The sequence below is a fragment of the Panicum virgatum genome, chromosome 2N (assembly GCF_016808335.1).
Source record: "Panicum virgatum strain AP13 chromosome 2N, P.virgatum_v5, whole genome shotgun sequence".
Taxonomy (NCBI): Eukaryota; Viridiplantae; Streptophyta; class Magnoliopsida; order Poales; family Poaceae; genus Panicum; species Panicum virgatum.
Genome location: NC_053146.1, coordinates 67,262,196 through 67,323,143, shown reverse-complemented (window position 1 = coordinate 67,323,143; position 60,948 = coordinate 67,262,196). Strand labels below are relative to the sequence as shown.

The 60,948-nt window shown below is 48.6% G+C and overlaps 10 protein-coding genes, 1 long non-coding RNA gene and 2 pseudogenes across 14 annotated transcripts; 7 read left to right on the top strand and 6 right to left on the bottom strand.

Moving 5' to 3' along the window:
• The first annotated feature begins 211 nt into the window (after positions 1-211).
• Positions 212-5,184, top strand: LOC120662006 (pre-mRNA-splicing factor SYF1-like). Its single transcript, XM_039941051.1, has 7 exons — positions 212-1,532; positions 2,067-2,392; positions 2,480-2,664; positions 2,767-2,937; positions 3,312-3,512; positions 4,125-4,373; positions 4,463-5,184. The coding sequence occupies exons 1-7, from the start codon at positions 325-327 to the stop codon at positions 4,907-4,909; spliced, it is 2,787 nt and encodes a 928-aa protein (XP_039796985.1). The 5' UTR covers positions 212-324; the 3' UTR covers positions 4,910-5,184.
• Positions 5,185-5,459: 275 nt separating this feature from the next.
• Positions 5,460-9,031, bottom strand: LOC120662003 (nodulation protein H-like). Of its 3 annotated transcripts, XM_039941050.1 has the most exons (7): positions 8,796-9,030; positions 8,015-8,153; positions 7,686-7,924; positions 7,350-7,608; positions 6,382-6,561; positions 5,984-6,139; positions 5,460-5,904 (listed from the first exon to the last, which is right to left on the bottom strand). In XM_039941050.1, the coding sequence occupies exons 2-7, from the start codon at positions 8,015-8,017 to the stop codon at positions 5,728-5,730; spliced, it is 1,014 nt and encodes a 337-aa protein (XP_039796984.1). In that variant the 5' UTR covers positions 8,018-8,153; positions 8,796-9,030; the 3' UTR covers positions 5,460-5,727. The 3 variants fall into 3 exon arrangements, with proteins under 3 accessions (XP_039796984.1, XP_039796982.1, XP_039796983.1); XM_039941048.1 differs by having other exon boundaries at positions 5,485-6,139; positions 8,796-9,031; XM_039941049.1 differs by lacking the exon at positions 8,796-9,030 and adding an exon at positions 8,416-8,786 and having other exon boundaries at positions 5,485-6,139.
• LOC120662005 lies at positions 6,668-7,342 on the bottom strand. The gene is made up of 2 exons (XR_005670164.1): positions 7,231-7,342; positions 6,668-6,938 (listed from the first exon to the last, which is right to left on the bottom strand). It is a non-coding gene; the product is annotated as an uncharacterized LOC120662005 (long non-coding RNA).
• Positions 9,032-11,199: 2,168 nt separating the features above from the next.
• On the bottom strand, positions 11,200-13,989 carry LOC120662002. 2 transcript variants are annotated; one of them, XM_039941047.1, is made up of 4 exons: positions 13,793-13,989; positions 12,971-13,179; positions 12,171-12,210; positions 11,200-11,660 (listed from the first exon to the last, which is right to left on the bottom strand). In XM_039941047.1, the coding sequence occupies exons 2-4, from the start codon at positions 13,151-13,153 to the stop codon at positions 11,599-11,601; spliced, it is 285 nt and encodes a 94-aa protein (XP_039796981.1). In that variant the 5' UTR covers positions 13,154-13,179; positions 13,793-13,989; the 3' UTR covers positions 11,200-11,598. The 2 variants fall into 2 exon arrangements, with proteins under 2 accessions (XP_039796981.1, XP_039796980.1); XM_039941046.1 differs by having other exon boundaries at positions 12,971-13,168; positions 13,793-13,960.
• Positions 13,990-16,091: 2,102 nt separating this feature from the next.
• Positions 16,092-18,723, bottom strand: LOC120662001 (bZIP transcription factor 60-like). Its single transcript, XM_039941045.1, has 2 exons — positions 17,261-18,723; positions 16,092-16,722 (listed from the first exon to the last, which is right to left on the bottom strand). The coding sequence occupies exons 1-2, from the start codon at positions 18,525-18,527 to the stop codon at positions 16,268-16,270; spliced, it is 1,722 nt and encodes a 573-aa protein (XP_039796979.1). The 5' UTR covers positions 18,528-18,723; the 3' UTR covers positions 16,092-16,267.
• A 648-nt stretch (positions 18,724-19,371) lies between these two features.
• Positions 19,372-22,892, bottom strand: LOC120662000. Its single transcript, XM_039941044.1, has 5 exons — positions 22,710-22,892; positions 21,675-22,333; positions 21,337-21,593; positions 19,697-21,268; positions 19,372-19,624 (listed from the first exon to the last, which is right to left on the bottom strand). Exons 2-5 carry the CDS (start codon positions 22,327-22,329, stop codon positions 19,574-19,576), a joined length of 2,535 nt encoding a protein of 844 aa, XP_039796978.1. The 5' UTR covers positions 22,330-22,333; positions 22,710-22,892; the 3' UTR covers positions 19,372-19,573.
• A 599-nt stretch (positions 22,893-23,491) lies between these two features.
• LOC120661999 (ATP synthase mitochondrial F1 complex assembly factor 2-like) lies at positions 23,492-26,001 on the top strand. Its single transcript, XM_039941043.1, has 4 exons — positions 23,492-23,947; positions 24,954-25,128; positions 25,254-25,531; positions 25,619-26,001. The coding sequence occupies exons 1-4, from the start codon at positions 23,543-23,545 to the stop codon at positions 25,724-25,726; spliced, it is 966 nt and encodes a 321-aa protein (XP_039796977.1). The 5' UTR covers positions 23,492-23,542; the 3' UTR covers positions 25,727-26,001.
• A 1,037-nt stretch (positions 26,002-27,038) lies between these two features.
• Positions 27,039-27,898, top strand: LOC120659022 (annotated as a pseudogene).
• Positions 27,899-28,257: 359 nt separating this feature from the next.
• Positions 28,258-29,757, top strand: LOC120661998 (probable carboxylesterase 18). Its single transcript, XM_039941041.1, has one exon. It carries the CDS (start codon positions 28,481-28,483, stop codon positions 29,525-29,527), a length of 1,047 nt encoding a protein of 348 aa, XP_039796975.1. The 5' UTR covers positions 28,258-28,480; the 3' UTR covers positions 29,528-29,757.
• Positions 29,758-32,266: 2,509 nt separating this feature from the next.
• Positions 32,267-35,335, top strand: LOC120661997. The gene is made up of 3 exons (XM_039941040.1): positions 32,267-33,449; positions 33,547-35,020; positions 35,106-35,335. Exons 2-3 carry the CDS (start codon positions 33,893-33,895, stop codon positions 35,124-35,126), a joined length of 1,149 nt encoding a protein of 382 aa, XP_039796974.1. The 5' UTR covers positions 32,267-33,449; positions 33,547-33,892; the 3' UTR covers positions 35,127-35,335.
• Positions 35,336-36,415: 1,080 nt separating this feature from the next.
• Positions 36,416-39,647, top strand: LOC120661996 (probable carboxylesterase 18). Its single transcript, XM_039941039.1, has 2 exons — positions 36,416-37,762; positions 39,323-39,647. Exon 1 carries the CDS (start codon positions 36,662-36,664, stop codon positions 37,718-37,720), a length of 1,059 nt encoding a protein of 352 aa, XP_039796973.1. The 5' UTR covers positions 36,416-36,661; the 3' UTR covers positions 37,721-37,762; positions 39,323-39,647.
• A 10,199-nt stretch (positions 39,648-49,846) lies between these two features.
• Positions 49,847-53,669, top strand: LOC120661995 (gamma carbonic anhydrase 2, mitochondrial-like). Its single transcript, XM_039941038.1, has 5 exons — positions 49,847-50,184; positions 50,985-51,128; positions 51,710-51,835; positions 51,933-52,084; positions 53,064-53,669. Exons 1-5 carry the CDS (start codon positions 50,070-50,072, stop codon positions 53,346-53,348), a joined length of 822 nt encoding a protein of 273 aa, XP_039796972.1. The 5' UTR covers positions 49,847-50,069; the 3' UTR covers positions 53,349-53,669.
• Positions 53,670-53,701: 32 nt separating this feature from the next.
• Positions 53,702-54,990, bottom strand: LOC120661994 (annotated as a pseudogene).
• Positions 54,991-60,948: the final 5,958 nt, after the last annotated feature.

The window sequence follows — 60,948 nt, the reverse complement described above, 5'->3', positions numbered from 1 at the left end:
CCGTGCCTTCCGCCGGATAAACCGGCGGTACGGTGACAAATTTGCAAAAAAATAATCAGCATATATTTTTGAAAAAACGAAAAAAAATAAAAATTAAAAAAATTCGACTCACCTTCCACTTCGGGCTCGAAACGGATCCAACCCTGCGCCCATGGCCCATCAAAAATGCCGAGCCCGCATCGGCCTTCTGGGAACCCGCCTTCTCGCCGTCGTCCGTCTCCCCCGATTCACGACACCTCGCCAGTCGCCACTGCAATTCACCCCAACCCACCTTACCGCGGCGGAATCGTAAACCCTAGCGAGCTCAATCCCCCCCGCGCCAGGATGCCGTCGGCGGCGGGTCCGGTGGCTGTGGCGTCGGCGGGGTCGGCGGCGAAGGCCGCGCCCTCCCCAGCCGTCGGAATCTCGCCGGAGCTGTACCCGACCGAGGATGACCTGCCCTACGAGGAGGAGATCCTGCGGGAGCCCTTCAAGCTCAAGGGGTGGTGGCGCTACCTCGTCGCGCGCGCCGCCGCGCCGTTCGCCAAACGTGCCGTCATCTACGAGCGCGCGCTCAAGGCGCTCCCGGGGAGCTACAAGCTCTGGCACGCCTACCTCCGCGAGCGCCTCGACCACGCGCGCCCCCACCCCATCGACCACCCGACCTACTCGTCGCTCAACAACACGTTTGAGCGGGCGCTGGCGACGATGCACAAGATGCCGCGCATCTGGGTCCTCTACCTCACGTCGCTCCTCGACCAGCGCCTGCTCACGCGTTCGCGCCGCGCCCTCGACCGAGCCCTGCGTGCGCTGCCGGTCACGCAGCACGACCGCATCTGGCCGCTGTACCTGCGCCTCGCGTCGCTCCCGGCCTGCCCTGTCGAGACGTCGCTCCGGGTGTTCCGCCGCTACCTCCAGTTCGACCCCTCCCACGCAGAGGATTTCATCAATTTCCTTATATCCGCCAACCGCTGGCAAGAGGCTGCTGACCGACTGGCATCCGTGCTCAACGATGATGGTTTCCGCTCTGTCAAGGGGAAGACCAGGCATCAGCTATGGCTCGAGCTCTGTGAGATCCTCACCAAGCATGCTGATGAGGTTGCTGGCCTCAAGGTGGATGCCATCCTGCGTGGCGGGATTCGGAAGTTCACCGACGAGGTTGGCAAGCTGTGGACCTCGCTGGCTGATTACTATGTCAGGAGAGGCCTTTTCGAAAAAGCTAGAGATGTATTTGAGGAGGGTGTTTCTTCGGTGGTTACCGTGAAGGAGTTCAGCGTGGTTTTCGAGGCATATACACAGTTTGAGCAGAGTATGCTTGCAGCAAAGCTGGAGGCTGCCGAGGAAGAGGGGGCTGAGGACGAGGATGAGGGAGGGGGCAGGAAGAATGGGATGGATAAATTATCAAAGAAATTCCTTGAGGATTTCTGGTTGAACGATGAGGATGATACTGATTTGAGGATGGCAAGGTTTGAGTGGCTGTTGGATCGTAGACCAGAGCTTCTTAGCAGCGTGCTGTTGCGACAGAATCCACACAACGTGGAGGAGTGGCACAGGTGAGATTTGTTATAGCACCTCAATTTCATTAATTGTGTTTTCTATGCAGCTTAGTTAATTTGATATGTAGCAGATTAAGGTGCAAAATATGTACATTAGTCCCCTATATTAATATGCCTGAGGGATATTCACTTTATGTCGCCCTTCAAATGAGCTACCTTTCATCCTTGCCAGTAGATCTCTGCGAGAAATTTAGACAAGCTAGGATACCATCGATTTTAATTTGAAAATTTGTGAGAAACCAGCAACTTACAACAAGTTGTCCCTTCTGAAATTCTACATTTGCCCGAGTTAATTGAGACCCTAACACATAGTTGTAAGTATTTGTGCATTTTCTCTAGTTGGACATGTCAGGTTAGTGATTAGAGTGATTGCAAGTCTCTATGCGCAAATCTCCTAGATTAGTAATACTGTGATATGCGAACACGTAGTGTCCAATGTTCACAGTTCTGAGCATACTAATGAACATTGCAATGTCCTTTGGTGTTCTCTGGCTTGATGGAATTGGGCTAACAATGCAATAATATGTACAGGAGGGTGAAGCTTTTTGAGAAGGATCCTGCAAGGCAAGTAGCGACATATGTTGAGGCCGTGAAAACTGTTGACCCAATGAAAGCAGTTGGGAAACCCCATACTCTATGGGTGGCATTTGCAAAGATGTATGAGAAACACAATCGTCTAGATAGCGCTGAAGATATCTTCAAACGGGCTACTCAAGTGAATTATAAGGCAGTTGACCACTTAGCCAGTATCTGGTGTGAATGGGCAGAGATGGAGCTGCGACACAACAATTTTGACAAGGCTATTGAGCTGATGAGGCAAGCAACAGCAGAGCCCTCTGTTGAGGTTAAGAGGCGAGGTATAATTTATTCTCTTTTATTGTGTTAATCTCCCATATTCCTGTATAATTTATATATCATTCTTGCTAACTATAAGATTCATGCAGCTGCTGCCGAGGGGAACGAACCCGTCCAAATGAAAGTACACAAATCTTTGAAACTGTGGAGCTTTTACGTTGATCTGGAAGAAAGTCTTGGAACTTTGGACTCTACCTGTGCAGTTTATGAGAGAATATTAGATTTACGGATTGCTACTCCACAGATAATACTCAATTATGCATATCTTCTTGAGGTGAGATCTTTGTCCAAAGTCTGCACGTCTGAAATTTCAAATATAATTTTCTTAATGCATCTGCTAATACGATGTTTGTTTTACTGTTTCCCTTGCCAACAGGAGCACAAGTATTTCGAAGATGCATTTAAAGTGTATGAAAGGGGCGTGAAAATATTCAAGTATCCCCATGTTAAGGCCATTTGGGTGACCTACCTCACAAAGTTTGTACAGAGATACAAGAGAAGCAAGTTAGAACGAGCAAGGGAGCTTTTCCATGAAGCTGTCCAACAGGTATGTGAAGTTACACCCAAGCTTTGTTGCATGTGTGCTTGCCTGAGCTTACTAGGTTTTTGTGGCTGTATGCTACTCAGATTCATCAATTTCTTTAGCATCATAAGAGCATGCCATGAAAAATACTTGATTGATAATGCAATTCAAAGCACTATGGCAAGTTTTTGTAATTGCAAAACTACACTTGTTTTTGTGCTTCTCTGTGAACCATGTGACCCTCATTGCCTGTTGACTATATGTCGTATCATTCTTTAAGCTTTATTTGCTTGTTTAGACAGTGGAATTTTTTTCTTTCCTGCATGCTATATTGATTTCTTTAGAAAGTTGCTTTCAATATCTTGCTCTTGTACTTACACTTTCCTTCTTTTGATCAGGCTCCTCCAGATGAAAAGAAGCCCCTATATTTACAATGGGCTAAACTGGAGGAAGACTACGGTCTTGCAAAACGTGCTATGAATGTTTATGATGAAGCTGTAAGGGCTGTTCCTAACAGTGAAAAAATGGTCATGTATGAAATCTATATAGCACGTGCTGCTGAGCTGTTCGGTGTTCCAAGGACAAGACAAATATACGAGGTAAGCATATTATCCTTCTTTGCCTTCGGCTTGTGATTGTTATCTTGATTTTTGGCTAAACTTGTTGTATTCTATCTTGTTTGGAGATCTAGTTTTTCTTCCAAGGTGTCATTTGTTGTGCATAGAAGAAATTGGTATATAGATCCAATATCATTAATGCTGTTTTTTATTGTTAGTAACTGGATGAATTAATATAAATGTTCTTCTATGCTCACTCTAGGGATCCTGCCTTCTGCTTTTTTGTTGTTTGTAGTTTTTACGATAGATTTGTACTGTGGCAGTATTGTACTCTTCTTCTAGAATATAATTTTGCTACAGCATTTCAACAAGTGAATAATCTGAGCTGCTTAACCTTGGTTTTACTAATTAGTAACTGCATGAATTAGTTTACATGGTTCTTCCATACTTTGTTCTATTACCCATCTGCTTACCCAAAAAAAAAAATCTAGGATTCAATCCCATCACGAATTAGAAACTGCATGAATTCTTTTGTTGTACAATATACATTCCAGATTTAGCCTGGTCGTGCCTTCAATATATGCAAATGTTTCACTGGTTTACTGAAAGTTTGATGCTAACTTTCTTCTGCTATCTTTGTTGTCACGTTTGCAGCAAGCAATTGAATCTGGCCTCCCGGACAGAGACGTGCTGACAATGTGCATGAAATTTGCTGAGCTAGAAAGAAGCCTTGGGGAAATTGACCGTTCACGTGCTATCTATGTGCATGCATCCAACTACGCTGATCCAAACAATTCTGACTTTTGGAAGAAGTGGAATGACTTTGAAATCCAGCATGGTAATGAAGACACATTCAGGGAGATGCTTCGTATTAAACGTACAGTGGCTGCTAGCCGCAGTCAGGTATGTCACATTTATCAACTTAGTCTGCAGTTTGACATGAACAGACACCCCTGTATCACAAATTCATACTAACTTTTAATGTTGTGCAGACGCATTTCATACTACCTGAGTACCTGATGCAGAGGGATCAGAGGCTAAATCTGGATGAGGCAGTTGACACTCTGAAGCGTGCTGGTGTTCCTGAGGATGAGATGGCAGCCTTGGAGAGGCAACTAGCTTCTGGACCATCCACTGCGCCACCAGCAGCACAAAACAATACCCCAGCCTCCGCTAACAGGATGATGAACTTTGTCAGTGCTGGAGTAGAGGCGCAGGCTGAGAGTAGCAGGCAACAGGCTGGTAACAATGAGGACATTGAGCTGCCTGATGAGAGCGATGATGAGGAACCGGATGTCCAAATTGCAGAGAAGAGCGTTCCAGCTGCTGTGTTTGGCGAGCTCGGCAAGAGAGCTGCTGAGAGCCAGGAGGGTAGCTCCGGTGCCCAAGAGAATGAGCAGCTGGGCGCCCTTGAGAGGATAAAGAGACGGCGTCAATAGTCTACCACTTCTAAGATGAGAGCTCTCATTTGTGCACCATTGTGTTGCTGAGCTTAGTGATGTTGTATGTTACATGAAAACATGTTTTGAGCAGCATTTTGTTCTTGTACAAGAATTTACGGAAGCTGATCAGTGTAGATCCTTGTGACCATTTTTCGTGTAGTTTTGGTCTTTGTTTTGTCTTAAATGAAAGGAACAGGTACCAAAAACCTTATATCTTGAGCTCCTTACTCAAAATTCGGAGATGTAAATTTGAATATTATATTTCCGTGCCCTGTTTCTTCGTTCAAAGCATTGGATGGAAATAATGTGGTCAATGGGGAAGTCATTATAAAACTGCCACTGCCGTAATCAAATGCCATTTGTTTTACTCTTTCCTTTCACGTTTATAAGGCACACACGTATATCAAGATTCAAACCTTTCTATCTTTGACCAATAATTTAACTATTAATCTTTTATTTCTTATAATATAAATTATATATGATTGGATTAATAATCAAATATAGTTTACAATGATTATAAGTTTATAATCATAAGTGATATAATATATGATAAATAAATGATCAAAGTGTTATTTAGTAGACCGTGTCATGTTCCACCACGCCTTATAAACGTGGAAGGAGGAAGTAGCTACATTCTGAACAGTTGAGTGGTTATCGTAACAATAAAGAAACGGGCAAAACAGGAAAATTTTCTACAACTCATTCCGATCTCCTTGCTCTTTACAAAATTCATCTGTACAAAAGAATCATAAGCATGTTTGCAACTATAACTCCAAATACGAATAACCCGCTGCTCACATCAGTATGTGTATATCTCATTTGCCGTAATCTGAACCATCAAGCAAGTGAGCAAACTCTGTGCCGTTCAGTTTGCTGCTCACCTCCTCCCAGTTCTTGACGAGGTCTGGCAGTGGCCTCGTGTGAATTTTCACCTGCCTGCTCATCAGCGGCCTCACCGGAACTCTCAGAAACTCCTGCACCTGGGAAAGTGCCTGCGTGCACAGAGATGCTATCAATAACCTGTGAATTTGTTGATCTGGAATTAGGGCATTTGTTAAATGAGTTCACTACATTGCTATTGCCAATTATATCCTCATAATACAGGATCATGTGCCGTGTACTCTTGAAGTGATCCAAGCAATCTTTGATGGCCTTCTCAATGTTTCTGATATTTGCAATCAGAGTCGATGGATCCAGCTTTGGTTTGAATTTTGCTAATATATCAGCCTGCTCAAAATGAAAAGTACTACTCAGATAAGAAGCTGACGGTGCAATATCAGCTCATATTTAAAGTTCTCTTTTCCAAGAATCAAAAACATGAATCTGTCCTAAAATAAGTGATATGTGAGCTAAGCCACATCTCATGTAAAATGTGCTATGGACAGCGCTATGCTCAAAAGGATACATGGGACCAACATAACAAAGCTAAGTCAGTAAATTAATTGAAACTGTTTGTGCATCAAAGATACCTCTTCTTTTGAGTGAACATGAGACTTGTGAGTTCCATTCAACTGCTTAGCATCTTTGTCATAGTCATTGGCCAACACAGATATAACCCGGCGTAATGTGTTTCTCCTGAACAGAAATATTATGGAGACACCCTTCTTGTTCAAATAACTAACTATATCATCACGATTTTCCAAAATTCCCTAGAAAAACACAACCATGGAAGTTATTGCCAAGCACATATTTACCACCTGTAGGCATAAGCATAACTCCACTCATCCTGTTAAAATGAGCAGAATAAGTTTCAACATGGATTATCATTGTTACAAGTTAACAAGCTTGAATGGTGAATGCTGAGTACAGACTACAGATTTTTTAGAACAGCAGGCATGTGATTAGTTGGCAGTTGTCCCTTAGCTTTAAGAAAAGCATCCATATTGCAGTATGACACAGTTGAACTCTATCTATAATTCTAACAGAATCCAAACTGCAAGGAACGTAGGTCATGTAAAAAGGTTTCCCATACTTCACCCACAAGAACTGTAATTTATAGTAGAATATTAGTAACCTCTGGCATAACCTCATGGTATGCTGTTTTTTTATGGATTATCATTGTTACAAGTTAACAAGCTTGAATGGTGAATGCTGAGTACAGACTACAGATTTTTTAGAACAGCAGGCATGTGATTAGTTGGCAGTTGTCCCTTAGCTTTAAGAAAAGCATCCATATTGCAGTATGACACAGTTGAACTCTATCTATAATTCTAACAGAATCCAAACTGCAAGGAACGTAGGTCATGTAAAAAGGTTTCCCATACTTCACCCACAAGAACTGTAATTTATAGTAGAATATTAGTAACCTCTGGCATAACCTCATGGTATGCTGTTTTTTTTTTCCTTTAGAAAATGAAAGATCAGAAGCTTAACTAACAAAGACAAACTAGCCTTCTAAATGTTCAGAAGGACCATGAAAAAGCCAATGTCAAAGTACCTGATTAAGCATCCATTTCAGTCCAAATGCAGCTGTGCACTCATTCTTCGCTGCACTGGTGAGCCAGTCCAAATTATAAAGTTTGTCAAGTGTTTGTAAGATGGATGATATATTTTCTCTTCTATCCATCCTGTTAAAGATTTCTCCGTTCGAACTAATGTTAGGGTGACTATTTAGCAAGGTCTCAAACCATCCACTTCCCGATCTTTGCATAGACACAATTACAAAGAATCGAACAGGAGTACATGAGCATTCTCCCCTACAGAAGAAGGTAAAACGGTATCAACATCACCCACAAAGAGATTCTATCCATTCTCAAGGTCACAGTGATGTTACCTGCTATAACTTGTAGGTTTTGGAAAGTGCACGTAACGGAGCTCCTCATATGGCATAGAAGGCTTTCTGCAAATTTTTGCCCTTTGTTCTTCTCCATTATACCCTTCTCTTCTGTTTCCTAGTGTAATCTGATTGAAGGAAAGGTAGTAGACATAGAATCCACATAATGCAACAAAGAAAACGAAGACCGGTCGCGGAAGGATTGGTGCTCCCTTGGAACTCTTAAGTGAATATGGGTGCTGCGAGCGCAAACACGATTTTAATGTCCAGGCATTGTACTAGCAAGTACTGGAGACATATAACCTGGGTCAAGAAGGAACGTGTTATACCATTTTCTGCTTGCGAGTTGTGACAAATAACTACTGTGAAGGCGGACTTCTTGTTCTCCCACTTGAGCACAGCAGAGAAACATGTTTAATCCAAATTGACATCACAAGCTCACCATCTGCCAACGAATCACAGCGCATCCTGGTAAAGCAACAGTAGATTGTTACAGTCAGCAAGGTGGTCATAAAAGAAGGAACATGCTCCACAATGTAGTTCCTAATGTAGTGCTAATTACAAATCTGATCCATGTAGTAATGCTTAACATTGTTTAACAGGTAGCAATTGGATGGATACAAAGAGGCCCAAGGCTGCGAAAAGAGATCAAAGACATTAAACGAAACCCTCTAATAGGATTTGGTACAGCAATGAAGGGGGAGAGGAGGAGCAGACGACAATCTCTCACCAAAACTTGCGGAACCAAGGAACTCAAGCAGCCGACAAAATCCCAGTTGGGATTTAACTCCCCAAATGGCGAAGAACCCCCACCAGAAAAAGAAAGGGAAGATCCGAAGACGACTAACTAAAACTCGAGGCGAGATTCAGCTCCGACAAGCCTCCATCAAAGAAGCAAAGCACTTCCCCAAAACCTCAGCAGCCAAAGCCAATCTAGGATTCGGATGAGAACTTGAGAAGAATCACGCAGCTAGCGGGGCCGAGTACCCGCGGACCCCTCGAGGCCTCAAGCAGTGGCAAGAAGGAGAAGCAGCGTGCTAGGGCCAGCACAGCAGCTGTAGCAGCGAAATCGCGACCTAACACGCGGAGCCGGAGAAGAACGGTCGTCACCTGGTTCGTCAGCGCCAACGCAGATTTCCTCCCCGCTATCTCTTTCGCTCGACCTTTCCTAGCAATCGCTTGGTCTCACAAACAAGAACAAGAGGATCAGTCAGGCACGACGTCGCAGGAATGTCTGTTGAATTTTTTAAAATGGTTTGGGATTCGTCGTGAAGGATTAGTGGCTAAGCAAGGCCGCTTTGAACTGGGAAAGCGCCAAGCCAAAAAAAATAAAACGAAGAGAGGATGGATGGGTACTCAGAGGCGACTCAGAGGCCATGAGCCGGAGCGTTTGCTGCACCTGGTCTTGGTGGACCATGCAAAGTTAAGAGGCTGTTAATTTCCTCCAGTTGATGTCGTCAGTCAAATGCTGCTATTTTTCCCATTTCGAGCTAGTACATGGGTAATTTCTGCAATTACTCCGTTCTTTACTCCAGTTTACCTTCAGTTTTGGTATTTGTTGAAAGATACTAGGTTGGTTGATTCCCATTTAACCGTATCTTGTTTTTTAAGAATTATTTAGCAATTTGACATCCTCCAGAATAAGTGTCATTTTTTCTTTGCCACCCTAGCCAATGGTTTGTGACTTGAGTTATTGATGATAATTGCAATTTGCGACCACGTCAAGAGTGGTAAACTATGAAAAAGAATTTGACGCGATCAAAGGATTTATTTCTCATTTTAAAGGTGTATTTGACCCTTCAAGGAAAAAGAACTCACAGATAAGTAATTTGAGTTAAAATGCACTTGGGGTCATTAAACCTTTTATGGACCCTCATATAGGTGCATGAACTATTAAAATGAGAATCTGGGTTCTTGGATTTCTCATTTTCTCGGATTCTCATCTAGATGGCCATGAACTTTACTCTTCACCTTTTATTTGTCTGTGTTCTCTAAGGATGGCAGCGGATCGGTTTCGGGGCGGGTATCCGCGGTTTTCGGGTTTCGGGTTCGGTTTCTGGTTTTCACCCGCGGATTTGCGGGTTCGGGTACCCGAAATATTTCAGGTTTGGGGCGGATCTGTAAATACATCCGCGGAGCTCCATCGGGCCCCCAAAAATTTGAGTCCACGGCCCACTAACAGCCCATTTAGAACCCTAGCTATATAAGTGCCTGAGTCCGTGAGTCGTCATCCCTCCCCCCGACCCCCAACCCCTCCCGATCCGACTCCCCCCCCCCCCGACCCCCGCCTGGTCGCCTCGGCCTCCCCCGAGTCCCCGACGGCCCGATCCCGAAGCCCCGAACCGGCGAACCCACCTGCCCCCGCGCCGCAGTGCCGCACGCCCGCTGGCCGCTGCCCGCACCCATCCGGATCCGGTGGACCGGCGCCGCGCCGCAAGCCCGCAGCCGCACCTAGCACCCCTGCGCCCCCACTAGCCCGCCGCCACACGCCTGCACCCTCGACCCAGAGTTCGCAGCGCCCCACGCCCACCCCGCGCCCCGAGTGAAGGTCGGCCCCGCCCTGCCGCCGTGCCGGCGGCTCGCACTGGTGGCTGGTGCCGCCCTCCCCGTCCGCTCGCCGGCTTCTGCGGGCGCCGCCAGCCCCGCCCACCGTCGGCTATGTTCTACCTGCTCGCGCGGGCTCCGCACTCGCGCGCAGGTCGGGCGGCGCCTGGAGCAGAGCCGCAGCCGCCTGTCCCGCACGGCCGCTCCCAGCCTCCGCATGGCGAAGGGGCTGAGGCCGCCTGCGCCCCCGCACACAGGCACTGGAACACTTGCTTGTAAAAAAATGGGTTTTGGATTATCCGTCGGGTTTCGGTTTCGGGGATGAATTTTGACCCGAATTGGAGTTCGGGGCGGGTTCGGGTTTCAAGTTCGGGTTTCGGGTTTGGGTGCCCAGGCACTCCACCCGAACCGAACCCGACCCGTTGCCATCCTTAGTGTTCTCCAAGCTGTGTCGTTCATTTTGACCCGAATTGGAGTTCGGGGCGGGTTCGGGTTTCGGGTTTGGGTGACCAGGCACTCCACCCGAACCGAACTCGACCCGTTGCCATCCTTAGTGTTCTCCAAGCTGTGTCGTTCAAAACTTGAAATGTGAGCAACAACCTTGTCCGCGTTGTCGTTCAAAAAGTTCGCGCTACCAAACCCAACTCTTGCAAGCTACCGAATACCGTCTCTGCTACCTTTCCAACAAGGAAAAGCTTGGCGGTTTTGACTGCTGAATTTCAATTGTTTAACATAACTATCCCATTGGAACGCCTCTGCAACTTTTCTGTAACTGCCAACTCGAAGCCTGGTACAATGGTGGACCAGAGCAGGCTAAAACTTTGCCGAATTGTGAACATGAATTAGGACGGACGGCAAATGTGTCTACTATATGTCGGTGCATATGAAACCCATTCAGACATTCATATAAAAGAACCATGGCTGGCGACGGGAAATACTACAAAGAGAAAACACAAGAACTTTAGTCATCTGCGATGGCAACGTGATGCGTTTTCCATAATGTGACCGGCAACATAGTTGAATCAAAGTAACAGAAACGCCAGCAGCAACAACAAGTGTATTTAGGTGATTGAGGCACAGATGGAACTCACATGCTAGAGCTGGCACAAAAGGACAATTAGGTGTGCTTGGTCCCAACATCAGGACAGACACCAGTAGGTACAAGAGCACGGAATCAGTTGGAGTGTCAAATCAAAGCTTAATGCCATCCGTGATGGTTGTTTGAGATCTTTTTATAACGTTTGTTTTCTTTCCTAAGGGACAACTGAGCTACACCCCAGATCCTACAGGAACAAACATAGAGCAAGCAGCAGCATCCACTTAGTGACGACGCGCGGGTGTCCTTGCACATATGATGAATTGATCTTCATCATGACGATGGCATGAAATCCTCTGGCCTGGCGATGAAAATTTCCTCAAACTCATCATCATCTAGTGAAAGAACATACATTACAGTCAGGAATTGTCAGACTGAAAACTCAATAGCTACAGAAGGGGGACCGTTTACAAACAAGTACAAGCAGATTCATTGCGTCGGTTGAGATACTAGAAAAGGACTAGCATCATGCATGAAATTTATTTGGTAGGGGCAAACTGCTATGGTAAACAATTCTATGCTGTAGGTTTTTCTTGATTTCCTTTAACTTAGAAAAGCGCAAGTTCCAGCTAGAGAAAGCATAGCCTTGGAAGAATATGATTTGGTTAGTTGAACATGCAGTCGAGAAAACAGATAAAGCTGATGATTAGTGAATGATGATCTAAGATATAATAAAGCTAACTTCTACAAAATATGCAGTTGGTGGGCAATAATCATAACCATCGAATGGTATGCTAAGAGTAAGCATCACATGGGGAAAAAAGAATGCAAAGCCCTACCTGAAAGATAAGTGGAAAAAGTAGAGAAAACCATTTAATAATAATAAGTCAGCACAAGCACAATACCTTTTCTCAGTGCCAAGGCAACAACAGAATCATTTTCCACCTGAACAAGTATAACAGAAAATGTCACGCAACTGAAAAAAAGAATTGAATAAACAAGTTGTCGGTTTACAACAACAACAACATAGCCTTTTTTCCCAAGCAAGTTGGGGTAGGCTAGAGATGAAACCCGAAAGAAATAAGTTCAAGGTTCAGGCACATTGATAGCTAGTCTCCAAGCGCTCCTATCCAAAGCTATCTCTTTAGAGATATTCCAATCCTTAAGGTCTCTCTTAACCGACTCATCCCACGTCAGTTTAGGTCTACCTCTACCCCTCTTTACATTATCGACCCGCTCAAGAACCCCATTACGCACCGGCGCCTCAGGAGGTCTTCGTTGGACATGTCCAAACCATCTCAGCCGATGCTGGGTAAGTTTCTCCTCAATTGGTGCCACCCCGACCCTATCCCGAATAATTTCGTTCCGGACTCTATCCCTCCTTGTGTGCCCGCAAAACCACCGCAACATCCGCATCTCTGCTACACTCAGTTGCTGGACATGTCGCCTTTTTGTAGGCCAACATTCAGCACCGTATAACATCGCTGGACAGTTGTCGGTTTAATTTTCAGAAAAAAACTGATGGGGTAAGGCTACACATATTAAACTGTATTTTGACTAAAACAAATTAAATATCCGAATCAGCTAGCTGCCTTGACTTGATAGATGTTTCTATGAGATTGTGCATAGGCTGTAGTGGGCCTAATTAGGCAAAACAGAATAATTTTAGCAAAATGTGTACAGGAACAGATAAATATTTGGGCACCTTTTGTTCTGCCAATGTCTTTGAATCTTCGAGCACGTCATTGGTAGCCAACAAGACCAACTGCTGATTACTAGGAGGTTGATCTATTAGTGAATGCAACTTCTGTTTGACGCTCAAAGTTGTCTCTGTTGGTTCACATTGAATGAAGTAGGTACTCTTGTTGCGCTTCACTCGGATATACATGCTTGCAAGCTGCACCTGCGAGATGCCTAAAGGTCATCAGTACAGAGCAGCAGAGGGAAATATATCTCTGCTTCGCCCCACCCCACCCCACCCCACCCCCCAAAAAAAATATTCATTACTCCAGGGGTTGGAATGTTGGATCATTATCGTGATAAGCTTACCAGTAGATATCTTAACATCGTATAAAAATACTGAAGGCAATGCAATCCAATAGTTGCATTGGCTATGGATTATGGAGAGATGTTCGGTAAATGTTTACAACTACAGGTGCAGAGTCTGCAGACTGCTGTGGAAGGAACAAATAAATTCTAGAGTAAAAACACAATGGAACAAGCACGCCAGAACAAAAACGTTCTGATAACAGACACCAAGAACTATGTATTCTCGAAATTCTACTGATTGCCTGATAGGATTCATTGGAGCCTATTATATGCCAGCAGCAGTGCACCACTTGCCGTCAGGGGCGGACCCAGCATAGGAATTGGGTGTACACATGTACACCCGATGATTCATGCAAACAAAATCGAAGTTAATATGTAATATATTGTAACTGGATTCAGATCCAAATACAAATAGTTTTGTTAAGGTTTGGGGTGCTCCGTCTCGCACAGCAGAAGGAAAGAGAAGGGGTGGGCATACCTGGAGGATACGCTCGTCGCCGGCAAAGGGCTGGGCGAAGACAAGGACAAATGGCGCCGCCGCTCGCCCGGTCGTCGCCGCCAGGGAAGGAAGAGTCCGACTGTCCGAGAGAAGGGAAAGGTTTAGAAACAGAGGGAGGACCGGAGGAGATGAACGGCCCTGAGCGGGAGAGCTGAGCCGAGCTCGAGCGAGCCTGCCAACTAAAGCTCGAGGGACCGGAGCCGAGATCGACCTGAGCTCGAGATTAGACCATGTCAGAACGTTTCACCATAGTAGCATTAATTCTAAAGTATATATATTATAAAATGAGTAAGATTTCCACCTCAAATTTTCATTTGGTCCGTCTCGTGCCATTGACAGGTGGACCTTCATCCATCCCATACACGAGTCCGATTAGTCTTTCGTCAATCGAAATTCTAATTGAAATCCGGACAGATCAATCGGAATTCCAATTAGATCTTGGACAATGGCTCGCATGATCACAATACGGCATATACATGGAGTGAACGAACACAAAGTTGGTGATATTATGTATATCTACTATATACCCGTAGCAACCTATGAGCATTATGCTAGTAGTAGATAACGAGTTGCACGTACTCCCTCCGTCCCACAAAGACTGTTCATTTAGAAAATTTCAAACATAATACTATAATAGTGAAAAATAACAATGTTACCCCTTATTAACTATAGTAGTTGTGATTGAAGACTGTGCTGTTTATTTAGTTCCCTAGATCCCAATAAATACAAATGTATTGGAACTAGAAAAATAACATCTACTTAAGCATTTGATTGGCTCCATGCTCTTCTCTATGCAATTATTTATTGATATTTGATATTGCTTTAATTAGATGAATTTTACTACAATCTAAATGAACAGTAAATTTGAAGGCTAAATGAATCGTCTTTGCGGGACGGAGGGATTATAAAAGTAGCTTAGTACAAGTTTCATAAACATTGAATATTATACCCTATCAGCAAATTTGTTAACATAGTAGGATCATTACCAAAAGAGAGAGAAAAGAAGGTTTCATAGGATGTGAGAGAAGTTTTATCCCTATAATACCATTTGGTTCAGTTACCAAATTAACAGTATTTGAAATATTGCAATGAAACTATGCACTGAGATTGATCTAAAAGACACATTTAATTTGATAAATAATAAAAAAGAAACATAACTGGATATTTAGCTTCATTCCCTTTTTCTTTTAATAATCTTACTTATAAAATTGAATTATTCTCTTTTGATAGTTTCATTTTGAGTTGACATCTTATGGATGCCCGTTTGATTCCCGTGCAGAGGAATTTCTCTTAAAATAGATTAGCGCGCATATATAATAACATCAAAAATGAGAAATCGTGATTAATAAGATGACAGGTAAGGTTTTTCTTCTTGATCATGTATCAAGACAAAATAAAACTATCAAAAGATAATAGAGTGCGCATTATTTTGCACATATTGTAGCTTGTGCAACATAGTAGCTCGCTAGCTAATGCAAGGCTCTAACCTCCAGCTATATTGATTTAACTTTTGATGGTTGAAAATTTAATTAATAGAGGTAGTAGGATGCAAATACTCGAGTTTCATTGAATACCTCAATCTCGGATCATTGGCGCTCACAAGTTCCATGTTAGGTTCAAGCTTGGCTTGATTCCAAGTATAGTTTAGCTTAAATTGAGTTTTCAACAAATCAAAATATAAATAATTCGTGAGTCTTGAGCTTTTTCTGGTAACTCTATTTAGGGATAAGAGTGAACCGTGAATGCTCAGCGGGTCAGCATGTGTAAATCAACAAGTTATTAGACCACAATGTCGAGACGAGCACGCATGCTATAATATGATGGGCATCGTCGTTATTGCTAAAGTCAAGGTCGTGACAGCCAGGATCATAATGGTAGGAAGATTTGTTAAGAAAGAAGGATGTGTGGCATGTACGAAAATATTAAGAAATGCTAAAGGTCAAAATTTTATTTGAAAGAATTTTGAAGGAGATATTGTCATATAATATTTAATTATGTTATGATGATATTTAAACTGATAAGATTAATAAATACTTCAATGTCACTTGTGGGCATATTTGCTAGAATTATAACAAATCCTTCTAGCTAAAAAAAATCTTGTTCTACTTAAGTATTAGAAAACGTGCCCAACAACACGATGTTGGGTGTCACGACCTAAGTTGGTACATTTTTATAAATTTGATTATTCCTTTGACAAAACTAATTGCCTTTGCATTTTGAAATAGACATAGTTGTACATGAACACATTGTGATTGATTGTCTGTCAAAGCAAAAGATCAAAGCACATCATAGAGCACAGTAACCTGAGTGAACAAACCCAACCGTCTTACCACTTTCGCAATACTGTTCAACTCTATCAACATAAAAACACAGTACATCACTTCCCTAATAGAACCACTACCAAGTTAATGTTATATCGATCCTGAATATGATACTCAGCTTCAGAACCCAAACTTATAGGTGAGGGCTATGGTTTTTGAACGGCAGGACACAAGAGTAAGTAACATACTTTACACTATCTATAAGAACCACTACAAAGATGCGGGACAACGATTTTGAAGAGATCCTCCCCTCGCCGTTCCCATCGCCAGCCTCTCTTGGATCAGCCAGCACAGAGACGACCACAGATGAAACAGGCTTCATACTGCCAAAGCTCTCATTCTTTGGTGGCGTTTTGAGGTGTTCTGTGTTGTTGGATGTTGAACCTTTTAGAGGAATGGCCTCGGAGTATGAAATCCTTCTATTCTTCACCGTGTGGGGATGAGCAGAGGGAAGATTTTCCGTAAAATTCTGCGTCGAGTTTGACATGGCATTTGAGTAGACAGGAACAATGCCATTTGCATGAGCGGAGGATGGTGATACATCAAACTGGAAAACTTCAGTGCACATTCCTGAGCTCAGCAAGGGACCTGAAAACAAATGAAGGAGCCACGCTTTAGAAAACAAAGGAATAAACAGCCACAGCAAGCACAGTTAATAGCAAGTACAAATGGAATTCAATTATAATAATGAACATATTTCAATTAAGAACACTAACATGCACATATGCACATGCATGTTAGCACAAGAACGAACTTCTATAACGACATTAATCTACCTGACCTAACATTCCACATGGTATGATGGTAGCAACTTTCTAGGTGGCCTACTAACCCCAAAGAAAATGCTGCACAAGATACACAAGCATAATATATGCAAATATGTTCTGTTCCAGCCATAACAACCTCCTAGTTACAAAAGCCCTAACCATCTTCAAGGGTGCATCACTTTGAGTTAGTTACCCTTCTTGCTAATATTGAAAGCAATCTAGCAGCTGATCCTCAAACCTCATATATCACTACTGTTATCAATTACCACGAAAAGTGTCATAGCAACTTGATATTAGGCCAATTCAAATATAACAAAACATTAAATTGAATGAAGTATGCAAACTTTATGGCATCTTACCAGACATCGCTTCACTAAACCACTGTGGAAGCAATCCATCGTCCTCCCTGTACATGTTTCCATCTGCTGGAGCCAAAGCCATCAGTTTATTTTTCATTCCTGAAGTTGATTCCATGACATCTCCAGCTTCCAATGGTGCCACATAGCCAGGAATTGCCAAGCTAGTCTCCTCCTTTCCTTGGTTTCGAGGACTCTTCCCATCATAGCCAGACATTTGCAAAGAAGCTTTCTCACCAGCAACGATGGACTTAATAACAAGATTACCATTAATCTTGACATGCTTCCCATTCTTCGGTAGATACAACAGTGCTGGAAGTGCCTCGCTTGTACTCTGCGGTGGCTTTGGATCAATACTATCCGAGACAGTATCACGAGGCCCCTCAACAGCCAGCACCCTCCCATGATGAGATGGACCAAATGCAGCACCTTCTCCGCCATCAACTGGGCCATACATCCGATTTACTGCAGGAATCAAACACCCACAAAGCATCACGAGGCACAGCAACCCCAGGAGGCTAACACTTGCAACCTTCTTGGTCTTCCTAGCCTTCTTGGCCGGTGGCTCTGCTGTAGCAGGCGCAGGCTGCTGGGGTTTCAGGCGAGGAATTGGCACGAGTGGTACCTGCGATCCACGCATGGCGTACGCTGGATGCATCCACGGCATCGGCAAAGGGTACACCGCGGGGTACATCGGCAGCGGCGGCGGCGGCGGGGCGGTTCCGGCGGCACCACCCAACTGCTGCTTGAGAACGGCGTTCTCGGCGGTGACGCAGGAAATCCTGGCGGAGAGGTCGGCGATGGTGGCCTGCATGGCCTTCACCTTACCCTCCAGCTCTTCCACATACTGTTTCTTCCTCTGCCGCGACAGGTGCGCGCTCTCGCGGTTGCGCACCAGCCGCGCGCGCCGCTTCGCCTCGTCGTCCTCCGCCTTCCCCTTACCGCTGCCATCTGTACCGATCGCGCTCCTCGAAGACGATTCCGAGGGCTCCTCGTTCCTCAACCCGCCGTCCCCGCCGGCGCCGGAAGAGGACGATCCCCCCTCCGGAGACCCGGCCGAGGAAGATGAGGTCGCGAGCGGCGGCGGCTGCGAGAGCGGCCCATCCGAGGCGAAGAGGTCGAGGTCGAAGTCCACGTCGAGGTCGAGATCCTCCAGATCGAAGTCCTCGAAGGCGAAATTGGCGCCATCAACAGGCGCCTGAAATTCGGCGAAAGAGAAGTCCCCGAAGGAGTCCGGCGCGGCCGGCGCGAGAAGGGTCGGCTCCGCCATGGGCTTTGCCTTTCGCCGATCCGATCACGGCCGGCGTACGCGCATACACGACGCCGAGGAGGTCGGGGGTCGGGTCTAGTGGGATCGCGGTCGCCGACGCGGTGGCGGAAGCGTGCAGGGTTCGCCAGAAAAAAGTGGGGAACTGGGTCGTCGGAATCGGTGGGGACGAAGGCGTCGCCGTGACAGATTCCGCCGTGCTGCCGGCGGAGATATGGCAGCCGCAGCTGGGCTTCACATGTCGACCCACTGCCCACCAACGTATCTTGGGTTGGGCTTGATCGGTCCGGAGCTCCTCCTTTCCGGCCCACGAACTCCTCCAGAGCTTCTGCTTGATTGGCCCAGCGGTAGCGTAAAGCCTTCAGCTACCTTAGTCTTCTCCCCCGCATTGAAAAAAAAAACATTCCTCAGTCTGCTGGCAGACCCTAGCGGGCGGCGAGGCAAGAGAGGTCCGGCGGAGGCTCCGCTCCGCTACGGGAGCAAGGATTGCATTACCGTTGATACAACATTTATCAGTGAGCTCCGGTAACGATAATCGATTGAAAATCGGTGAAAAATCGCCAAAACCGATTGGTAAAAGGACCCAAATTCAAAAAATGAAAATCGACAATTTATCGTCGATAATCGATGCAAACCGAACGATTTATCGCTTCACCTACTGAAAATGTGTTTTGGCAGTGGAAAAAATATAAAGGTTTGATAGCATTTAATTTTTTAGGTTATGTATTATATTATATTAGATAAATTACACATACATGCACAATTTTGCATATGGGATTGCCTAAGAAATAAATATGTTTACATATTTTGCCCATGAAATTACATAAAGCACATGAATTTGCACATGTATACAAACCGCGAAGTGCATAGTTCATATAAATAAACGAGTGCATAGTCCATACAAACTTCATAGTTCACAGAAACAAAAGAGTGCATAGTTCATACAAACCTCATAGTGCATAGAAACAAGAGTACATAGTCTATACAAGCCACATACAAACTAGCAAGCACATAGTCCATACATAAAGGCATTCGACATATCAATTTAATCATTCTTCGGTCTCTTCTTGCTGGTATGTGTGATATCCATAATAATATTCCTAAATATTGAAATGAACTCAAATAAGAGGGGAACACATAATGATGAAATTGTGATATATGTACATACATACCTGTAATTCACCAATCTGACCACTAGTGCTCATGCCAAGATGTACCGGTAGTTGAATGAAGTGGCTTGGATATGGTGGTGGGTGTGAATATGGTTGTGGGTACGGATATGAGTATGGTTGTGGGTATGGATATGGGTAGGAGGGTGGACGTGGATAGCTGAAGGTTGAACTCACTGAACTGGAGCTATCACCTTCCCGAGGATCAGATCGACGTCGGTTGCTTGTCGTCCTCCGTTGTGACATGGGTTGACCATGATCTTGATCTTGTGTGGCATGGGTGAAATCTGTCTCCCCGGTAAATCTAATAGGCGACATACTACGGGCACTCGTTCCACCAGCTTGACTAGATACAGGATAACCACTCCCTCCATCATCATTGTCATCGTCATCATCGGTGTTGCCTTCATCACCACCACCACTAGGCTCAGGTGTTGTCTCATTGCTCGCAAGCTCTTCCTCTTGAGGGCTCCTAATCATTTTTCCCTTCTTTTCGAGTGGCCCAGGTCGGAGAACTTTTGTCTTCCTCTTGCCAAGATGTGTATCACCAACATTCTCACCTGCCCATTGCTCTAAATTTTCATTGTCCTCTGCCAAAGAAGTGAACATTGGATTAGGAAGGGGAACATCACTAATATCAGAATCCTCATCCAATGTTGGAGGACCAAACATAGACCACCAACTAGCCGGTGAAGTAGCATGATCAGTGGCCATCCTCCTAGCTAGCTCTCCAGCAAAATCTCCTCGCCTTTGCTTAAAAAACACAGCTTCCTGAAGTGCAGCAGCCGCTGTGTTTGTATCACACATCCTTTCTAAACATTTGCGAAGATATGTCATTAAGGAATCTGTTGTTCCCATGGTATAATTCACTATCGGATTCAAAACACAAGCACCTTGCACATAAGTCCCTCGCATGACAGTGGACATCCTTCTATCTATTATCTCCATGATATGTTCAAAACGAGTCGGATTTTTTTGACTTAAGTTGGCAACATATGTCTGCTTTGTATTTTGATACTCCACAACCACTTCACCTAAAGTTGGAACCTTATCTTGATCGGCAAACCGCAAGAAAACATACAATGGCTCTACATCTTCCAACACATACTGCATGTTTGCCCACCAATCTAAATTTGTGAGGTTTGCGTATGCATACTTTCCCTGTTCTGAATTGAAATGGCGAGAAGCCCGAAATTCTAGGGTCATCATCCACTGCATGAATTGATCTTTCTTCCTCATGAAGCTCTGAAGGAACATGTAATTTGTGCCAAACCTTGTTGCATTCCACTTAACCAGTTCACCTCCAATGGCTAACTTCATCATATAGTGCAAGGAATTGGAGTTGTATAACCAACTACATATCTTCTTAGCACTCTCAATGATTGCTTCATGGTCTGACCATTGTCCAATGTCCTTCAGCATAAGATTTATTGTGTGGGCAAGACATGGCTGCCAAACTATGTGTTGATACTCGGCATTGAGCAACTGACATGCCTTCTTGTAGTTGGATCCATTATCTGTCACTACTTGGACAACATGATCAGTGCCAACATCATTCACAATATTTTTGATGAGCTGCATGTATTAACAAACCATTAGTGTCCATCCTGTGAATATTGTGTGAATAAAATCATTCGACATACCTTAAGAATAAAATCAGCATCCTGTGAATATCCTGTGGCATCAAACGACTTCCAAAAGTACATAGTGCCATTGCAGTACAACAAGAAATTTATGACACTCATGCGGGTTGGACCAGTCCATGAATCACACATGATTGTTACACCATAAGTAGGCCAGTCCTGCTTCCACTTGTCGATCTCTTTCATGATCTCTTTCTCATTCTCGTCTAAGTAAACTCCATCAACCTCCCTCCCAGTAGGTGGTTTCACTCCAGGACCTACATTGTCACACAAACATGTTAACACAAAATAAACATAGATGTAATAGTACGCAAACTAGCACATGCATACAATCTCACCATATTTTTGGGTCTCCATGAAAGCTGCCTTAAAGTAAGGGTCATCTACTTTCTTGCCAGGTATACCAGCCGCATGGCAAAACTTCGCCCACGCTCTCCCAATCTTGCTCTTGGCCCCTCTCCCCTTTTCCGTCCATGGGCCTATATCAATTCGTGGTTGTCCTGGGCCAGAGGCAGAAGCAAGATTGTAGTCTCTCACACGGTCTGGCACTTGTGTCCTGCTCCTAGTGAGCATAGATGGGAGCGTACCTCTCACTTGCCCCGATCTGGAACCACCACCTCTCTCATATCGATGACCAGCCCTCTCTCTATACTCATGCTCTTCTCTCGACTGTCGGAGAGCAGCTTCCAAATCATGGTCGTCATTCTCAGTCTCTAAGTCCACATATTCAGTTCTAGCTGCTTCATTTTCTCTTAGCTTTCGATGATGTCTTGCTTTCGTTCTTTGCTTGTTATTGTCGATCTGAAGCCCGAAGTACTCCTTCACTTCTTTAGGAACATTTGGACAATACCTCACATTCTTCCCTCGGTGTGCCAAATGCTCCTTTAGCCGTGTTGCCCCTCCTCCACCCTTTTCAACACGACAATACTTGCACTTGAAGCCAATGCCAATCTTCTCTCCATGTTCCCAAACTAAGTCCTGATTATCAGACATTCACCTACAAGAGGGAAATCGAACCATGTCTGTCAAAATTATGCTACGAATAAATAATACTCACTCTTAATTTGTAAAGACATGCACTCTTAATGTCCGGAGTTCTCTCTAGACACCTACTAGCTAGCAGCTGGCTGGCCCTTGGACTTTTGACTCGAGCACGCCAGCTCTAGTTGATTCAACGCAAAGCTGGTAGGCGTGTGCAACTAAATAAACTTGGATTAGCCACGGCAATTTGCTCAGTCCCAAGCTTCCAACCCCCCGCGTACGTCAAACATCAACACCCCCCGCTCCCTCGCAAATGCTTTGGAAAATCGTTCAATACAAATCGCTAATGCTTTGGAAAATCGTTAGATACAAATCGATAATCAACGATTTACCTCGATTATCGACGCCACGATCACAGCTCTCTTGCTCCCAGCTGCAGCGTCATCGATAATCGCCGCATATATATTGATTATCGGCCTTAATCGCACGAAAATCAGTGAACGGAGCTGAAATCGCGCACGCTCTTGCTTTGTGCTTGCGCGCGTGTGGGGAAAGTGAGAGGCAGGGTGGGGAAAGTGAGCTGGAACCCGAGGAAAGGGACAGGAGGTTGCTGGGAGATTCTCGTGAGGCCACAGTCACAGACAAATGAGTGGATGGTAACGTGTAGTTAGATAAAAATATTTTTTCCCTCAGCAAACAATTGTTCCTTTCAACATGTGACAACATTCTGGAATCAAGAGAAGGTCTAGTTTTTTATAAAAATAAGTTCTCTACTTTTTATGAATTTTTTTAAATTTTTGAATTTTCCATTGAAATCCAGCGAAATTTTAGTCGGTTTACGTTTTCAGTTAGCATCGGTAACGATAAATTTTACCGATAATCGCGATTATCGAGCGGTTTTGTTTTCCATGTACGGGAGGCAATCTGAACTCTGAATATGTGCAACATTTACCTAATGTTTATTAGATCGTGGGAGAATTAGAAACAGCTGACTTGATACCTAATGCGTCGCCGTGTTGGAGACGAAGGCGCCGTGCGCGGCGGCGTGGCGAAGCTGGACGCGTCTGGAAGCTTCCCTGGGCCTAGGCGAAAATAGGCTGAAGCTTGGGCTGGTTTCTGATAATGGGCTAATGTTTGGGCTGAATTTATAAGTGGGCTGAAATTGCTTCTTGTAGGGTACTAGTAAGCGCCAGCTTTGAGGACGAAGGTCCAAGGGTGATCCGGCATGGCGACGCTCGCAGCCCGCCGCCGCCTCCTGCCGCGATGGGTGGCCGGCGGGCGGGGCCGGCTGCTCGGCACGGCGGCGGAGGCTTCTCCGGGAGGGGAGGAGGCGCGAGGAGGAGGGGGAGGTGGAGGTGGATCAGATGGCGCGATCTACGTGAAGAAGCCGGCCGCCGCTGCGGCGGTGACGACAAGGGACGAGACGTCAGTGGCGATGCCGACGTCGTTCATGACGGGGTCCGTTGTCGGGAAGCGCTTCTACCGCGACGCCACCGTGCGGCGCGCCGACGACGGTAACGGGTGGACCGTGATGCTGGACTACCGCACCCTCAAGTCGCCGGCCAAGCGGCCGCTGAAGCTACCCTCGCGCTCGCTCGCCATGGCCATCGCCGCCGAGTGGGAGTACCAGGTCTTGATTCAGTCCCTCTCTGCTCTACAGTATATTCTTGAAATGATTGGAGAAGTTCCTGTTGTACTAAAGTGTAATTTCTCTAGGTCCCAAATTTTACATTGGCCTATTGATTTGCATTGAAACTGTCTGATTAGCGACTATCTCATCCTGATCTCACGATCTTAGTTCTCCTCGTGAATTATGACAGGATTGTTGTGACTATTCGTTTGACATTTAAAATGAATTGTGTCATCTTTCTATCCAGATGCGTTTTGGTGGTTTCTGCGTGGTAGTGGTTGTTTTTTATGTCTTCTCTTTCTTGCTGTGTCATGAGTACAATAGTTATGCAGATTTCTTCTCGAAGAGAACGAAAAACAAATGATCTGAATGCTTAATTACCACCAACACCAAGTCTGATCCTTTAGATTACCATCACTCAATCTTAGCATGATGGGTAGTCCATTCGCCTTGTGTTCCTGTTAATACTTATCCAATTAGCTACTCTTCTCTGCAAATGCAAGAGAAGTCAATTCCTGCAATAAAATTACTCAGACATCAATAAACCTCAAATACTCCTCAGTGGCCATTGTTTTGACCTATATATGCTACTGGTTTGTTGCAATGGCTCAACAAAACAGGTATTTAGTACTGAAATCAAAATAATTCATCATGTTATAAATAATTAACTTGATTCTTTTGCTCTTTTAGCATCATGATATTATTACTCCAAAGACATAGTATAGTTCATGCATCTCTAACATTTGCTTTGATGAAGGTGACACTTGATCAGCGATATGGTATTACGTAGAGTTGCTGCCTTGACATTTCCTTTAACTGGCTTGTAACTGGCACAGATTTTAGGGCCTCTTTTCTTTATTTGGTGACCAGAACCTACACCCTCAACCCTAAGGGTCTTAAAATTTCTTCATCAAAATATCAAATCACCTTATTTGCAGATCTTATCATACAGTTTTCTTAATTTCCCATGCACTAAATATTAATCCTGAATTTCTTATTATTGCAGGAGTCGGATGGAATTCGACCTTTTACAATGCCTCTCATGAAGCTTGCTTGCACTGCATTGGAGAGAGTTCCTTTGACACGTGCAAAAGTAATTGATAATTTGATGAAGAAATTTCATCAAGATTTGGTGTTTTGCCGCTCACCTGCCGATAGTGAACTGACCATAGGAGTTCATCGTAAGTTGGGCTCTGATGACTTTGTGTCGTAAATAGATTCATATGAACCGGTAGTGTTTCGAGGCCCTAGTATGTCTCTTTTGGTGGTTGATTCATTATTTCTTATGCTTAATTTCTGTTTGTAGAAAAGCAAAAGGAGAAAATTGATCCCATACTGGACTGGGTAAACACAGAATTTGGGTTCAAGCCTGTTGTATACACAACCTTTTTGGGGGGCAAGCAAGATGAGGGCCTCACTAAGGCTGTAGAAACTGTTTTGAAGAAAACAACTGATTGTGAACTGGCGTCCATTGATGCTATGGCTGCAGCAGCCCACTCCCTGGTGATCCCTCTTGCAATATTTAGAGAAAGGTTGGGAATTGATGAGGCCATTGAGTTGATCAGGCTAGAAGAAGACCACCAGGTGTTTATCGCGCAATCATTATCTTTGTCTATTTTTTCTGAAGCATTTGCCTTTTATTTTTGTCTTAAGGTGTATAAATTCACGCAGGTTGATAGATGGGGTTTGGTTGAAGGAGGTCATGACGTTGATATTGCAGATCTTAAGGTGCAAATGTCTTCGGCTGTTGTGTTTCTTGGACTTTCGCGAGGGATGTGAACCATCATGTCATAATGTTTCTAATGCCCAGGCTGGTCAGTTGTTTGTTTCCAAGGTTGTATGAATTTGTATGGAGAGTTGTAGAATAATAATTGCCTGCATAAGGTCAATAGCAAACAAAGTGCCTGTATCCGCCAGCGCTGATGTTAGATTTTGGTTTTGAGTTGCCGAAACAATTGTTGAGTTACGAACTACGGAACCCATCATTCCTTCGGCTTTCGGTGGCCTCGAGTTTGGTAATGGTAATGCTAAAATAGTAAGAACATTTCTGGGAACGAGTTTTGCAGTTAGTAGCAGTGCTGGCTTGATCTTACTATCTTGCGTTTCTCGGAGTATGTTTCATGCTTCTGCATTGTCCAGGTCTTGCAACTGCATAACCATGTGGATGCGTCATATTTAGCCGTGCTGCAAAATTTCTGATACTAAGTATTTGCCAGGTATTTTGCGCTAGGCACTGCACTATCTTCTGTTAACCCTGCCTCTCTTTTATCTTCTTCATGAAATGGTAAAGGCGTTGTAGATTATTACTAGGTTAGAGTCAGTGCCACTTATTTCAAATCATTCATTAAGTTCTGCCTGCCCTTGCACTCCACTGCTCCACGATTTGCATTTGCATTCCCTGACCTTGCACCCCCAAAGTCAGTGGGCTACAGGTGCATGATAGTGAGAGGAGAGACGAGACTTGACAGCAGTTCCATTGCTGGTTCGACCTCTCGAATCCACCCATGCCAAACAGAGCTTTGGTTCGTTACCTCCACCCTTTCCCTCACGCCTCAGCTACGCTCCGGCAGAATTTGTTGAATGACGAAATCGCCGGCAGAGTTGTCGCAACACATTCGGCTGCAGATTACTGAATCCCATTCTCATGAGCTTACCATCATCGTGCGTCGTCCCAGAGACCAAGGATCATCTGATATTCTGATCATTCGTCCGCCTTGGCCGGCGCGGTGAACCACCGCGATGGCAACCTCCGCCGCCTCTCGCCCTCGCGAGGCGCGAGCAGAAGAAAGACCTCGCCGCCGAGATCCGCAGGAAAGCACTGGTGCTTCTTCTGCACATCTCAACGCGGAGGCGGAAGCAGCCGCGGCCTTGCGCGCGGCGCAACGTGTTGGCTCTCTCCTGTCCGCAAAGCATGTTCGCGCGGAGTTTTTTTTATATATTTTTTAAAAAAGTAAAACTTCGCACGGATCACATGGTGGTTGTCCCCTCACACATCCATTGCCGTTTTCAGAAAGTCTCGTCACAACTTCACAAGTCGGCTCGGCAACAGAAAGTCCCATCACAAGTCGCAAAGCCGACAGCTCCATCTCACCTGCTCGGCTGCCCATCGTGCACATGCATCCATACTTATATCTCGCACGGAAGCAGAGTCTGAGCAAAGAGATCGAGCAGAGCAGAACAAGCAGACGAGGAGAAAAGGAAAAAAATGGAGGCCGGCGACCAAGGAGCAGGAGCAGCCCGTGCCACCGCCACGGCCAAGCGCCCGACGCCGCCGCCGCTGCCGCTGTCGGTGCGGATCCAGCTGGCGGGGTTCGCGGCGGCGATCGACGCCGTGGAGCGCAGCGACGGCACGGTCAACCGCTGCCTCTACGGCGTCATCGACCGCCTCCTGAGCGCGCGCCCGAGCCCGCGCCCGGACAGGTCCGGGGTCCGCTCCTACGACGTGACCATGGACGCGCCCCGGGGCATCTGAGTCGGAGCTGAGGCTGGAGGGCGTGGCGCCCGTGGTGAACCTCAAGCGCTCCGACTTCTCGTGGACGGCGTTCCTGCCCGTGGGCGCCACCCGCGACCACCCGGCGGCGCACGTCACCGACGAGAACGCCGACCTGGCGGAGGACTTCCCGCCCGCCATGGTGGTGATCGGCGGGTTCGACCCGCTCATGGACTGGCAGCGCCGGTACGCCGACGTGCTGCGGCGGAAGGGGAAGGAGGTGCGGGTGGCGGAGTACCCGGACATGTTCCACGGCTTCTACGGCTTCCCGGAGGTCCCGGAGGCCACCACGGTGTTGCAGGACATGAAGGCCTTCGTCGACAGCCACAGGGACACGCCCAAGCCCGCCGCCGCGTGATGAACTCAAGTCTGTGTTGGTTGATCGTGATCCATTGTCACAACTAATAAGTGTACGTGCATCACGTGGTAATAATAAGAAACAAAGTGATTCAGCTTTTTTTTCTCCTTTTTGTCATGTGGTAATTGCCACTAATCTGCTTAATTAATCCTTTTGATTGAGACGTGAGATAATGCATGGTCCGTCTATCTCACCTGCCCACGTCTAAGAACGTAGAAACCGGACGGTAGTAGCTGGAGGTCTGGAACTGGATGGAACCCATGAAAGTGGCTGGATGGAACAACCAGGCCCGCCTGCCGCCCCGGTGCGCGGTCGGTCGTCTTCGCCGCCGGCCCCGCCATGGACGCCGCGCCGGCGATGGGCATGACCGCCTGAGTCCACGACGGCCGCGTGGGGCCGGTGCCATGCCATCTGGTGTTTGCACCTCTGCTAACCCGAGCGACGCAAGGCGCTGACGGCGATCGGCGATGCCTCGTTGAATTCGATTGGCTTGGATGGTTGCAGTGAGTGGTGAGCACATCCGATCCAGCACGGTGGGATAAGAGCAGGATATGTGGCCATTGGTTGTTGACGATGACGGGTGACGTTGCCACCGACGGAAAATCGCAAGACTAACCATGTCGCAGGATATGTGTGGCTAGATTCAGTACTCCGTAGCTAGATTCAGCTAAGAGCGAGGCGCGAGATGGCAGGGGGCGCAGGGCAGGACGCGGCGCGCGCGCCGCCGGCGCTACCGTGGACGGTGCGTCTCCAGCTCTTCGGCATCGTGACGGCCGCCGGCGCCACGATGCGGCGCGACGGCACGATCAACCGCTTCGTCTACAACCTCCTCGACCGCCGGGTCCGCGCCAGAGCGCGGCCGGACGGGTCCGGCGTCCGGTCCGCCGACGTCGGCGTCGGCGCGCCGCGCGGCCTGTGGGCGCGCGTCTTCTCGCCGTCGGGGGCGGCCGGGGCGCCGCTCCCCGTGCTCATCTACTTCCACGGCGGCGGCTTCGCGCTGCTCTCGGCGGCCTCGGCCCCCTACGACGCCATGTGCCGCCGGTTCTGCCGCGAGCTCGGCGCCGTCGTCGTGTCCGTCAACTACCGCCTCGCGCCCGAGCACCGCTGCCCCGCCGCCTACGACGACGGCGTGGACATGCTCCGCTACCTCGCATCCACCGGCCTCCCAGGCATCTCTGTTCCGGTGGACTTCTCCGGATGCTTCCTCGCCGGGGACAGCGCCGGCGGCAACATCGCCCACCACGTGGCGCGACGCTGGACGGCAAGCACCACCTCCTCAGAGTCGCCGCCTCCGTCCAACCCAATTCGCCTCGCTGGCATCATCCTGGTGCAGCCGTACTTTGGCGGCGAGCAGCGGACGGACACGGAGCTGAGGCTGGACGGCAAGGCGCCGGTGCTGACCATGCGGGGCTCGGACTGGGCGTGGACGGCGTTCCTGCCGGAGGGCGCCGACCGGAACCACCCCGCCGCGCACGTGACCGACGAGAACGCCGGCCTGGACGACGGCTTCCCGCCTGCGATGGTGGTGATCGGCGGGCTGGACCTGCTACAGGACTGGCAGCGGCGGTACGCCGACGTGCTGCGGCGGAAGGGGAAAGCGGTGCGGGTGGTGGAGTACCCGGAGGCCATTCACACGTTCTACTTGTTCCCCGTGCTCCCCGACTCCGGCAGGCTCGTCGAGGAGATGAAAGCGTTCATGGAAGAGAGCAACGCGTCCGAGCTGACTACTTGATCACCGCTTCGTCAGTTGAAATGCCTCAATCTAGATCTAGCTGTAAGTGTATTGCCGTTGCTTTATGTCGTTTGTAGTTTTGATCGTGTGACATATGAGTGTAATAGGATTAGGGTAATTTAGCAGTCACTTAATAGTTGCGTTGTGTAAAGGTGGCAATGTATTTCTTTTAGCCTAGTGGACATACTACTCAGTCTAAACGCGACGGTTGGTTGGGACTTGGAGAAGAACTCTGCAGAGTTGCAACTGAACAGAAATTCCAGCATGCCTAGCCATAGATTTTTGAGGACTTGAGCGAGGCGGAGATTGCTCCGCGGGTTCGAGGGTTCGGATGGGCCGTACCACAGAGCTGGGCTATGGGCTGAGTGCGAATTGGGCCTCTTTGGGTCCCGGAGAGGACTTTGGGTGTTGTTAAGAGAGTCGGAGCCGTTGAGTAATCATTCTTTTCCTTCGAAACGGAGGAAGACTGTAGGCCTTGGTTTGTCGCGGTTGTAGGGTCTGACAAGGTGGTAGGCACCGTGGGCCCGATTGTCCAATTCGTGTTTTGCGTTTTTGAGGGCGATTTAGTCCCTGGATTAGGGTGCCCCTGATTATGATACCCGACAGCACGCGACCCCAAGCGGCGCAGCTAGCTGGAGCTCCAAGCGGCGGCGGCTGTCCCTCCTCTCCGGCAGTCTCTTCTCCCGGGGTGGGCGGAGGCCGCGGCGCGGCGGCCGAGCTCAAGGCAGAGGCCGTGCGGCTCCCGGCAGCGCGCGCCGGGCGGGCGGAGCAGACGTCGCGGCTCCCGGTGGCCGAGCTCGAGGTAGAGGCCCGCGCGGCTCCTGGTGGCGTGGCGGCGCTGCGGGCGGAGCTCGGCGGAGGACCCCGGCAGCGGCGGGTGGCCGGCGCGCCGAGCGGCCGGGGCGGAGGGCGGTGGTGCGGCCGGCGTGGCTAGCAGTCAGGCAGGCGGGGCTCGCACCACGGTGTCATGTAGAGGATGTCCTTCAGGCTATCCGCAGCGGCGAACGGGATAGCTCCCTCCAGTGACATTTAGCGAACGGAACGCCAGCAGCGGTATACTGGAAAGCCTCCGCTATCCAAGCGGAGGGAGCTGCTTTCGTCAAATACAAAGAAGACTGCGAACGTCCGCAAGGCTGCGCTTGGCCCCACCTCACCCCCTTCGCGCCGATGCTGGGAACGGAAAGGAAAGAGAAGGGGAGGAGCACGCCGGAGGTGCCCACCCGCCGTGCCTCCGCCCGTCGCTCCTCGGGCCGCCCTCCGCCACCGCCGGGCACGTTGCGAGGAGGACGACGAAGCTCGCCGCACCGCTAGCCGGAGGAGGAGGAAGCTCGCCGCGCCGCCTCACCGCTTGGCACCTCCGCGCGCTCGAGGTGCTGGGCGGCGCCGCTGGAGTCCTGCCATCGCCTGCTCGGCCCACGCACGACCACCTGCTTCGAGCGCGCTCGGCGGCCTGCTCCGTCCGGCGGGGAGCAGGGGCAGTCGTCGGCCCGTGCGTGCGCGGCCGCCGGGGCAGGGACGGGCGGCCGCCCGCGCGCCATGTCGCGCGACCGCGGGGAGCAGGGGCCATGGCCGCCGGATACGCCGCCCTCGAGCTCCGTGCCATGGCCGTTGGCAGCACCATGCTCGCGAACCAGGGTGGTGAAGAGGGAGGCCAGGTCCTGGTCGAGTGCACGGAGGTCGCGCGTGGGCACCCCGGTCATCTTCATGATTTCTTTCCCAGCTCCGCCTCGCGGGGCTCCCCTACTGCCGGCACCACTAGCCACTTACGGCTCCACGTCGCGCCCTTCCGCCGTGTCGTTGGAGGGAGCAGGGGAAGGGCCGCTCTCCTCCCCGCGGAGGTTGGAGGGAGCAGGGGAAGGGCCGCTCTCCTCCCCGCGGAGGACGGAGGGAGGAGGGAGCTCGAGGCCATGCCAAGCCTCCGCGGCGCCGCGCACCACCCACCGACCGCGCGTGCGCCCACCGCCAGCCGTAGCGCGCCACCCGCCCGCGCGCGCCGCCCGCGCGCGTGCGCACACCCTTGCCGCCGCCGCCGGGGAGGATGGTTGCCGCTGGAGGAGGGCCGGTGAAGCCGCCCCCGCGGGTGCGCCCACCCACCGCCGCGCGCGCGTGCTGCCCGATGAAGCCGTGTCGCCGGCCCCGCCGGCCCCACCGCCATCCCGCCGCGGGGGCTGCCGCCACCGCAACGTAGCTGCGCCGCCCGCCGCGGAGGAGGCTCGGGGGAGAAGGAGGTCGCGCCCGCCGTCGCTTGGAGGCAGGGGCGGATTTGGCAGCCGAGCTGGCAGGGCTTGAGCCCCCTACCCTAGCAGCGCCTTTGGAGCCCTCCCTTAGCCCCCCCCCCCCAAAACATTCGGCCATTAACGATGGGAAGGATGGGCTGGGAGCGTCGAGAAGCCTTCTGGGCGGAGGTTGAAGACGACCTGGGCGTTTATTTTTTCCTGGGCCTTTTTCATTAATTTTAGAGGCCCATCACTTGGCAAGTAGCCCAATAGCAAACAAATAACATACTGAGTCCAGAGACAAGAGGCCCAGTAGTTTCTCACAATCTCACCTCCATCGGCCGACACACTGATTGGGCGCCGCGCGACTGCGCGATTCGCGACGCTCTCGCAGGAAGAGGCGGCGGCGGCCGGCAGGCGGCCTAGGTTGCGCTTGTGCGGCGCCGGTGGCCGGCGGCAGCAGCGTGGGTGCGGGCGCTGGGCGTGAGGCGACCGGCGGCAGGGCCGCAGGGGCGAGCCGCGAGCGTGCGGCGAGGAGGCGCGTCGACGTCCGGCGAACCAGGAGCAGGCGGCGACCGGCGAACGGCGAGCTGGCCTGCTGATCTAGGCATCTGGCAGCCTCGCAGTTCACCATTTCCCCAATCCCCATCGAGCCAGAGAAAGAGACAGTCAGATAGAGGTATTTTCTTTTTCTTTTTCTTTATTTCTCTGAACTTTCAAGCATGATTTATGAACACAGAATTAATTTTAAAATTTGATTATGATTTAAATTGCAAATTGAGAATGTTCAAAATGTCTAAAAGAACATTGCGCACATATTTCCCCAGTACAAGCGGTACTGGTACATCAGCAACTCCAGGCACTAATGATAGCACAAATCAACCAAAGATACGTAGAGTGGAATTTAGTCAATCCAATGTTGTTGGTGATCCAGGAAATCGCAAACCAATTGAAGAATATGCACATGAAATTAGAGACCAAGTAAGAAGAGCATATGCTTTGAGTGGTCCAACCCAACCTCGTAATTTTATCTTTCCTCGCAAATGGCAAACTGGTCAATGGAGATCATTTCAAAAAACTTGGTTTGATGAGTTTGATTGGCTAGAGTATAGTGAGAAGAAGGATGCAGCTTATTGCTTATATTGTTATCTTTTCTTTGATCCGGGGAAGCTTGAAAAATTTGGTAGCTCTGTCTTTGCAAAGGATGGGTATGTTAATTGGAAAAATGCTAAGGACACATTTAATCAACACTCTACTTGCAAGACTCACAACAATGCTAGGCTAAAGTGTGATGACTTTATGAACTAGAAAACAAATGTCGGTAGAAAAATCCAGAGAATTAGCAAGGAGGAAGAGAAAAGATATGAGATTCGCTTGAACTCTTCTATAGATGTAGCATGATTTGTCATAATGCAAGGTGAGGCTTTTCGTGGACACGATGAGTCCTCTACTTCCAACAACAAGGGTACATATAGAGAAATGGTCGATTGGTACAAAGACAAAGTTGAGATTGTCAAGGATGCATATGATAAAGGTGCAAAAAATTGCAAAATGATATCTCATCATATACAGAAGGACATAACAAAAGCATGTGCAGAGGAAGTCATGTCAATAATTATGGATGAGATTGGAGATAAAAAATTCTCTGTGTTGATTGATGAGTCCCGAGATGTATCAATAAAAGAACAGATGGCTGTAATTCTGAGGTTAGTAAATAATAGCTCTATTTTTGTATCTCGACTTTTACTTCTACTTGTACTTGTACACTTGTACTAACATGGAACAAATAAAATATGGTTGCAGGTATGTGAATGATGAAGGGAAGGTGATGGAGAGGCTTCTTGGACTTCAGCATGTTGAGAGATGTACAGCTGCTGCATTGAAAGAAGGTTTGGTCAATATGCTTGACAGTCATAAGCTACCAATCTCTAGGCTTCGTGGGCAGGGATATGATGGAGCTTCCAATATGAGAGACGAATTTAATGGTGTGTAAAATTTGATTCGAGATGAAAATCCTTATGCTTTCTATGTGTATTGTTTTGCCCATCAATTGCAATTAGTGGTTGTTACAGTTGCAACTTCTACTTCAGCCATTGCAGATTTCTTTAACTATGTTTCTCTAATAGTTAACACTGTCGGTGCATCTTGTATGAGAAAGGATGCTTTGCTTGCAAAGCATCGTGATGTGTTGTTGGAGAAGTTGGAGAGTGGGGAGATCAACACTGGAAAAGGTTTGAACCAAGAATGTAGTCTAGCAAGGCCCGGAGATACTAGATGGGGTTCACATCTTAAAACTTTACTTCATATTTTCGTGATGTGGGAAGCTGTCATAGACATTCTTGAGATAGTAAGGAAAGATTCTGTTAAACCAACAAGTAATGGGGGAGCATTTGGTTTAATTGGTAAAATGGAGAGCTTTGATTTTGTGTTCATAATGCATTTAATGATACAATTGTTGAGCATCACAGATTGTCTGTCACATGCTTTGCAAAGGAAGGACCAAGACATTGTTGAGGCAATGCATTTGATCATAGATGTGAAAGAGCAGTTGCAGGATATGAGGGATAATGGATGTGATCCATTATTCAAAAGAGTGAAAGAATTTTGTGATAAGAATGAGATTGAAGTGCCAGATATGGACAAGAAAATAAATGCTAGAGGGATATCTGCACGTAGAAAGCAAAAGGTAACAAACATGCACTTCTACCATGTTGAGGTTTTCCTTGCTGCCATAGATGCCATTTTGTCCGAGATGAATCATCGATTTGGTGAAGTTAGTTCAGAATTATTAGTATGCATGGCTTGTCTTAACCCAAGAAACTCCTTCTCTAATTTTGATGTGGATAAGCTTGTGAGACTTGCTCAAATTTATGCTATGGATTTTGATGTTGGTGACCTTATTCTTTTGCCAACTCAACTGAGAAGTTTTGTCAGTCGTGCTAGAAGAACTCAAGATTTTCTTGGATGTGTGGAGCTTGGAAAGGTTGCTGAAATTATGGTCAAGACTGAAATGAACACATCTTATCCATTGGTGTATCGGCTCATTGAGTTAACATTAATTCTTCCGGTGGCAACAGCTGCAGTTGAGAGAATATTTTCTGCTATGTCTATTGTAAAGACAGATTTGCGTAACAAAATGAGTGATGAATGGCTCAATGACTTAATGATATGCTACACTGAGAAGGAGATATTTAGAAGCATCAAGAATGACAAAATCATAAAACGGTTTGAAGACATGAAGGACCGGCGTATGTTAGTGACTCGGAACAATTTAGTGGTATGATATTCGTTCTCTTCTACTTTTAAAACTTTAAAGTTAGATACTTGAAATTTGTATACTAATTTTCCCCCCTTATATATAGATTTCTTCTAATGCTTCATGAAAAATACGGCAGCGGGAATGGGTCCTCAACTCGTCTTCGATCGATCTTTTGTTGGTTAGTCATAACTCATAAAAATTGTATCTTTCACATCTTATTATGCGTTTTATGATGCATTTTCGATTTTTATCTAAGTTATCATGTAAAACATAAAAAAGTACAATATGTTAGCTTTATATGGGATATAACTAAGTTAAGTTCTTTCGTTCAGCCTCTCCTAAATTTTTTTTCTGGATCCGCCACTGCTTGGAGGTCGCCATTGAGGGGAGGGAGGAGGATGGGGAGCTCCGCCGCCGCGGCCATGGAGTGAGCTTCGCCGCCGTGCGGACCCGGCGCCGCCGCCAGGCGAGGACGACTCAGCGGGCCTGGGTCCAGCACGCGCGCCGCTCCTAGCACCAGCCGCCGGCGAGGGAGGGGTGGAGGGCCGGCCGCTGGCAAAGGGGAGGAGAGCGGAGGGCCGGGAGAGAGAGAGGGGTCGGGAGAGGGAGAATGGGAGGAAGGGAAGGCTCAGTTGGTTAAAAAAATATCGTGTGGGTCCCACCGGGCGGTAGTTGATATAGAGGGAGATATAAAGTATGAATGGGTGCAGAGAAATTGGAGATAGAGAAAAAAATCTTGATAACTAGGATAGAATATTTCTTTTAAAAGATGAATTTAAAATATGACAGAGTGCAAGTAGGCTCATCTACCCTCGATTTACGGTATGGAGGAGCTGCAGCTAGGATACCATCCTCGATAGAGTACACCGCTGCAGCCGTTTCATCCGGTATCCAGTACTGCAGGACTGGATACATGGCGCCACTGCGGGCAGCCTTAGGGTCTGTTTGGCTCCAGGACTTTTTCCAAAAGTCCCTATCACATCAAAAGGAATCTTACTATTTTATATTATTAAATAAAATCTGTTTATAAATGTTTTTTGACAGCTGAGTGCTTTTTCGCGAGACGAATCTAATGAGCCTAATTAATCGATGATTGGCTACAGTGATGCTACAGTAACCATTCGCTAATCATAGATTAAGATACATCATTAGATTCGTCTCGCAGTTTAGCCACAGGGTTCTGCAGTTAGTTTTATAATTAATATTTATTTAATACTTCTAAATACAAAAAGTGAGCTGAAACCATTGATTTCTTGCCTTTGGCGTGGTGCGGCGCTGCCGTGTGAATCACAGCAGCCGGCCGGCCCCGTGAGGCCGTGACTGAGCAGTGTGGGTGTCCGTGCCATGGCGCCGAGCAGCGGCGTAGAGGAGGAGCGCAGCGTCCACATGGCGCTGCCCAGTGCCCAGGGCAAACGCCAGGCATGGCTTCGTACGCTCTGTCGCCGGATTGAATGGCGCGCAATGCCTTCACATTGAAATGTTGGTCAGACCATGCTCAGTGCGACGGTGTGCAATCAAGTAGGGTTTTTTTTTATAAGACGTCTCCACGAAGCCGTGACGTCCCGCAATCTGCTCCACGCCTATCACTGCTCGGTATCGTCTGCAACTGCAACGCCGGGAGCTTGAGCTTGAGAGAGAGAGAGGGAGAGAGAAGCTAGCATGACGAAGACGCAAGGAACCGGAGCCGCGGCGCCGCGCGCGCCGGCGCTGCCGTGGACGGTGCGGTTCCGCATCTTCGCCCTCGTCACCGCCACCGACATCGCGCAGCGGCCCGACGGCACGGTCAACCGCTTCATGGTCTCGCTCGCCGACCGCCAGGCCCGCGCCAGCGCGCGGCCGGACGGGCTCGGCGTCGTGTCCGCCGACGTCGACGTCGACGCGTCACGCGGCCTGTGGGCGCGCGTGTTCTCGCCGTCGTCGTCCGTCGTCGACCCCGCGGCGCCCGCGCTCCCCGTGGTGGTCTACTTCCACGGCGGCGGCTTCACGCTGCTCTCCGCGGCGTCGGCCCTCTACGACGGCATGTGCCGCCAGTTCTGCCGCGAGCTCGGTGCCGTCGTGGTGTCCGTGAACTACCGCCTCGCGCCCGAGCACCGGTTCCCCGCCGCCTACGACGACGGCGTGGACGTGCTCCGGTACCTCGGGAGCGCCGGCCTCCCCGACCTCGGCGTCCCGGTCGACCTCTCCCGCTGCTTCCTCGCCGGGGACAGCGCCGGCGGCAACCTCACCCACCACGTCGCGCAGCGCTGGACGGACACCGCCTCCGCCCCCATCCGCATCGCCGGTATCATCCTGCTGCAGCCGTACTTCGGCGGCGAGGAGCGCACGCCGGCCGAGCTGAGACTGGAGGGCGTGGCGCCAGTGGTGAACATGCGGCGCTCGGACTGGTCGTGGCGGGCGTTCCTGCCGGAGGGGGCCGACCGGAACCACCCTGCCGCGCACGTGACCGGCGAGGCCGCCCCGGAGCCCGAGCTGGCGGAGGCGTTCCCGCCGGCGATGGTGGTGATCGGCGGGATGGACCCGCTGCAGGACTGGCAGCGGCGGTACGCCGCCATGCTGGAGCGGAAAGGGAAGGCCGTGCAGGTCCTGGAGTTCCCGGAGGCCATCCACGCGTTCTACGTGTTCCCCGAGCTCAACGACTCCGGCAAGGTCGTGAAGGCGATCAAGGCGTTCATGGATGAGCCGAGGGCGGCGCAGCCCAGCCAGCTCCTCAGCTGCTGATCCATCGTCGTCGTGCGGCTCGTGCCTACAACTTGTTGACCGGTATGCTGTCGATTTCAGATCTCTATCCCTTGTTGATGTGAAAGTACAGTACAGTGGAAGTATTCAAGGGGTGTGTTTAGATGAGAATTTTTTATTTTAGTCTTTTTTAATCTAATATTTTAATAATAGCCCGTACAGATCTAAATTTCCAAGAACTAGCCCTTTTGGTCGCGCCAAGTCCCGTGGCGCGACTCCCTGAAGGGTCACGCCATATGCTTCGGCGCGACCGAACTGCCACGCTGGCACACGCGTGCCAGCGAGTCTGACGTGGCAAGCCCGAGTCGTGCCACATGCTTTGGCGCGACTGAGTCGCCATGCGGCGTGACGCGACTCAGCCTAATACAGGCCCACCCGGCCATCCTCCTCTTCCTCCTCCTCCCATTCTTTTTTCCTCCACTCCCCACTCGACCCGACCTCCATGGTGCCGCCCCTCCCTCCCCCTCTAGATCCACTCCATCCTCCACCCGATTCAAAGTGGAAACGAAGGGTAACTAATCCTTGCAGGTAACTCCTCCATTCTAACCGATTGGTTTTCCTCCATTTCGTGGATTTTATAGGGTTTGAGTTGGTTAGGGTTTTTGTAGGATTTGAGTTGAAATGGGCCCAACAATTCGCTAGGCTCCTTGGCGCTGCCGGCCGCCGCCACCTGCGCCTCCCGTCGCTGCCGGGTCCCGCGCCGTGGCCCTGCCTGGCTAGCGCTAAGGCCACCCCTCCCTCCTGCGCCGGGTGCCGCTGCCCTGCTGTGTGTGCGCGGAGAGCGCCCCTCCCGCCGGCGCTGGGTGTCGTGGCCCTGCTGGGCGTGCGCCGACCGCGCCCTTCCTGCCGATGTCGCCCTACCTCCAACACCGACCTCTAGTCTGGCCACGCCCCGCCGCCGACGCCGGGCCTCTCCGACGGTCGTGCGGCCCGCCCCTCCCCGACGCCCCCCTTCTCTCTCAGCAAGTCGTCTCCCCCCTATTTAGGAGTAGACATTTTGTTATTGATGCTGAATTTGTGATACGGACACGCGTAGCGTGACTGAAAGAAGTGGTGTCAGGGATGGATGGCATGAGGTTTAGGTCGTAGGAATTTTCCATGTCATGTCCAAGTTATCTGGTTTCATTGGTTTGGGAAGATTGTTGACGTTTACTCTCATGCCTTGAGACATCAGCTCTCATGTTTTCGGCTGGTAGCTAGAGTTTACTTTGATTGCTATCTTTTACAGAATTCTCTGATGAGCACGACAGTTTTACAGAGGTGCTACACTATGGCTAGAAGCTAGACCACATACAGTTAATCCGCATCTGCAATGATAGACAAGTAGAGTCATTAGGTAGACAAAAGTGAGATTATGGGGTTAATCATTGTCTGGGATGGTATGTATGATCTACTACCTACTACTACCTTTATGCATTGTCCATTGGAATACAGTAAAGTTCAGTATGATGGAGCATCACATTCGTATATATTCAAACACTGGCACATGTCAGAGTTCTTCTCGTCGGTCGTCACAGGCAATGCAGGTTTTATCTCAGTTGAATTGAATCTGAAAGTTTGTGCCTTGATTTGTTCTTGACGCAGGTGGTGGAGGTCCGTCGCATAGCCCTCCCGCGACGAACACATCCTCGGACAACACCAGCGGTGGACAGAGCAGCTCTAGGCCCCCAACGACGTCAAAAAGCAGTAGAAGAGAGCGTCTTTTGGTGCACATGGATCTTGTTTATCTATCATGCACTACTGTAATTTGAATTATTTTTGTAGTAGACTTGTAATGTGCACTTTGTGGTCATGTATTAGTACTACTATTATTAGACGTGTAATGGACCACACTTTGTGCAATCGAGTATATTGTAATGCTCTATCAAACGGGTAATGTGATATCTACAATTTTATGATGGGCAATCAAGTATCTTGTCTTGCAAGGAGTCGGGCCATTTCTCTTGGCACCAAAATATCTTGAGCCAAAGTATCTGGTTAGTGCTATCGCGTGGCGTGACTCCTTTACTAGTCGCGCCGAGTGGCTTGGCGCGACTATTCAAAGAGTCACGCCATTTCCAGCGGCGCGGCTCAGTGAGGAGTCGCGCCAACCTTTGACCCCGACCAGATTTGGCTCAGGTCAAATTTTTGCTAACTAGTCACGCCAAGATAAATAGCGCGACTCCAGATAGTTAGGATCTGCATCATCTGAGCTTGATGTCTCCTCGGACTCCTCGCTGACGATGCCTTGAGGTGGTGCCTCCTTGCCCCTCCTACGAGGGGTTGCAATACCGAGAGCCCCATGTTGACCGCAACGTCTTCCTATGAAAGAGAATTTATTCAACTTATGTATAGCTAATCACAATCATTAAGTATCAGAAATGAAAAAACAACAAAAAAAGAAAAATAGGTGACCAAAATTGACAAAAAAGAATAGGCCATATATGCATCATAGTTCCTCCTCTAATCACATATACATATGTTCATACATCTATGCTCATACATACATTACAGTGGCTCTTCTAATCTTCTACCTTATTTTTAGCAGTTCCTAAAGCCACCGATCTGAACTAGTACATAAGCTGATCCTAATGGCATTCTATGAGAACTAAATTTCGATTTGTCACTTTGAGCCATGCTGGTGAATACTAATTACAGGACCATCTAATAGTTTGATCCAGAAGTCGAGAAGCCAAAAGAAGTGTAAGCACTGCCTTGTGCATCTTCAAGAGAAGAGACTCATCGCCACTGCCAAAGACAAAATAAAAAAAAGTAGTATTAGAGAGTAACATTGCAGCTATACTGATTTTAGATGTTAAGCAATGTTTAACAGCAGGTAATTTTCATAAATACGTCGTAGACCTACTCAAATTTATCAGATATTATTTTGTCACCTCAAGAATAAAAGCATGCAGCCTTACTATCTTAGGTCATTGCATTAGAAAATAGTCAAAAACAAGTCCAGCTGAAATGCTCCTAATAAATGTTACTTACCGTTACTCATTGCTAATTGCATCTTCAGAAAATGACCAATTACGCCTCTGAACATCAAATTCCACATCAATGAGATCAGTTATACCAGTTTTGATCTTCTGGCCCACTCTAACAGGACTTACACCCCTCAGGAGTGCCTGTAGAAGTGCAGAGGAACAAATGAACTAATGCAAAACAATGGCGGCAGCTGATGTGAAAGGTTTCAGGGACATTAAAACTACGCATTAGACATAGTATAGGTAGGGATTTGGCACACAAAAATATAGTAGGTGAAGGCAGTACAACACGGAAATTACAGAATGATCATCATGCAAGATTAACGGCTAAGGAAAGGTTCAACTTTGCAGGATATCATATCATCTAATGTGCTATTCTTGAGACACACAATTAAAAGAAACAGTTGGTGATACTACATTCTTGAGACACTTTAAGGTTCTTATTACGAAATGCAAAGTACCTTGAAAAAACCTTGACTATTGGTGATACTACATTCCCCTACGCCCCTAGTATCTCAACAGGAGATAGCAGGCTAGGTCGATTTGGGCATTTCTTCGCCCAATTTCTGAGCAGCAAAAACGCTGGAGCTGCTCCTACGTTTCTGATTTTCCACGGAGTAGCACAATTTTACACGGACTACCACAAAATTAGCAGTGTGAAGGCTACAAACTAACAATCTAAGATTACCGATTTTATTTGGACGTGATAGCAAGTGCAAGCGCGGGGAGGAGAAAGCATGAAGCACGGGGCGGCAGGAATGAGAGGCGTGCGCGCATACCTCTAGGGCCCGCATGAGGTACCGGCGGAGGCGCGCGGGGTCGACGGCGAGCTCAGCGCAGCAGACTGGGCAGCCGCAGCGTGTGAGCTCCAGCCGCACGATTAACCACTTGAGCGGCCGCCGTGGAAGTCGCCTAGGTAGATGCAGCACCCGTCCAGCAGCGCGGCCGGCGAGAGGCCGAGAGCAAGTCGAAGCGCACCGCCGGGGATTTCAACTCAAACCCTACAAAAACTTTAACCAACTCAAACCCTAAAAAATCTGCGAAATGGAGGAAAACCAATCGGTTAGAATGGAGGAGTTACCTTCAAGGATCGATTTCCCTTCGTTTCCCCTTCGAATCGGGTGGAGGATGGAGTGGATCTAGAGGGGGAGAGGGAGGGGCGGCGCCATAGAGGTCGGGTCGAGTGGGGAGCGGAGGAAAAAAGAATGGGAGGAGGAGGAAGAGGAGGCTGGCCGAGTGGGCCCGTATTAGGCTGAGTCGCGTCACGCCACATGGCGCGACTCAGTCGCGCCAAAGCATGTGGCGCGACTCAGCCTTGCCACGTCAGACCCCCTGGCCCGCGTGTGCCAGCGTGGCAGCTCGGTCGCGCCGAAGCATATGCCATGACCCTTCAGGGAGTCGCGTCACGGGACTTGGCGCGACCAAAAAAGCTAGTTTTTGGAAATTTAGATCTGGACGGACTATTATTAAAATATTAGATTAAAAATTATTAAAATAAAAAAATTCTATTTAGATGCTGTAAAATTTTAGATAAAATTCACTGTAGCAGTTTCAATCGAAGATTAGAAGGACTAAACATGATCTAATTATAAAACTAATTACACGGATGGACGGAAAATCGCGAGACGGATCTATTAAGCCTAATTAATCTATCATTAGAGGTTATTTACTGTAGCACGACATTGTCTAATCATGGTCAAATTAGGTTTAAAAGATTCGTCTCGCAATTACATCGAGGGTTATGGAATGGATTTTGTCAGTTATCCACATTTAATGCTCCTAACTAGTGGTCAAACCTTCAAAGTTATTATAGTGCTGTAAAATTTTGGGTATCTAGACACACTGTAGCTGCCTTTCATCGAGACGCGATCTTGAAATTGTTTTTTTTTTGAACGAGATCTTGGCTAATAAATTGTAGTGTCAACTTGGAGCGAGAATGAATGCCATGTAAGAATCGGTGATAGCTAGCTGCTGCTACGGCTGGCTCGGCTGCTGGGAGAATCCTGTAATCCATTTACTACTGGCTGCATGAGGCCCATGCTACTCCTCGCCCGCTTCGCCGCCGCCTAAACGCGGACATCGTGGAAATCGTTCACACGCATCGTGGCTCGATCCTGATGTGTGACCATGTGGAAGTGTCTTCCATCTGAATTTCCATGTTGACTGATATCTTTTCGAGAAACAAAGTGCTTTGTTTTTTTCCAGAACGGGCGAGCCCGAAATTTCATTACTCAGGACTCAGGAGCAACGAGTTACAGTTTTTACCGAGTCTAGGTCACGAGATTATCCTCCTACCCTCCCGTTCGAGCAAGGGTGCCAGCCTGTAAGCACACTACTAGACTATAAGGCCTGTTTGGTATGGCTTCACAGCTCAACTACAGGCTAGAGCTGATTGGAGCTATCCAAACACCCTAACTCTAGAAAATCCAACTTCACATATGGTATTGGAGCACCTCTTTTGCAACTTCAGATTCTCTTAAAATAGACTTAAATATAAAATTGGGTGGTAATTACCCACCAATACCATCAGTTGCACATCCCCTCTCTCAAACCGTTATTTTCATCTTTTCTCTCATCCCCACACAACCCCGCTGCCCTTCCGCCTGGCCATCCCGCAGCTTGCCCTCGGCGTGGACCAACGGCTGCCTCCTCGCCCGGCATCACCGCCCTCCTCGTCCGGCGCCGCTCTCCTTGTCTGGCGCCGCCCTTCCTTGCCCGACGCCGCCCCCTCGCCCAGCGTCGCCCTTCCTTGCCCGGCACTGCCACCCTTCTCACCCGCACAACCGCCCTCCTCGCTCGGCGCCACAGCTAAAGAGCTTTGGCAGAGTGTGCCGCCATAGTGTCCCCACCGCGCTGGCCGCCGAGCACCACTCGGGGCTTCTCCACCCGTGCTCTGCGCCCGCCTCATTGACCGACCCCGCCACCCTCCTAGCCTGCCGCCAGCCGCCGCCCCCTATCTATCATCTAAGGATGTTAATAGACCATGGTCTTTAAATTTTTTTAGCTCAAAATTATATAAGATTAGAGCCTGAATTAAGGCTCTAAAAATTATTTAGGCTAAAAATTAAGGCTTTACCATCCCTGCCCGCATCTCACCGCCGGACGCACATAGACCGAATCTGGGGACGCGGCTGGGACTAGACGCCGTTGACCTCTAGGTGAAGCCCGAACCCTCTCCGTCGTCCCTGTATCGCACCACCGCTGACCTCCAGGTGAAAGCCGCCACCAGACCTCTTCATTTGTGCCTGGTTCTGCCGACGGGTGAAGCGTGCCATCGACCACCGTATCGGAGATAGAGGAGCAAAAGAAATGACATGTGGGCCTATTTTACTAAGGGCACAAATGACAATCCACACTGAGAAACCACAAATCTGGAGCTGAGGGCGCCCTTCCAGCCAAACATCATCTCCACACAACTCCAACTTCTTCGTTCGGAACCAGCTTGACAGTTTAGTTCCCAAAATTTTTTGGGTGAAATTTTTTGGACAATATTTGACCACTAATTAGAAGTATTAAATATAGACAAATTACAAAACTAATTATATGAATGGACGGAAAATCACGAGACAAATCTATTAAGACTAATTAATCCGTCATTAGAGATTGGTTACTGTAGCACGGCGTTGTCCAATCATGGTCCAATAAGGCTTAAAAGATTCGTCTCGCAATTTCACCCGGGTTGTGGAATGGGTTTTGTCAGTTATTCACATTTAATACTCCTAACAATTGGTCAAAAGTTGGTAATTACTGTAGCACCCAAAAAATTTTGGAAACTAAACGGGCTGGCACGTGGAGCTGGAGAGATCCCACTAGTCAACCTGCTAATGGGCCAAAGCCTCGCCCGTGCGCCCATGTGCCCGCTGCACTGCATGCGAGCAAGATGGTGATGTCGAGGCCAAGCATTTCACTGGATCAAGCCCATTAGCTAAACCATGTTTTGCAATTGTTTACAACCAGAAAATATAAAACTAATTCCAAACCCAACCAATTCATTATAACTGCTACCATTATAGCTGCTACCCAAACCAGACCAATTCATTAAACTTTCCAACCTATTTCCACCCAAACCATCTGTCGTGGGGTTTCTAGGGGTACCCACAGCCGGGTGGCGGAGCGCACCCGCCTATTCCCAGTGAGGGAGTACTCGGGGAAGTACTAGGCGATGGGGCTGAATCTACGCTGAGGTGAGGACTCAAGAACACACGATTTAGAGTGGTTCAGGCCGCCGGAGCGTAATACCCTACGTCCACAGGGAGATGTATTGTTCTTGGTGTGTATGAACCTATCCTCTGCTGGCCTTGGCTCTTTCGCAGCCTGACGTTTTCTAGCGGCGCCCCCCCTTTTATAGATCAAGGGGGAGCGGATACATAGGACGTTGGTGCCCCGACAGGTGGGCCCAACGTGACTGTAGCTACAGTGGTAGCGAATCTTTCCTCCGATATGCACACTGCTGCTCTTCTGACTCAGGGGGGGTCTTTTCTTGTCCCGTCAGCTAGGCGCCCGTTGGAGTAGCGTAGCTTGCGGCGTGGCCTGCTGAGGCTATTATGCAGCGTCATAATGGGCGAAGCTGAGCCGTCGTATCCATCTGTTACGGCAGACTGGCAGACGCAGTATGGGCGGCGCCAGCGGCTCCACTGCCTTGGTAATACGCGATCAATAGTATCCCCTGGTCAATGAAACGCCTCAGCTTCTGCTATATCAATGCAGACGTTCACCTACCGCAATAAATGCAATGGTGGGTGAACGTTGGTATGGAAACCCAAACGGCCATGTCTTGCAGACACGTGGCGGCCCCGGACCACCCCGACGCGGGGCGTCGATCTCTTCCCTTAGTGAGGGGTCCGGTTATTATGCAGGGGGTCCGGGACCCCATGAGGGTCCGGGACCCCGCGGGGGTCCGGTCTCCGTGGGAGGTCCGGAGCCTCGGCTGCTCGCACACGAGTTCCTGCCTCTTCCGGGACACGTGGTGTCTCCGGACCTTTCCCAACTGTGAAACGGTCCGGAGCGTTGCTGGGAGAACAGGACTCCGGACCTCAGGGGTCCGGCTGTTTGGATGTAGTTAAGGATAACTACAAGACCCTTGCCCAGACACAGCAAGAGGGGGTACCCCAGTCCTGGGGTACCGACACCATCATTAAACTTTCCAACCTATTTCCACCCAAACCATGTAGACCTAAATAAGAAACCAAACTAGGAAATCCGGTTTTGCACCGAACCATTACCAGGTTGACTTGCTAGTATATGAGTGGGATGGCCAATATAAATATGGAGATTGTCTCCACTTCTTCAAGCTATATGATGGAGGAGAGAAAAGAAACATCATATGAATACGCACGCATGGCACGCCTTGTCGGGTCAGGCATGTGGCACATGCGTGGATGTATAGAATGGTGTCATCGACATATTGAAGAATATCCACTCCTTTATCCACGAATCTGGAATCAGGCAAGTACTGTTCTTCGACAACAAATCAGCACCAGCTATCAGCCACAGCTAGCCGAACAGAGCGATTGTTATTCCAGACTTTCTTAATCATTTTTGCTAAAGCATCACCTGCCAAGTAATCAGCACCAGCTACCACCAGCCGAATAGAGCGATTGTTATTCTAGACTTCCTTAATCATCATTTTTGCTAAAGCATCACCTGCCAAGAATGGGCGACAGAGGTCCTTTTCCTCACTCCTTTTCCATAATCAGCACTAGCTATCAGCCACAACCAGCCGAACGGAATGATTGTTATTCCAGACTTCCTTAATCATTTTTGCTAAAGCATCACCTGCCAAGTAATCAGCACCAACTACCACCAGCCGAAAAGAGCGATTGTTAGCAATGATCTTTACATCAAAACGTAAGCCTAACTACAAGTACAAATCTGCGTTTGCTGCATCAAGTCGGAAACATGAAAAAAAGAGCGATTGTTAGCAATGATCTTTACGTCAAAACATAAGCCTAACTACAAGTACAAATCTGCGTTTGCTGCATCAAGTCGGAAACATGAAAAAAAAAGAGCGATTGTTAGCAATGATCTTTACGTCAAAACGTAAGCCTAACTACAAGTACAAATCTGTGTTTGCTGCATCAAGTCGGAAACATGTAAAAAAAGCAATGATCTTTACGTCAAAACGTAAGCCTAACCAGCGGCAGAGCTAGCAAAAAAATTTAGGTGGGGCGGACTATCGCGAGAAACATGACTCATACTATCCAAGATCGCACTTTATCTCACACTTTCATAGGAAAATCACACGTATACGGTACGAAAGGTTAATAAACGGTACATTTTAAGATCAAAGATGGTACCTTCCAAATAAAATGTCGTAGAATATTGAACACCACAATATAATTCCTTAATTCAATATACACCAACATGGCAAGATCTAGGAACTAAGATAACCAACCTGCCAATTTGAAAAGGAGCAAGTATGTGATATGACATATAAGCAATAATATATGTAAAAAGTAGTGAGAACACATACCACTAGGAGTCTAGCATCTTAAGAAACCACTAATCATGTCTAGGTCTTCTCTGTGGTCTAGGCAAGTCAATTCTCCGATTTTTTGTGGCTTGAAATGTATTCTTGATTTCTTTTGCATCAATGCTTCTAAAGATTTCCTTCTCAATGTAGCACAATAACAAATCATTGAGCCATTCATCAGCCATCTCCATCTCCATCTCCATTATGCCCTTCACCAACCGGCTGCTGCTCAACTTCAGGTTGTTGTACCGCTGCCCCACCATTAATTTCAGCAACCACAGACTGTATTTGAGCTGATTCTTCATCTTGAACTACTTCTTGAGATTCCACAGCAGCTGCATTTTGACTTTCGCAGGTACTAGGGCGGGAGGTGGAGCTCGAGCCGACACTCATACTTGAAAAAAGGTCTTCAAATCTACATAATCCACGATACAAGCAAAATCTTAATGTCAATTGAACAAATGTAGTAGAATCATTGCATATCTGCAGGTAGTTTCTTGTTTTTACCTCTTGTTACCATTTTCTTCTTGCCAACTATAAGTGTTTTAGTAGAATTTTGGGGATAACCAGCACCTCGCCCTCGCCCTCGCCCTCGCCCGATCCCAACCTGTTGCTGCTCAACCTCAGCTACTGAACCCTGTCTCCATCCGCGTCCCCGTCCACGGCCGCGCCCAATACCGGTGCATCCCTGCTCCTGCTCTCCATTCCCCTCCTGGGCTTGGTCCTCTTCCTCTCCCTCCATCTGAAATTCTCAAATCTCAATTGGATATTTGGATGGATGCAGTGATGGATGGACTATGAGGTGCGCCCGCAGGCTGGTACCTGGCGCCTGGCCGGTTGGGGCAGGCCGGCAGAGGGCCTCCGGCGGGGCGCGGCAGGCGGGTGCGGTGCAGCCTTGCCGCCTGCGGGGTGCCGGCGGGCGGGGGCAGGAAGGGTGCGGCACTGCGGCGGCGCGACGGTCTGTGCCAGCGGGCGGAGGCCGGTCGGCGGAGTCCGGCAGGGAGCTGCGGCGCGCGGTGGTGGGTGCCGGCGGGCGGGGGCCGGCCGGCGGAGTCCGGGGGCGGCGGCACGCGGCGATGGCGACTGGGCGCCGGGCGGGATCTGCTCTGGCCTGGCGGCTGGGCGAGCGAGCGGTGCCCAGGCCTCTGCCCTGTGACCTAGCGCAGGCTCGCAGCCAGTCGTGAATGGGCCAATCGGTACAATACAAGCCCAAGCAAGCAAGCCCAATAACGGTTCGTTCTTCTTCCTCCCGTCCCGTCTCGATGCCTCGCCGGCTCGCCGCAAAAACAGAGCAACAGCACCGCCGGTCCGCCGCCGGGGATTGGGGGCCGGGCCACGGACTCGCCGAAGGAGGAGGGGGTGGGGGTCGGAGTTCCCGGCGGCAAGCTGAGGCATATGCCCCACCCTGCGTGATGGGTGCCTCCGTCTCTGAGCCTACCTACAAGTACAAATCTGTGTTTGCTGCCTCAAGTCGGAAACATGAAAAAAAGGTTTGCTAGTCGGAAACATGAAAAAAAAAGGTTTGCTAGGCGCACGTGTCATGCGCTAGCACCATCGGACGGTGGTGTCTGCCCGACACAGTGTCAGATGGCGACGTCAAGCCGGTGCTGGCGACGGATTTTTTTGAAATGTAATTTTTTTTAAAAGAATCTTGTTAATTTGAAGTATTAAATGAAGTCTATTTATAAATTTTTTTCACAGATGAGTTGTAAATCGCGAGACGAATCTAATGCTGCTAATTAATCTATGATTAATCTATAATTAACGGATGTTTACTGTAGCATCACTGTTGCAAATCATAGATTAAGTAGGCTCATTAGATTCGTCTCGCGATTTACAGTCCATCCATACAAAAAATTTTATAAATAAACTTCATTTAGTACTCCATATATATATATGTGGCGAAATATTTGATGTGGTTTTTTTTAAGGTTTATGGGTGAGCCTACCTTCTGATTTTGTTGTTGCCACGGTGTGCGTGCCGCACACAACCCAAGCGACACACCTCTACTGCGAGGATACAGTAAAAAGGTCGTCACAGTACTACGTTGGAACCCGTGCTGAGAGAGGGAGCGCGCGATGAGCTAGCGCGCCGCAGAGCGCCGGTCACTTCATCTTAGAACTGTTCTGCCACTATTCACGGGATAAAAAATTTAGGAGGCTCCCGTTGGAGGATGCCTTACGGGGACGTTTAGTTCCCAAAAAGTCTCAAAAATTTTCGGACTGTCAGATGTTCTCTGTACAACCTAAAAACTTTTAGTCCTTAGTGGTGCAGGCGTTTAGATGTCGAAAAATTTTGGACTGCACAGCAGCCGCATTCAATGCATGCATGCAGTGTGGAAACATGACGTTGGGCCGTTTAGTTAGCGAAATTCGGAACGGGTTGAAAACTGAAATTTTTCGGGCCAGGCCGAAATTTTCCGTGAACTAAACGGGCTCTATGAAGCAGCGCATCTCTACTAGGATCCCCGGTTTGGGATTATTTGCTCCTTGCTTAAAGAGAAATACAAAAGAGATTTCTTTTGAGAGATATACAAAAGAGATACACTCACCTAGCTTCGCGCGGCTCGGCCCGGCCCGGCGGTTCAAGAGGCGCGTCCGCGTAACAGCAAAACGGCCCAAGATAAGTTTGCAACAAGGCCTGGCTTGATGAGAGCATAGAGCGGCCCAGATTTTGGCCCAGGACCATCGGCCTCGTCGTCTCCTTTCTCCTACAGTCCCCACCACTGCCTCTCCGCCGCAGCCATCGCCTTCCTGGCTCCTCTCCTCTCGCTTCCCCGTCTCGCCTCACACCATTAAACCCCACCCGCGCGCGCGGCGGCCGGCGGCGAGCACCACCCACCCAGGCACGCGGAGGAGGGAGCGGGCGCGCGGCAGCACCAGGGGCATCCATGGGGACCCTCGGGCGCGCGATCTTCACGGTCGGCAAGTGGATCCGCGGCACGGGGCAGGCCATGGACCGCCTCGGATCCACCATCCAGGGCGGCCTCCGCGTCGAGGAGCAGCGTAAGCATCCGCCTCCCTCCGCCCGTTCCGTCTACCTCCCCGCCTCCCCTCCGCCCTGGCTCCTTTGCTCCAGCCTGCTGTTGTTTCCTACCAAGGATGGGATCAGTTCTTCCTCTAATCATTTCTATGTGGCGCGGAGCTAGCTGTATTCCGTCCGTCGGCTCGTCATGTTCGTCTCTTAGGACCTGTTATTGTCAGATCAGGCTGATTCAGTGGAGTCCGCATTCGCTAGTATGCTCGCAGTTGGGGTTGTTCCCAAAGGGGGCAATAAAACCGAAGCAGTGTTCCTAAGAAAATGGATTAGGTATGGATGATGGTAATGTGTTTTGACGAAAGATGAGATGACCCTGGCCTTGAGACTCGACTACTGTTTCCCGGCTTCCCCTTTTATGTGTACCGTTTGTTTCCACTGTCGTCACCAATTTGTGAACTGTTACATTGCAGTTATTAATTTTTCCCATGAATGTAGCGGTAATCATGTCTAACACTGATCACTCACCACAATTGTACTGTCTTCTGTTATTTTTGTCCAGATGGCATTCCTGTTTGATGTGATTCTATATACAATTCTCTTCCTTAGAATCGTAATAATGCCGTTTCCTCTTAGTTTACTATGCTGCAACTTTTAAATTACCTTGCTTCCGTATGATTTGGACATAATGATCAGGAATGTGGGTTTTTTTTGGGTGCTGTGCAATTAGCACCATCTAACATTTTAGAGTATTTATGCATTTGACTTCTGTGATGTGCAAAGCCATTAATCGTTGACTGCTTAGTTACCATTTATATGATGATTTCAGTTTCAAGGCATCGTACAGTCATGAACATTTTTGAGAAAGAGCCAAGGATACATAGAGATGTGTTTGTTGCTCCCAGTGCAGCAGTCATTGGTGATGTTGAGATTGAACATGGATCATCAATCTGGTATGGCTCCATTTTGAGAGGTAAGACCCTTGGACAGTACGTGTTGTACATTGATGTTCTATTGAGCTGCCACGATGATAGTCACAAATACTGTTTTCCCTAATTAACTACGTGAATTCAGGAGGGATAGATTCCGAAACGAAGTTATTCGGGATAGGGTCGGGGTGGCACCAATTGAGGAGAAACTTACCCAGCATCGGCTGAGATGGTTTGGACATGTCCAACGAAGGCCTCCTGAGGCGCCGGTGCGTAATGGGGTTCTTGAGCGGGTCGATAATGTAAAGAGGGGTAGAGGTAGACCTAAACTGACGTGGGATGAGTCGGTTAAGAGAGACCTTAAGGATTGGAATATCTCTAAAGAGATAGCTTTAGATAGGAGCGCTTGGAGACTAGCTATCAATGTGACTGAACCTTGAACTTATTTCTTTCGGGTTTCATCTCTAGCCTACCCCAACTTGCTTGGGAAAAAAGGCTATGTTGTTGTTGTTGTAACTACATGAATTCAGTTAGTGGAGAGGTATAGTAATGTTCAAATTGAACTCCATATATTTTCAAAGTTGATATTGATACAACTTTGCTTGTTTTTTATTCTTGTCTTCAGGTGATGTCAACAGCATTCACATCGGATCTGGAACAAATATCCAAGACAATTCCCTTGTACATGTTGCAAGAGCTAACATTAGCGGGAAGGTCCTCCCAACCATAATTGGAAGCAACGTTACAGTAGGTCAGTAAATACCTTTTTAGCGTATTGCTGCTTATTGCTGAGCTTCATTTGTTTCTGGATGATTGATTAACAACTAGCCAAACTAAACTTCTTACAGGTCATAGTGCTGTTTTACATGCATGCACCATTGAGGATGAAGCTTTTGTTGGTATGGGTGCCACTCTGCTTGATGGAGTGGTGGTTGAAAAACACAGCATGGTTGGTGCAGGATCTCTTGTTAAGCAGAATACAAGGATTCCTTCTGGAGAGGTTATTTTCTTATGTTCTGATAAGCTAGTGTTCCAGTTGATTTGTTAGCATTATGCACTTAATTGCATCCATTTCATTATTTACCTATAGTTTTAGCCAATGTTCATTGTTCGTTATACTACTGCGGTGGAACTCTATAACTAAAATGTTTGAAAGATTAGTGACCTGCATACTCCTCCCTGAAAAGTGAAAATAATATTCCTGTGGTGGGACCTTGAGTAACTTTTCTTTTGGCAAAGAACAATTGCATTCAGAAACAAAAGAAAATGATTTTACAATATACTCCCTCCGTCACAGAATATGAGATGCGCACGTATTTCAGGATTTAAACTACCATTGACCAAAATTAGTCTCATATGATATGTTTTTTTACAAAATCATACCATTGGTTTTGATAATTAAAAATACTTTCTTATGGTTATCAATTTGGTGCTATAAAGCAATATAGTATAAGAGGAATAAAGAGTCAAAGGGTAGTTTTGAAGACCATGTCAAGTCAGTTTACTGTTAGCGACCTAACAAAAGATGCTGGTGGCATCCTTACTCCTTAGACTGATCTGCATTTATAGGTTTCATGTTATGCTTGGAATATGGAAACCTATATTATAGGTTAATAATTAAACTGATATTCCTGTGTTATCTGCATGGAGCTCTCAAAACCAACATGTTTGGAAGATTCTAGATATCTGCATGCTCCTGCTGTAAGAACCTGCAATGCTGCTGTACTGGGCTTAGAGCCTTAGGGCACATGTTTTTTTTTGGTAAAGAACATTACTGTTAAAATTTGATAATTCTTTACTTCACAATATAGTTTTATAAATGAATTTAAACTGTTATTATGATCTTTACAATTGAGAAGTGAGAACTGCCTAAAAATGTTGGTGGCCTGTGTTTAATCTTTTGAATTTGCGTTAATAAGAAAAGGAATCTTGATTTATGTGGTTTCACTGATGAAATTTCTGTTCCATAATACAATCAGGTCTGGGTTGGTAACCCTGCCAAGTTCCTAAGGAAGCTTACCGAAGAGGAGATCGTGTTCATTGCTCAATCAGCAACCAACTATATCAACTTAGCCCAGGTCCACGCAGCCGAGAACGCCAAGAGCTTTGACGAGATCGAGCTCGAGAAGATGCTTAGGAAGAAGTACGCCCACAAAGATGAGGAGTACGACTCGATGCTTGGGGTGGTCCGCGAGATCCCACCTGAGCTCATCCTTCCTGACAACATCCTCCCGCACAATGCTCAGAAGGCTGTCGCCCGCTGATCGCTTCCTCGTCCCCCTCCTGGGACGCTTGGTGTTGTTGCCTGTTGACTTGGAACATTTTGACACGAGTTTGGGTATTATTTCTCTGTTTTCCCCGCCCAATAAGATTGGGTCGAGCGTTGCTTTAGGATCGACCATACACACCACCTCTATTTTGAACCGCAGTGAAGATAAGCTCAAGATATCCTTTTCCCCATTTTATGAAGAATTCGTAATTGAAGTGGCTCTGTTTGTTGCTCTTTTGCTTAAAATGCCCCGTCTGGTTTTTAGTTCCTTGATGACATTTTTCATAAATGCCGTATGCAATGTAATTTGCCCTAAGTGTCTTCCCTGTTTTTGTAGATTTGCTATGGATATGATGTGTATAAATTCTTCCTGGTAACACGGCTCACATTCAATGAAATGTGGAGATTTTCCAGTTTGAGCTAGTACAACACCACCTGGATTTATTCCACGATTCCACACCGCACTGTGCAAGGAAACGGCAAGAACGGCGAACAGGGAGCACCACACACACACAAACGCGATCTCCCATCTCCAAACCAGAACCGTATCTAAACGGCACGTTTGGACCTATGCTCCTTGACGAACAGCTTCATCTCCACGAGCTTGCCGGAGTCGGCGAGCTCCGGGAAGGCGTGGAAGCCGTGGACGGCGTCCGGGTACTCGACCACCCGCAACGGCTTCCCCTTCCGGCGCAGTGCTTCCACGTACCTCGCCTGCCAGTCCTTGAGCAGGTCGAACCCGCCGATCACGACCATTGCGGGCGGGAACGCCTCGGCGAGCTCGACGCCGTCGCCGCACACGCGCGCCGCCTCGTGGTCCCGTGTCGCGCCGGCAGGAACGCCCGCCAGTAGTGATCCGTCCCCGCCACCGACAACGAGGACACCCTGTCGAGCGTGACCTCGGCGTCCGTCCGCTCCTCCCCGCCGAAGAAGGGCTGGATCAGGACGGCGCCGGCGACGCGGAGGCTCGCCGCGGGCGACGTCGGGGACATGGACGCCCAGCGCTGCGCCACGTGGTGCGCGATGTTGCCGCCCGCGCTGTCGCCGGCCAGGAAGCAGCTGGAGAGGTCGACGGGCACGGTGACCGCGCCGGCCGGCAGGGGGTTGGCATCGAGGTAGCGGAGTGCGGCGACGCCGTCGTTGTACGCGCAGGGGAAGCGGTGCTCGGGGGCGAGGCGGTAGTTGACGGACACGGCGACGGCGCGGAGCTCCCTGCAGAGGCGGCGGCAGAACGCGTCGTAGGGCCGGGACGCCGCGGAGAAGAGGACGAACCACCGCCGTGGAAGTAGACGACGACGGGGACCGGCGCGTCCTCGTCCGCATCAGCCAACGACGGGGAGAAGACGCGCGCCCAGAGGCCGCGGGACGCGTCGATGGTGACGTCGGCGGAGCGCACCCCGGAGACGTCCGGGCGCGGGCTGGCGCCCGACTTGAGGTCGCCGAGGGAGACGATGAGGCGCCGGATGCTGCCGTCCGGTCGGTGCACGAGCGCGAACGCGGCCAGCTGCACGCGCACCGTCCACGGCAGTGGCGGCGTCCGGCGCCCGGCGCGGTCATCGTCAGAGCCGCCGGCCATTTCACCTGTTCACCTGGGAGTAAACTTTTCGCTCGCCGGCAGGGGACGGAGACCACGAGGTGCAAACTGAAGCGTTGCCCAATGCAAGTTGCCACTGCCATTGTTTTATGTCACCGTCAGTGCAGTTCAGAACAACAAAACAGCGAGTCGGCACCAGCGCGGTTGCCCGTACTGGATTGTTGCTCGTTCCAGGACGATTTGTCTACATCAGCAGGTCCAAGCTCAGCTGGGACCTCAACAGTTGGACGCTTGCCGTCGACACCGAAACATGAAGATGGACAAGGCCATGCAGTTTTCTTTATGATACTCTGTAACAAAATCTGATATTAGCTATGCCAGTTCTGAAACTGCAATACATACCGCCAGGGCGTAGCTAGGATTTTGGATTAGAATGGTCCAGAATATATACATAATACAAGTTTACAATTGCTTAAACAACTAATATTGTATTAATAAAACATTTTACAACTTCAAACATCCTAAAATCAATAATTACGTCTGAATTTTGCATACATGTTGGATTGTTTGATGGATAATTACTGTACTTATACCTTGAGCTACTAATTTTAGGGTGGTCCATGGCCCACCTGTCCACCTAACTAGCTATGCCACTGCATATCGCTACACAGAAAAAATATTACTACTTAGAAAGACTGCATCAACTTGCCCCGAAGGGCAGCCACAATTCGCTGTGTTCGCTTGGCTGTGGCTGATGGTTAGTGCTGATTTATTATGAGAAAACAGTACTGCTAATTAGCTTGTAGCTGGTAGCTGGTGCTGATTTAGTATGAGAGAATAGTACTGCTGGCTGGTTGGCTGACAAGCCAAGCGAACACAGTAATGTATGAAAAAAGTGACTTTAAGGTAATGATTGCATAGGTAAAGTTAGCTATCGATGATGTGGAACTTAGCTTTAGCTTGGGGTGCACCACAAGCCTAAAGTCGACCTTTAATATAATGATGCGCAATTCTCCTACGCGTTCGAGAAAAAAATCTAAAATTGGCCGCAAGCAATAAATAAAATATTTTCTCTCTCTCCTCCCTGTGATCAGCTTATCCTTTTGCAGTTGAATCCTGACCATACCATGCATTGCTTTAACTATAGCCCATTATTCACGGACCCCACCCCTAAGATCACAATGCACTAGAACCATTGTTGTTGCCAAGGATAGCATGAAACCAGTGACCACAAAACAGTGGCCTCCACTTTACAGAAGCCAATGTCAATCTCACTGATGCTTCTACCGTCCTCCAATGCGTGAAAACGTATCCTCTTCCCCACAACTTCGACGCACCTTCGGATGCCTTGACCTGAACTATCACCTCCCCAATGCATTCAACAGAAACAACACGCCATGAAAGCTTGATCCTGCCATCACCAGCAACAGGCAGTTTCTCGCCTCCAGAATCAAGCAAGAGTGCAGCTGTAAGTAAAACCACCGGTCCCAGTGGAGAGTTTGTTACCAACGGGCATGGGACATCTGTCAGTAAAACCAGTAGTGAAGGCAGCGAATAGACTGCGCGCGGTAACAATCTGGCCATGACCCATGAACGACTCGCACAAATATTGTGGCCTCCACGGAGTGAGCAATGTGGCCAAGTTTAAACTCCAGTGTGCTAAGATTGCTAGTGTAAGTTCGATTGAACAGGTGCGAAAACATGGTGTCGTAGCATCTTGCTGGCGCAACTAGGAAGCTCAGGTGTTCATCCTCGGACTCGGTAGCGCCCTTTACTTGAAGGTCAACCTCGATAATCGCAGGATTCAATGCAAATATGGATCATGCATTCAACACCATAATTTGAAATTGAAGAGAAAGAAGAGGTGAATATTGGGCAGCATGATCAAAACAACGGTACAAGAATCGCAAAATGAAGCATAAATGATGTAGCTTCATACATAAAAGATGGGAGAAGCATAACATAACACTGTGGTTATATAGCGTTGTTGTATAGTGTGTGTGTGTAGTGTGTGTGTGTGTGTGTGTGTGTGTGTGTGTGTGTGTGTGTGTGTGTGTGTGTGTGTACATACAAAAAAAGAAAAAGAAAAATTAGGGGCCAATAATGCCTGCTTGCGAGGTGGCTAAATTTAGGGCAAACCTCAAACCCATTCGGATTCGATGCTATAAGTATATGAGAGTAATCGCTATGGTATCAGAAAAAACCCTTTGGATCCAATCCTGTAAAAGCCACGACCTAAACCACAACATGCACACTTGGGTGCCACACTCCCATAATAATAATATAAAGGTTCATTAATACAAGGAGATCCATATTTATCCGCATTAGCAGCTCCAAACAAATCCAGGCATTAACTTATTACAAGCCACGACTACATATAAGTATATGGAATAAATATTACTTGCAAAAGCGCATCAAAAGCAGTAGAATGCATTGGTACCATCGGCTTCCCAAGGCAAAGAAACCAATTAATCTTACACAGCACTGCGGTCGCCTTCCCAATTGTCAGCTGCTCCCAGAGGATAACATGAAATTAACGACCAGAAAACGGTGACTTCCATTTTACAGAAGGTAACATCAATCCAATCAACACTTTTACCAGATTCTGATGCGTCAAAACTAGTTGTTTTTTCCACAATTTCAGTTTCACCTTCCAATACATTGACCTTAACTGTGTAACACCCTAAATTTCAATTTAGGAATCTAAATAAATTTAATTGATTTAATTATAGGTTCGATAAGGTTTATTTCAATTTATCTTGTTCCTAGAGCATTTATCGAGATATTAAATAATTTCTTTAGCCATAAAAAATATAAGGTTAAATAGGCTTTGTGCATCTCATGCTGCCTTTGCATCATTTTATTGCTTGTTGCTCAATTTGAATTTGAGTTCTATGAGTTTGAATTCAAATTGAGTGTGTTTGTTGTTTTTAAAAAAAAAATGCAAAACCCTCTCCTTTCCTTTTCTCGCTATTGGCCCAGCCCACTCCCTCTCTCCCTTTTCTTTCCCTTTTACCACCCGGCCCGATCTCCATTTTCTCCAGCCCAACTCGCGCTCGCGGCCCAGCTTCCGCGCTCAGCCCGTTAGCGCGCCCCTCCTCTCCCTCTCGCCGATAGCTGGGACCCACCCGTCAGCCCCGTCTTGCCCGCAGAGCCGGGCTCGGGTTCGAGTCCGAGCTCGCCCCGGGTCATACCGCCGCGTCTTGCCCTGGGCCCGCACGCCAAGGCACCCTGGCCGCCTCATATATAGCTCCGCCGCACGCCCCCTTGACCTCCTTTCAACTCGTGCCGCCGCTTTTTCGCCTTGCCAAACCCTAGCCGCGCCGCCACCATTGTTGAAGCTCGGAGCGCCGCCATCCCGCCATCCCACCGCCATTACTCGTCCAAATCGCCACCCCGAAGCTCCGCGTCATGGTGAGGACTATGCCGGCCCGCTTTTGCCCCCTTTTCCCCAACGTTTTGCGCATAGATGGCTCGTAGGAGTGAGCTCCGACGGCTGCGCCGCCCATCGCTGCCGTGCGTCCTGCTTGGCCTCCGCTTCGCCCCACCGAGCACCTAGATGCATTTGTGGCATCACGGTATTGCTTCCCGAGCCAAAACCCCGCCCGGATGGCCAATTTGGCCAACTCCGGCGAGCACGCCGCCGCTTACCGCCGCCCGCCGTTGCACCGCGCCACCGCATCGCGCCGGCCACCGTTGGATCGAAATCCAATGGCATAGATCTGTTCGGGCTCGGGTCAACCCAGCCCATACCGGTCAACACAACCTCTTTCGCAAAAGAGGCCTTGACTTTTATTGAAATCAACCCGTTGTCCGTCGCAGTTCAAATTTAATTACAAAATAGCCCTGTTATTTTCGTTTTAGCCCTTTATCTTTAATAAAATGCAACCCGCCGTCCTTGACCCAGATTTCGCGTGTTAGGCTCTCTGCACTCGTCATACTCTAAATCGATCCACTAAAAAGAATATTTTGTCCTGGTCATCCATATTCTCCACTCTATCTCTAGTTTTTCCACAGCCGTGGTACTCTAAATATCATCCTCTATCCCAACTACTCTTAATGGACCCCACTTGTCAGCCTCCTCTTTTTTACCCCTTTCTCTCTCCCACCCCGCGCCCTCCCCCTCCGTGCCTATTCTATCTCTCTCCATATGGTGGCGCGCCTCACCCTCCTCGCCGGCGCGCCTCCGCCTCCGCGTCTCCTCGCCTGGCGGCGGCGGAGATCCCCATCCTCCTCCCTCCCCCTCCCTTGCCCGACCCACGCGCTTGTGGCGCGGTGGAGTCAGAGGCGCGCCCGGAGCCCTCGCTGGCGCATCCCTCGGCCCTGGCCGGTGGTGTGGCGGAGCGGCGTGCCGGCCGTGCGCAGCGCGGCGGAGCGGCCGCAGTGGGGCAGCTCGCGCACGACTGGGCGGCGGAGCGGCCACGGCGAGGAGGCCATGGACCGGCGGAGGCCATGGCGGGGAACGCGGAAGCCATGGCAGGGAGGCGGTCTGTGCTCGAGCTCGGCCCTCCCCTCCTCCTCCCTGGTGCCGGCGCGGCGGCTCGCACAAGCTCCGACGACGGCGGCCTGATCTGGCCGGAGCAGAGCTCGAGCGCGGCGCAGATCCACACCAGCGAGGCCCTTCCCCACTCCCTTGCCGGCGCGGGTCCCTGGCCGGGGAGCCCTCCTCCCTCCCCCCCCTCCATGGCCGGTGGTGAGGCCGCTCTTGTCGGTGTTTACCGCCAAGCCTTCTCAGGGATACCCTTAGCAGTAGGGTTTGTAGGTAGGGATCGACTGCTCTGGAACTCGATGGTACAAGGAACACAAAGATTTAGACAGGTTCGGGCTGCGAGTTTGCATAATACTCTATGTCCTGTGTGGTTTGTGTTGCCTTAGGTGGTGTTGATGATCATTTGGAGGGGGTCCCTGCCCGCCCTTATATATCCGGGGGGACAGGGTTACATGGAAAGTCCTAGCCGAATAAAGTTGGAGTCCTACTACAACACAATCGGGTAGTTTCCTTTGTACTGCAGCTAATTCTACGCCTATTCGGGTAGTTACAAAAGAGGTAAGGTACATCCATGAGCTATCCCTTACTCTAGAACATTCTATGTCTGTAAGCAGTCCCGCTGCCCCGGGTCTGACAAGCCCCCGAGCTCTTCGTAGCTGAGTCCTGCAGGCGTTGAGTACTTGGTTGGGCGTCTTCGAGTACTTCAAGCAGTCAGAACATCCTTCTGGTTGCTTTTGGTCCTTCCTTCAGATACACCGAGTAGTCCTTCAAGTACTTCCGTTTGTTTCGAGGCTGTGAGGTGCTCAAGCCCCGAAATCTTGATCATATATGATGCGCGAAGTACTCGTGCTCCATATGGAGTAGCCCTCGAGCCTTAGGTTGAATCGCAGAATCAGGCTGAGGGTCACTTCAGTCTTTTTCCTTTATTATTTTTCAAAAATTTGAAAAATAAATCTTTGATGCCTATATCCCGCTGCCCCCGAGCCTTAAATCAAAATCCCTTTTGCTACGAGTAGCCCCCGAGCGTAGATTTGGAATTAAGGATTTAAGACGTGGCATCAGATTTTATCCTTCAAATTATTTGCAGGATTCATCAGATCCGAAATCCGAAAAGATCTCTTTTTCGGGTAAAATCCTAGAAAAATGATACAATTGGATCCGCCACACTGATTGCACCCGAAATAACTTCAGGAATAAAACCCGTGATGTACGGCTCTTTATTCAGTGCTCACATGGGACATTACTATTCGGAGAATCTGTATTATTGCATCTTTGATTGCGTCCATGAATGCTGCCATGAATGCGTCCGTAAAACGTGCACTGTTGGTTCACGGGTTCTCCTCAGTAAGCCCCCTTGTGGCTATAAAAGGCAGGGGAGAGGCCCTTAGCAGAAGCACCAAAGTTTAGTGGCCATGGCTTTTCCTTGGTGTTCTCGCCCTCCTGAGATTTGTGTAGTTCTTCCCAGCAAAAGATGCTAGAAGAGAACTTGCGAGTGATAAGAGAAGTCTCCGCTGCCTCCACCTACATCTCCACTGCTCTCATCGGATCCATTTTGAAAATCATGTCCTTGCA

Bases quoted from the DNA above. Each gene is read 5' to 3' on its own strand.
- LOC120661999 (XM_039941043.1), top strand. From the start codon at position 23,543: ATGGCGACGCTCGCAGCCCGCCGCCGCCTCCTGCCGCGATGGGTGGCC. The intron at 25,129-25,253 runs GTAAGTTGGGCT...TTCTGTTTGTAG, and splicing joins ACTGACCATAGGAGTTCATC to AAAAGCAAAAGGAGAAAATT. The intron at 25,532-25,618 runs GTGTTTATCGCG...AAATTCACGCAG, and splicing joins GGCTAGAAGAAGACCACCAG to GTTGATAGATGGGGTTTGGT.
- LOC120662006 (XM_039941051.1), top strand. From the start codon at position 325: ATGCCGTCGGCGGCGGGTCCGGTGGCTGTGGCGTCGGCGGGGTCGGCG. The intron at 1,533-2,066 runs GTGAGATTTGTT...TAATATGTACAG, and splicing joins AACGTGGAGGAGTGGCACAG to GAGGGTGAAGCTTTTTGAGA. The intron at 2,938-3,311 runs GTATGTGAAGTT...TCTTTTGATCAG, and splicing joins TCCATGAAGCTGTCCAACAG to GCTCCTCCAGATGAAAAGAA.
- LOC120662003 (XM_039941048.1), bottom strand. The intron at 7,609-7,685 runs GTAACATCACTG...CTTCTTCTGTAG, and splicing joins AAACCTACAAGTTATAGCAG to GGGAGAATGCTCATGTACTC. The intron at 6,140-6,381 runs GTATCTTTGATG...CATTTTGAGCAG, and splicing joins ATGTTCACTCAAAAGAAGAG to GCTGATATATTAGCAAAATT.
- LOC120662000 (XM_039941044.1), bottom strand. From the start codon at position 22,329: ATGTCTGATAATCAGGACTTAGTTTGGGAACATGGAGAGAAGATTGGC. The intron at 21,269-21,336 runs GTATGTCGAATG...TAATACATGCAG, and splicing joins ATGCTGATTTTATTCTTAAG to CTCATCAAAAATATTGTGAA. The intron at 19,625-19,696 runs GTATGTATGTAC...TTCAATATTTAG, and splicing joins GTCAGATTGGTGAATTACAG to GAATATTATTATGGATATCA.
- LOC120661997 (XM_039941040.1), top strand. From the start codon at position 33,893: ATGAGAAAGGATGCTTTGCTTGCAAAGCATCGTGATGTGTTGTTGGAG. The intron at 35,021-35,105 runs GTATGATATTCG...CCTTATATATAG, and splicing joins TGACTCGGAACAATTTAGTG to ATTTCTTCTAATGCTTCATG.
- LOC120661996 (XM_039941039.1), top strand. From the start codon at position 36,662: ATGACGAAGACGCAAGGAACCGGAGCCGCGGCGCCGCGCGCGCCGGCG.
- LOC120661995 (XM_039941038.1), top strand. From the start codon at position 50,070: ATGGGGACCCTCGGGCGCGCGATCTTCACGGTCGGCAAGTGGATCCGC. The intron at 51,129-51,709 runs GTAAGACCCTTG...TCTTGTCTTCAG, and splicing joins GTATGGCTCCATTTTGAGAG to GTGATGTCAACAGCATTCAC. The intron at 52,085-53,063 runs GTTATTTTCTTA...TAATACAATCAG, and splicing joins CAAGGATTCCTTCTGGAGAG to GTCTGGGTTGGTAACCCTGC.
- LOC120662001 (XM_039941045.1), bottom strand. From the start codon at position 18,527: ATGGCGGAGCCGACCCTTCTCGCGCCGGCCGCGCCGGACTCCTTCGGG. The intron at 16,723-17,260 runs GTAAGATGCCAT...ATTTGTTTTCAG, and splicing joins GTTTAGTGAAGCGATGTCTG to GTCCCTTGCTGAGCTCAGGA.
- LOC120662002 (XM_039941047.1), bottom strand. From the start codon at position 13,153: ATGTATATCCGAGTGAAGCGCAACAAGAGTACCTACTTCATTCAATGT. The intron at 12,211-12,970 runs GTGCCCAAATAT...ATACTTGTTCAG, and splicing joins AGACATTGGCAGAACAAAAG to GTGGAAAATGATTCTGTTGT. The intron at 11,661-12,170 runs GTATTGTGCTTG...TTCTTTCACTAG, and splicing joins TGCCTTGGCACTGAGAAAAG to ATGATGATGAGTTTGAGGAA.
- LOC120661998 (XM_039941041.1), top strand. From the start codon at position 28,481: ATGGCAGGGGGCGCAGGGCAGGACGCGGCGCGCGCGCCGCCGGCGCTA.